The sequence below is a fragment of the Lepisosteus oculatus genome, chromosome 1, assembly GCF_040954835.1.
Source record: "Lepisosteus oculatus isolate fLepOcu1 chromosome 1, fLepOcu1.hap2, whole genome shotgun sequence".
Taxonomy (NCBI): domain Eukaryota; kingdom Metazoa; phylum Chordata; class Actinopteri; order Semionotiformes; family Lepisosteidae; genus Lepisosteus; species Lepisosteus oculatus.
Window position 1 is genome coordinate 15,654,322 of NC_090696.1, and position 70,750 is coordinate 15,725,071.

A 70,750-nucleotide genomic window follows, 5' to 3' on the forward strand; every position below is an offset into this window, starting at 1 on the left:
TCTCTCCCAGTGCGCTGTGATTCTCCAGCGGGGACCGTTGCCTGTCTGGGCCAGCGGCGCTCGGTCCACAGTGGGCACAGTATTGTATAGATCGTGTGTGCTGGAGTGTGCTGCCCATGGCTCACACCGCTCTGCGCAGCCAAGGCAGGTAGACGAACGCCATTGAGCTTATGTGGGCTTCCCCCATTGTCCCTTTATCTGGATCTCTCTTCGCCGAGTCGCTCTGGCAGGAAGAGGTTCCTCCAATCCCACAGTGCTCTTTTCTGTTGAGACTCGAACCCTGAGATGGCCTCAGAATACTCTGTCAGGGGGTAGAGGTGTTCGTGGGGCCAGCAGGGGGCGCACACCCTGCAGTCTGTGTGGGTCCTAAAGCCCCAGTATAGTGACGGGGACACTATACTGTAAAAAGGCGCCATCCTTTGGAAGAAATATAAAACTGAGGTCCCGACTCTCTGTGGTCATTAAAAATCCCAGGGCATTTCTCGAGAGGAGTAGGGGTGTATCCCTGGTGTCCTGGCCAAATTTCCCATTGGCCCTTACCAATCATGGCCTCCTAATAATCCCCATCTCTGAACTGGCTTCATCACTCTGTTCTCCTCCCCACTGATAGCCGGTGTGTGGTGAGTATACTGGCGCACTATGGCTGCCGTCACATCATCCAGGTGGATGCTGCACACTGGTGGTGGAGGGGAGTCCCCATTACCTGTAAAGCACTTTGAGTGGAGTGTCCAGAAAAGTGCTGTATCTGTGTTATTTATTTTTTGTAAGATACAGCTGATTGCTGGGGTATTTACTACATACAGTATTCACCTCCCTTTATTACCCCTCTTTCCTCAGCTGTTCCGCCGGACCTGACCGCGGTACTGGGACGGGATGTGAAATCGCCTCTGGTCCGGCCCTCCGCCGTGTCAGGCTCTGAGCCTCAGCGGCAGAGGCACGCTGGCTGGGCAACGAGGGCGCAGCTGCCCCGCCGAGCCATTTGTCACGATGGGCTGAGGGAAGCGCGGATAGAGTTTCAGCGCTTTCCTCCAACGCCGGCCGCGCTAAAAATACCGAGCTGGGAGCTTCCATTTCTGTCCCGTTTGCCCCCAAGCCTGAGGCAATGAGAAATGGAAGCCAGTCTGGACATGGGTGGCAAATGTTTCTCCCTGGGGTCCCCTATTCGTCTGCCTCATGCACGGACAGGAAGCCCCACCTCCATTCGCGACAGTGATGCTAAGATTTACCAGAATTGCAGCTCACTGGGGAAGCACACGGATGGGTGCGGTATTGTGCATTCCCTTACGAGCGTAGAGCACCCACTGGGTTCCGAGAACCCAAAGAACGATCACGCCTCTGTACGCCGCTGTGCTCCCTGAGGATCCAGAAAGTGCTCTGCTTCACATGAACACAAAGTGTGCTTTAAAACCCTCTGGGGCTTCCGGCTTCCTTTCTTTCCTGTCCCGGAACAGGAAGGGATCGTGCTGGGGCAGCGAGAATCTGATGGGATCCTGAATTGCTTCCAGTTATGGGAAACTGGCCGGAATTGACCTGGAGGGCAGTTCCCCTGCAGGGGGAGCCGGACGGTTGGGGGGAGACACACCAAGGAGAGTGCTGAAAGTCACTGAGCCCTCCCGCCCGCGGGGCTGATGTATGTATATGTATAGTGCAGGGGTAAAGGTGCCAGCGTAAATCAATCACCAGGCAGCAGGCCGCCTCTCAGCATCATGCGTCCTGTTGATGAGAAATCCCAGCTGAAGCCACAGCACTGCGTTGCCTCTGCTGGGTTATTTCAGTTTTAAGAGGTTAACGGGGAGCATGTCTACATGTATCACATTGTAGGCGGTAATTAATTGTTATTGAGACTTGGCGTGAGTGATAGGACACAGGAGTGTTTCACAGTGTGGTTGCCCTGGTGATGGCACCCCCCCCCTACCCTGAATCCAGTTCTCGTAATGCCCCTCAAAGTGCCCCCTCAAAGAGGTGGGGGGCTCCAGGGTGCAGTGCAGGGGGTGGGGGGGGGCTCATCCCATGTTTTATCCCGCGGGGGCTGGGGAAATAACAGTTCCCCGGCTATTTCGAGTCGCCATTTATCAGCAAGCAGCAGGTGCGGCCCTCGAAGACAAGTGTATTATTTACTTCCCAGGGGGCAGCAGAACTAACGCCACTCTTTCGCTGCACGCGCCGTGTTCCCCAGAAAGAAGAGGTCAAGGATTACTTCCCAGCGCTTCCTTTCGGTTGCCCGTTGACGTTCATAATTGGAAATTCACCCCTTGAGCGCTGTTCCACTTCTTAGCTCCCCCCTCCTGCACACAGACAATAATCGGTGCTTTTGAGGAGAAATGTAATAATAATAATAATAATAATAATAATAATTTCTTACACTTATATGGCGCTTTTCTGGACACTCCACTCAAAGCGCTTTACAGGTAATGGGGACTCCCCTCCACCACCACCAATGGTGGCAGCCCCTCCTGGATGATGACAAATGAAATGACAATTTGTGCAACCACGTGACACAACCCAACACCCCCACCTGTGCAGCAGCGCGGAAAAAAATCAAACCTGCAGGACCTGCATGGACGGAATTCCATGAGGACCGTGGTGTTCAGGTGTTGCGATGGAGGGGACGAAGTAACTTGACCCAGTCCTGCGTGGAGAGGACCCCTGCCCCTGCCCCTGCCCCTGTCCTTCCCGGCCTGGCCCTCCACCCCCAGGTCTAAGTGGGAAAGGGTAGAAAATGAGATAACAGAGATTTGCAAATAAGCCGTACAAGAATAAATATCAGCCTGTAAGTTGATTCCTGTGGAATGTAGAAGATCCAACAACGATACTGGGGCTAAGGGCAACAAGAGGACCTTGTGACAATCAGAACAGGAGACAGGAGACACTCCGTGACTCACAGAGCCCAGCTGGAGGTCTGGATCAGGCTCCCCAGCTGTGAAATTGGAACTGACTCTGCGGGAGTCCATGAGGAGCAGACTGATGGGCTCCTACTGCCGTCCAAATGAACAAGGCGGGCCGAGCGATTTCACCTCCTGTGTAAGTGCACTCCTGGATGTGTACACTACGTTGATTTATTCGCAGGTGAAGACTTTGGGAATTCTAGGTGAGTTTTGGGGGAATGCAGCCATGTGATGTTCTTCTGTTTTTTCTGACCAAGATTTGAGCTTTCAGATTTCTTGTATTTTCATGTTCGGAGCTAAGCGTGGGATCTGAGGATCTGCGCCTGTGACTGGAAGGTTGCTGGTTCGAGTCCCACGGCCGACAGAGGAATCCTACTCCGTTAGGCCCCTGAGCAAGACCCTTAACCTCAGCTGCTCCAGGGGTGCCGTATAAATGGCTGACCCTGTGCTCTGACCCCATGCTTCAATCTCCCCATCTGTGTGCCCGTGTGTCTCATGAAGAGCAAGCTGGGGTATGCAAAAAGACACATTCCTAATGCAAGACATTGTATACGGCCAATAAAGTGACCTTACCTTATCTTCTTCCCCTTCAGGGCCAGCAGAGTCCTTGAGTCCCCCTCACCTCCAGTGTCTCCGGAGCGCTGTCAAGTCACGTAGTTCACTGGAGCCGGCGCGAGAATGTGTGTGTCATGGCCGCCGCGGTGCTTCAAAGCGGGTCACATGCTCTACATTGCTGGGGTGTCACCAGCTCTTGTCATATAGAAAACTGCGCGCAATCATTTGTCAGCTGGTGAAAGTCACGAAATGTGCAGAAGCTGCACAGGACAGATACAGGCAGCAGCATTGCTCGTGCTCCTGGACAATGCCCTTCATTGCCAATATCCTGGAATTACCCCCCCAATCATATGTGAACACACATGGGATCGCTGATCTGGACAGCAACCTCTTGTGTTCAGGGCTTCTCACACTGGTCTGGTGCATTGGAGCACTTCAGTGTATCCAGGTTCTTGGCTGGTATAGAGATCATGCTATTAAAAGACCAAGATAAGACTCAAAGAGCTGAGGCGTTTTTTTGCACTAAATTAGTGCAGAGAGGAGACCTGAAAAGTCAGTTTGGGAAGCTCTGCTCCAGCTGAAGGTTATGGTGCTTTGATTTCAGTGCAGTTTAGAGCCATGTACAGTAATCTATGTATCAGCCCCTTGCCATCCCAAGCTGCGATCACTGATCAGCTCTGCCTATTCTTCAGCATTCAAGCCTGTTAAACGTCTTCCACAGCCTTCTCAGAGACAGGAGATATAACTGTGGCAGGACGGACGAATTGAACATTTATCTTAGACGACCAGGATGATCATTTATATCAATGGTACCCAACCCTGGCTCTGGACAACCCCTGTTGTCCTCTGGGTTTCATTCCAGATGAGCTTGCCACGGCTTAGTTAAACCCTTCAGTACACTAATAAATATTATTATTAATAATAATAATAATAATAATAATAATAGCTTACACTTATATAGCGCTTTTAAGGACACTCCACTCAAAGCGCTTTACAGATAATGGGGTCTGCCCTCCACCACCACCAATGTGCAGCCCCACCTGGATGATGTGATGGCAGCCATAGTGCGCCAGAACGTTCCCCACACATCAGCTCTCAGTGGGGAGGAGAGCAGACTGATGAAGCCAATTTAATAATTGGTTTACATCTTTTCTGTGGTTTTGGCTGCGGCGCAGGTCAGGACAGCGCAGGCAAGAGTGCATCTGAGCTGTTGACAGCAGGGCTGGAGCAGGAACCAGGACCAGGGCTGAAAAAAATCCCGTTTTATACCTGGTCAGGTCCTGTTGGCGAGCGTTACCCCAAGCCCAACGTGGTTAACAAGCATCCTGCTAGTCAGGCCACAGTGTTTATTCCACAGGGGTTACTTGCAAAGCCCCTGCCCGTGCTGTCTGCTCACGTTCATGTTGCTCTAGTTCCCCTTTTATCAACCTGCAGATAAAACTTTTAACTTCTGATTTCATGAGCAGAGGGCAGCACACGTTATCTTCCGTATTCCGTGAGGCAGGAGGCTCATGTTGGTCTGTCCATTCTGCTCCCTGCCCAGCCTCTGTTGTCAGCAGAGACACCCCCCGCTGTTCCAGATGCCCCCCTGTCATGAGGAGCGGTTTATATTTCCTGTCCTGCCGCCTGATGCATGCCTATCATTGTGTCATAATTCAAGGGGCCGCGCTGCCTTGCAGAGAGCCTCATGTGGGTTTTTTTTTTTCTTTCTTTTCCACTGTGTTTGCCAACAGAGGAACACATGACTGGCACCACACAGTTGGAGTCAGGTCAGCGGATTTACAGGGGGAGCTCCTACCCACTCAGGGAAGAGCGTTTGGGTTGAAAATGTGAACTTAACGAGGAGCTGCTCTCTCTCTCTCCGTCGCTCCAGATCAAATCTGCCTGAAAGCACCTGCTGATCACGCCGAAACCAAATCGGGTGTTGGCGCATCTCTCTGGCAGGCCCCGGGTTAGGGCCTGTGGTGAGCCACCAGCCACAGAAGGTAACTGCGCCCAACGCAGAGCTGTAAATCACAGAGCTAGAGAACGGCCAAAAAAGGAAGATAAAGATGCCTGCTTTTTTGCTCTTGCAAGTAAATTTGATCACCAGCAGTGGCAGGGTAAAGCCCAAGACGGGCCAAACAGATCCTCTGGCTCCTTTTGGCTGTTTTTAGTTTGTGTGGTGCTGCAAGGATCTCATTTCCCAGCTAAATTGTTTTAGAAAAAATGTTCGATATTTAAGAAAAAAAAAAGTCTAGTTTAGAAATATTGAATTAAAAATATCCTAGTTTTTTTTTTCTTTTTTTCGGTTTGTTAGTAGGCTGGCAACTTTCTTAAAAACATTTGTACATGGACCTTGAGAAAAAAGCTGACCCTCCCCCATCAGTCTGTCCCCCAACCGTCAAAGGCTTCTCGATTTGATTTTAAAGCTGGTTCTACTGAAAAGCTAGAGCTAAGTGAAGGACAGTCAGAGGTCCTTCTCCAGTGCCATTTCGTGCTCCTGTGAAGGTTGCTGTTGCCTGTAAAAACCCAACCAAGCTTTTTATTACTGAACCTTCAGGTCACATTGCGGTGGCCCTTATAGAAACTGTGGAAGGGGCTCCAAGATCAGTTTCCAGTCCCATGATTCCCCGGGGTCTTCCCATCAGACCCTGTGCAGGCCACATGCTGACAGTGCTCTGCAGAACCTTTCCCTGATGTAGCCACTGTCCACACAAGGCAGTCAGCGTAACAGCACGTAAATCACACAGCAAAATGGAAGTACATTTTAAATCCTTTTAATTGAATATTAAATATATACTCAGGAGGAAAAAAAAAATCACAGAACCGTAAAACCTTCACAAATATATTCAAACAGAAATACTTTATATATTATGATATAAGCACACATAAAAAAAGGAAGTTATATTAGTCTTACATGTACGAGCTGTTAAAAAAATAACGCTGTACTAAGTGCACATAGCTGCTCACGTGTTTTTTTTCCTTTATCACATTTTGTCATGTGCGACCTTGGATTGTGTGTGAAGGTCCTTAATACCAAAGCACATATTCTTCCCACGGAGAATATCCTGTAAGGCAACATTTGTGCTATTAACAGTAGCTCCTGCCCATTGTCTTCCTGTCCGCGCACACAGGCCAGGGGGAATGGCACCACAAAGCGCTTGGTACCAGCATGAATTAAGGAGATCTGAACCAGCTGTACATCTAATGTGTTCTGTATAGCTTACAACAGTGCAAAGGAGACGCGGAGATATCCATGAGCTTGTTTCGTTTAATTACCTGAAGGCTAAAAAGACCTGATTTGCATAAGGCACTAAAAATCTGTTTTCTGCTAGCCTATTGTAAACTGGCGTAAGCGACTCTGGGCGGGACCCCTGGCATAGTCTGGCATTCCCTGGCACCGAGGAGAGACGCCCAGTTGGCAGAGGGGGCTCCAACCGCCCTGCAGACCTGTTCACAACATGAGGCACTTGCACTCAACCTGGCATTGCATGAATACTGTGACCAGCCTTTTATATATGCAGTTTTTTTTTTTTAAATAAGCCAGTTCTACAGAAAGCTGCGTGCGAACACGAGTGTGCTGGGCAGGCCTGGTCCTCAGGGTGCACAACCGCCCCCCCACCAGAAGAACTTTCCGATCTTCATCCATAATGGCCTGATGCCACCTTTGACTTTTTCCCCCCCAAGCACATTATATATAGAAAAGTACAACAACCTTTGAAATACAGGACCAATTGCTGGAACACTGCTAAGGTCAAACCCTGTCACCCACTCACTGGCTAGGGTCATGCCCACTTCAGCAACACCCCTTTGGGAACATGAGTCTGGACCTCTGTTTGGACCTTATAAGCCCTAATGCTGCCTCCGACTGGATTTATGGTCCTCTCCCGCACATGACAGCACCATGATGTAAGCCCCTCCCCTCTGCTCACAACCCCCCCTTTTCCCAGAATCCCACACTCTGTGTGTATCCATTTCCAGCCTTATAAGGGCCCATCTGCAGAAAAAAAGTTCCGCCCCTATACCATCTGCCACTTGGAACTCTTGATATCTTCCACAATAAAAAGGTCACTTGTTTTGTTTTGTTTTTTACAGCAAGGAGACAACGACACAAACTTGAAATAAAAGTCTTGATAGTTTCCAGCTGAAAAGGTGGTAAGAGAAGAAAATGCCCCATCACGCTCCCCCCTCCCCCTTTTTCTAAAGTAGTTTCTCCCAGGGAGGGTGGGGGGGCAGGCACGTGGATCAGTCAGCCAATCACTCAGCGCCTTCTGAAGAGGCGGTGCCACGCAGCCAGGTGGGCTCCAAAGGGGCGGAGTCAGGCAGGCCCCTGTGACGGTAACTGCAAGTGCTTTCCACTCAAGGGCTCAGAGCTGGTTTTCCTCTGCTCCTACTCCTCTTGCAATCAGAAGGGTAAAGTGTCCATGAAGATTTTGTCCACAATGGGGGGTGGTGGGACCAGGTCCTCCAGTTTCAGGTAGAAGATGCGCTGCAGGCCCTGAGTGCACAGTGTCCTCAGCTCAGGCAGTTTCCCCAGCAGTTTGGACAGGTAGTTGGGACGACCTGGATCGCTCATGGTGCTGGAGACATGGTCTTTAAGGCAGGTGATCAGGCGGTTCTGGAATTCCTCCACCCTCTTGGGCTCCTTGAGGCCGTGACGGTCTAAGGGAAACAACAAGAAGGGTTTTAGGGACAAAGGGTCAAGGTGCCTTATCCAAGAGATGAAGGTCTCATCCGTAACCAGAGCTGGTCAGAGACGACAGAAGTCTAAAGGTCAGTGTTAGCTGAGGTTCTTTGCAGAGACGTAGCGGTGTGTGTGGGATAGTGCTCACCTGCGATGATGACCAGGGCGGCCAGGCAGGAGAAGGAGGACACGTCGATGTCCATGCGGTGCAGGCTCTGGGAGAAATCCATGATGGAATCGATCCAGTCGCCGAACCCCCGCACGCACTGCGTCCGGTGCATCACCACCCCATTACAGAAGATCAGCTCGTTTTTCTCCGGGTTTGACCTGCAGGACCCAGGAGAGAGACCAGTCAATCCCCTGCAGATCTAGGCCTAATCTCTGAACAGCTGAGAACCTAATCAGTAAAACAGCTGAATCCGTTTTACTTTTTGGCATTCAACATACTGTCTCAGTTAATTCAGCTGGCCAGTGCACAACAAGTGGGTGATGCATATCCCTAGAACTGTGAAATCACTGCACCGCCAATCCTAAAAACCCGTGTTGGGGCTGGCAAACACGACCACTTAACGAGCTCAATCAGCTCATGACTGGCTTAATGGCTTCAGGTGCTGCTGCTTTGAAGACGCCTAGAAAACCTGCAGGAACACTGACCCTGCTAGAAAAGGACTGGACATCCTGCAGACACGCTGACCCTGTGTTACACTGAGTTATGCTAGGAAACCCCTTTTGAAGCAAATTTTAGGTTGACTTTTCACCCGTTATATTACTGAATGGCTCTGTGGCTGGAAGGTTGCCGGTTTGTATCCCGCAGCTGGCAGAGGAATCCTACTCCGTTGGGCCCCTGAACAAGGCCCTTAACCCCAACTGCTCCAGGGGCGCTGTATAAATGGCTGACCCTGCGCTCTGACCCCCAGCTTCTCTCCCTGTCTGTGTGTCTCATTGAGAGCAAGCTGGGGTATGTGAAAAGACACATTCCTAATGCAAGACACTGCATATGGGCAATATGCAAGCGGTCAGTACAAGTTCTTCAGGATTTGTGGATACAGTGACTGCACAGCCTGGGCTCGGAGGTCAGCGGGACCAGGAGAGGACGGGAGCCGCGATGCGGACCGGGCTTGTCCCTACCTGTACGCCAGCCGGAGGATGAAAAGCTCCACGAAGGCCGACTCGAGCAGCAGCTCCTGGTCCTCGGGGCAGAAGGCCGTGAAGCCCGGGATGGTCTCGGCCCATTTGCGGATCACATCCATGGAGCCCGTCAGCAGGTCGTAGAAGCGCCGGATGTCGTTGGCGTCTTCCTTCTCCAAGAGGCTGGTCACCATCTCCTGGTACTGCGAGAGGGGAGGACGGGGGTCAGAGGCTGCTGGGCCTCCAGCAGGAGGGCAGCGGCGACAGGCTGGCAGCCGTTTCCAGCGCGGCATGGCGCAAGTGCTTTCACAGGGCGTGCAAGGCCTCGGAGAGGACCGGCAAAGGCCCCGCTGTGAGGCTGCAGGCTGGTCTTTACCTGGGAGTAGTCCAGCTTCCCCACGGGGGGCTCAGCGTCGACGTGCGCCCGGACGAGGGAGGCGATGACGTTGACCGGGGGCGTGGCCGATGAGGGGTCCAGGGCGCTCTTTGGTTTGGATGGCAGACGACCCCTGCGACCTTTCAAGCTGTCGGTTCGGACAACTAAAAAGAGAGAAAGAAAATCCCGTCTTCAATAAAAATAGATCTCTCTACAATCAGCTTAGGTCTTAGGACTTAACTTGTGTTAAGGTTTTTGGAGAAGATAAGCTTTCTGTTTTCCCTGAATGCTTAACCACACTTTCAGCCTTTGTTTCTTTTACATGTATTTTTTTTAAAAGCATCTTGATCATCCACATTACTCTAGATCCAGGCCTGCGAATGGGCTGATCACAGACACCGGGAATCTGTATGACAGGTTTCCATCCTGAAAAGAAACAGCCCTATTCCTGTGGTGTTCTGGTTTTTGGAGAGTATAAGCTTTCAGTTTTCCCTAAATGCCAAACCACAATTTCACTTTTTTTCCTCTTACATGTATTTTCTTTTTAAATGTCTTGATCATCCATATTATTCTAGATCCAGGGCTGGGAATGGGCTGATCAGAGATATATCCAGAATCTGCAGAACGGGTTCCCATTAAGAAATGAAACAGCCCCGTTCCCCATGCACAGCCATTCAAAGAAAGCAATGTGTTTTTTTCACATGCAGGTGGAGCCTGGAGTGCATTGCACTTCCTGATAGCGCTGTTGAACAGGTTCTTCTGGAGTGTGCAGCCAGTACCCTCTGCCCCGCCTTGCCTCGCCCCACCTCACCTTCCTTCACCATGCCCACAGCCAGGCACTTCTGGAATCGGCAGAACTGGCACCGGTTTCGCCGCCGCTTGTCCACAGGGCAGTCCTTGTTGGCCAGGCACACGTATTTGGCGTTTTTTTGCACAGTACGCTGTGAAAGACACAAGGCACAAGAGGTGAGATGGATGAGCTGCTGCTGTCGGAGCTCTGCTGCACGGGCTGGAGAAATCCACCGTGCACGCTGACCTGGATGACTGGCAAGGAGAGCAGGGAAAGGCAAAGGTCACAGGTCAGAAGGTCAGAGGTTACAGGACCTCAATGATTACGACAGGAGGATGGCCAGGACTCATGCAAGTGCAGAGCAACGTGCTTGATTAAAAAAACTGATGTTCAGGACAGATGACAACAACCAAGCCTTTCACCCCAGCTGTTCTGAAGCCCAATCATTTGCCATTTCTCACAGCTATATAACCCTAACCCCCCCACCCCATCTCAGTTCATGCGTCCCTCCTCCAACACAGCTCCCCCTTAGCAGCTGTCCACGTGCTATGTGCTAATAATATTATTCATTCTTTTTTTAAAAACGCCCTGGGATTTTTAATGACCACAGAGAGCCAGGACCTCAGTTGTACGTCTCACCAGAAGGACAGCGCCTTTTTTTTTTTTTACAGTTTAGTGTCCTAAATCACCATGCTGGGGCATTAGGACCCATATGGACCGCAGGGTGAGCGCCCCCTACTGGTCCCACTAACACATCTTCCAGCAGCAGCCTCAGCTGTCCCAGGAGGTCTCCCATCCAGGTACTGGCCAGCTGAGAGTTGCTAAACTCTAAACCCCTTTGTCTCTCGCCGAACAAGCCCCCCCCCCCAAACACATTCAATTCCCTTTTTTCTTGCTCGAACCCGGGCCGCCTACCTTGAAGAAGCCCTTGCAGCCCTCGCAGGTGCGCACCCCGTAGTGCTGGCAGGAGGCGCTGTCCCCGCACACGGCGCAGCGGCCCTCGTTCGTCCCGGGGCTGCGGGCCTTGGGCGACGCCAGGGGCCCGTCCAGCAGGGCCGGGCTGTCCAGCGGGCCCTGCTCCAGCGACAGGGGGCCGAAGGGCAGCGGGGAGGAGTGCTGCGGGTGCCCGTAGGGGTCGGGGTCCGACAGCGCCGGCGGGTGCGGGTGTGGGTGGTGGTGGGGGTGGGGGTGGGGGTGCTGGTGCGGGTGCTGCCCCAGGGGCGACTGCTGCTCGGCGCGGGGGCTGAAGGTGAAGAAGTTGGAGGGCGGCTGGGGGAGAGGGGCCTTGTCGGCGCCCCAGCCGCCCGGGGTGGGGGAGTACGGACTGAAGGGGGAGTCCCAGACGGAGACGGGCTGGTTCTGGAAACCCGGGGTGGAGGGGGAGGGGGCCGAGGCCGGGCTGCCATAGTAGTCCGAGCCGCAGGAGGACAGGGTCTCGTCCAGCTGGCCCAGCGAGAAGGAGCCCGGGTAGCAGCCGAACACCTGGAAGTCATCCAGCTTGAAGGCGGACGGCTGGCCGGCGCCGGCGGGGGAGGGCGAGGAGGAGGAGGAGGCCGAGGCGATCTGGCACAGGTAGGCGTCGAACTCGCCGGCGTAGCCGTCCATGAAGGTGCTGAAACTGGGCAGGGAGGGAGCGGACAGCTGGTCCCGTTGGCCACTCAGGTCCATGGCCAACTTGGTGCTGAAGTCGGGGCTCAGGAACTCGGAGTTGTAGTTCTCGTAGGGCAGACTCCCATACTGGGTTTGAACACAGGGCATCTCTAGGGAAGAGGAGCAGAGAGCTGGGCTTAGTTCGGATGAACGCGGTGTTTTTACAAACAGAAACCATTCCTCCAAAATCGGCGAGCGAGGGCTTATCAGATCGCCACACCGGAGCACACGAAGCAGAAAGGAACACGAAGTGAGAAATGAGGGCCGGGAGGTGTGAGCGCTATTGTGAATTATGACCCTCTGCAGAGAGCAGCTCGGGCTGCTGTAACAAAGGCGCAGTCTGTGCTGGCTGGGGCTGGAGGGCTCCCAGGCCAGCCTGCCATTCGGGATCCTCCGGGCCCGTTTCAGGGTCCTTTCTGAATCCGGCTTTTCACAATGTGGCTGAACACAGGGCGACTCTTCTCGGCAACAGTCCTGCTGTGTCAAACGCGAGACGCGGAAGGCGACTGCGGTCTGCAAGAGGGAGACGTCCGAGTTGAGGGAGGCGCGCTGTTCCTCCCCCCCCAGCTCCTCCCGAAGGAGTCGGCGTGCCCTCTGACCGAACTGCTTTTCCAGCTGGTGCTGGACTTCGAGACATGGGCCCAGGCCGCATCAGAACCGCGGGCCAGACCCTGGGCCTGGGGCACACGGCCCTGGAATTGCCCCTCGGCCATCGGGCTGAAGGCTTGATTCAGACGTGTGCCGAAATCCCAGCGTCCCGCTGCGGGGAACGCATTCCCAGAGCTCAGGGAGGAGACTCAGCTCTAGACCCTCCTCCCATATTAACCAAAGTCCTGAAATACTGTGTTGCAAATGAGCAGCGGGCGTCTTGCTTGAGCTGACAAGTTTCTTAGCAGGTTTCATTAACTAGATATCCTGCATCCATCTCCTGATGTCAGCTATGACCTCACTATTGATTTACAGCTGTAAAAAGGATTGAGGCTGCTTGTCCGGTCCACAGCTTCAGAAATGAAGTGTTGGTCCTGTACAGCTCTAAGTGAGCATGTAAGGGGTCACCAAATAACATGTCTTGAAAATGCCGCCGTGCATGTATGCATTCTCTGTTTTGCATGGGTCTGATGTTCACACTGCCGGTGCTGGTACAACTGCACAACACGAGGAAGGTTACAAGTGAGAGGGGAGCACTGGGACCAGTTTCGGTGGGAAGTCTCACACTCAGCACTTTGGACAGGGTTGATGCCACATTTTGCAGCTCGGCTCCGTTTTAAAACATGCCTGAAAAGAGGTCTTAAACAATAAAACTAGCCAAGCGGATGGTTTAGAAAGAGCCTATGGCTCTGGTGGCGCAGGTGCGATGGACACCGGAGGGCGGAGGGCATTCCCGGCACAGGCAGGGGGAGAGACCCCGCCCCGAGCGCCCCTGTCAGACAGACCCTGCCCGGTGCATCGGAATAATGACCTGGGCTTCCCCACCCCCCCACTCAGCGGGATCCCCGGCTCTGGTTTTCAGTTTCGAGAAGACCCAGGTGGGGAGGGCTTGTTACCGACCTTTCTGCCCTGAAAAACCCTCCATTGGACACCCCCCGGCCTGGAGACTAACGAGGCCTGGAGGCGAGTCGGGTTTCGGCCCGGCCTGATTCCTGCCCTGCCTGATCCCTGCCCTGCCGATTCCTGCCCGGCCTGATCCCTGCCCGGCCTGATCCCTGCCCTGCCTGATCCCTGCCCTGCCGATTCCTGCCCGGCCTGATCCCTGCCCGGCCTGATCCCTGCCCGGCCTGATCCCTGCCCCTTCAAGCTTCTGCCACCCGGCTGCCGGAGACAAGCCTGCGGCTTCTCCACTTCCCAGAAACCAGGCGCAGAGTCGCCGTCGCTCTCGGAAAGGGTGGCAAACGTACCCGAGGGCGAGACCGAACGATTCCAGAAGAACGGTCGTCTTCCCTCCAGATCCCCGCTCGGCTTCCTCACAGTGCCAACAAGCAGCGAGTGTTTTGGGAGGTTGTTTTTTTTCCAGCTTGCGAGGAGGAACTTCAACCCTCTGGGGTTCGGTCGAGATCTAAGACGGTTACAAATCAAGGGGATTCCGCCAGATCGCGACACCTGAACAGGACTGCCAGGTTCCCCGCAGGGATCTCACTCTCATACCTGCGTCGCTCCAGCAGATGAAAACAAAATCTACCAGACCCGATAGCTCCTCTCAATGGAAAATGACTACTTTCCCCACTTTGCACTTTCCATTAACTCACCCCGCCTCTGAAACAAACTGTGGTCAAAACGAAACGCACTGAAATCAGAACCTCGACTTTGCTGCCTCAACACAGCCCCGTGTGAAACCCCAGAGGCAAGCGCTCTGCAGCCCGAGAGTGCCGAAGCAAGTTCCTCGAACCCGCGCTGGGCTGTTTCAGTTCGCGCTGCCATCCTGCGTGAGGCCCTTTCGCCTGCTTGCCTTTGCGTTCGAAGCAACTTGGCCGCGCCGAAAGACTACTGGAGTCACAATACGAAAGGATCTGAAGCTGCTTCTCTTGGCTTCTGAGCCCACAGCGGAAAACGGGCCTTGCAGAAAACTGGGGGCACCACTGCACTGAGCACACAGGCCTCGACCAGATCATGAATACTCCTCCTCGTGTAGCTGTGTGCTGCTCTGCGAAAGGGGTGTTCTTTAAGAGATTCCCTCTTTAGCTCATAGTATTGAAGAGCCCACAACTGTGTTGTTTCTCTTCCGGTGTGTTAACGGTATATACACAAACACTTGCTCAAGTCCACTCCCCGGCAGTGACTTTATTCAAGTCAACGAGAGTGGGTTTTTTTTGCCTTATATCAAAGGCCTAATCATGAGCAAGTTCCACAATCAGGGCCTGAGGAATCAGCACTCATTTAGAATACCGTGTACAATTTTGATCTCCATGTTACCAAAATAAAAGATACTGAAGTTGTGGAATCATTCCAGAGAAGAGCAACCAGATATACCTCCAGGGCTGGAAGAAATGTCTAACGCTGACAGGCTGTAAGAACTGGACATTTCAGTCCCCGAACACAGAAAATGATGAAGCAAGTATTCAAACCCCTGAAAGGCCCTGAAAAGTCTACCTGGCAGACTTCTTCAGAATCAGCACTCTGCACAAAGAGTTGTGGGAGTATGGAACAAGCTATGGTACAGAGCCATGGTTCTCTGAAGGAATGCAGAGGGGCAAAGACCCTCAGATCAATTAGATACAAGCAAGCAAAGAAACTGGAAGAGCCAAGTGTCCCCCTCTGAAATGCAATCGTTCTTTTTACTGGTCTAACACGAAAACTGGAACTCCTGTCCGAACATCTAGTGACGGTTCTGGAAGCCTGCAAGGGATTTTCTTTTGTCTCCATTTCAGCTTGGCCGCAGTTTCGGGACCGTTTTACATCAACTTCCAATCCCCCCCAAGAAACTCTTGCAAACACTCTTCTGTAGTAATACCACCGGTTAAGTGTATATATACATCCCCCCCAACTAGATTCGAATCACAAAACCATTAAGGTCAGTCACGTGGTGGATATGAGCTATACATGACTTAATTGATGCAGTTGTAGCTTTATCCAGTACCTATGTAGACTATCAAAGCAATTTCAATAATGATTCATGAAATTCTGCTGATCGTGCTTGTTTGAAGAAACAGCGGCTTTTTAAAATCACTTAAGACCCGCTGAGCCCCGACAAACAACCCTACCTGCCCTCTGCATTGTTTCTCGACAGGAATTATGTTTTAGTTAAAATATATAAATCGAGCATCCCTTCTCATGACCTCAGCCTGGTTATTCATTTCTCATTTCTACGCGATATCCGTCAGCCTCGGGTTGTCCCAGGACGACGCCCGGGCTGACACGACACGGCGCTCCGAAGGGGACGAACTGCCAATTCGGGACAGTCCGGCGGGGCAGCCCGGTGTGCCCCACGGCCACAGCTGAGAAAACGCGCAGGGCTCCCAGGTGTCCGTAGCACCGTAGGCGCTCTCTGCTCCGTGGGATTCATAATCACTAAAACAGATTCTCCGCGTTTTTAAATGCGCTGAAAAAAACAATCGCATCCGCGGAGCGTACAGAATTCCTCTTTGGATTTTCAATTTAAAGCCCGTGTGTTCAATGTTAGATTCCAATCCAGAGCTTTATAGCCATCAACCCCAATGTGTAGCTGCGCTGCGGACTAGAGACCATCAAGAACAAGCCAGGAAAAAAAGACAAGGTCCCTTGTAGAATTCAGAATGAAAGCCTGGGACAGATCGAGCCTCAACCCAACCTTTCGCCGGCGCTGGAAAGCGCCTTCCTACTGTCCTCGGGAGAGGTGGGCGTTCCCTGTGCGCTCGGCTTCGCTGTGAGCTCGCCTGAGAGCCGGGCAGCGATCTCCTCACGTCCGGATCTGTCCAGCTTCGAACAGGTGACGACGCGGGCACTAGACAGACGCACTCCTCAGCGTGTGTTAAAATATCGAGCCACAACGCAGCGGTCCGTGAACGACACGAATGTTGCCGGCATGCAGCCTTGTAAGAGCCGTTAGCTGTCGGCAAGATGCAGCCGCTTGTCAAGAGTCGAAGGAAACGAGCTGACCCACGACTTAACACCACGTTATGAGTCTTAGCACAAGTCAACAAGCGATGCCCTGTCCTGTACGACTGACAGTACGTCTTTTCCCAGTGCAACACGCCTATAGGTAACTTTCCTGCCCGCGGTCACTCAGACTGTACAGCTGCACTTCGCTACTCCGGTCAAAGTGGATTTTAAACGCCAACAACTACACTAAAGATCATCGTAATCACATCCTCACACTGCAAATAGAAGCAAGATGTTGTTGCCTACCTGCTTTATATACAGCTCCTGTTGCCGATAACGCAAACAATTTGTATTCCAAATGATACCCGTTTTAGTGCCTTTACCAGTATCACATGTTCCCGGTCGCTCAACTTCTCTTAGCTTTCTGCTGCTAAGCCTTTTATGCCACCGAATTTTATTGCCCCGTGACATCACACAGCATAGGCGTCCTACGCGCCATATAAGGTAATGGGGCGGGAAAGCTTTCCGGCCGCGGGCCAATAGGACGGCCCAGCGCCGACGTCCTAGTGGCTGACGCACAAGGGATTCCATTGACGCAAACAGGCCGGGCGGATTGTCTGATCTAAAAATAGCCCCCGAGCGACAAGGCTACACGCGCTGGGGCTATTACTGCCTGGAATGGGCTAAATATAGGCGGACGATGACATAAATAGGAGCCAGGAAAGCAAAAAAAAAGGATAACTCTCAAACCAGAGGCGTTGCATTATGGATAAAGTGTTTATTATAGAAGCACGCGGTGTGACGAAGGGCCGAGAGCAGTGTTTCCGCGCCCCGGGACCAAGCCTGTCCCGGATCCAAGAGGGATTCCCGTTTCGGTTGTGACGGTTGTCTTGTTTGGGTTTGACAAGCTGCACGCAAAAGTAAAGTAAAGTGAAACCACCCGCCGATATCATGTGGTGTCTGCCCGCGACATTAAGGAAAAGGCTATCATCACATTAAATACTGTACTGTACATTCAGATACAGTACAGTGGCTTCTTAGGCTTTGCATCTTAACAAATGAACAAAAACGTAATTTCTCGTTACGACTCGTCCCTTCGCCTCCCATATGTTTTGTTTTTTTGCTGTTGTTGAGAAACGTGTAGATTTTTAACTGTCCCAAGAATAATTCGTTTGTACATTCTTCTGTACACTTCAAAGCACTTGAGGTATCGGAACTCTTTAATTTCAATCGACGTCTCTTGCTGTGCGGTGCTACCAAATATATATTTGTACCCCAGTGCGTGCCAGTCACAAAACTTGTAACTGAATGTAAAACAAATGGAAAGAAAAAAAGTGGCGATGATGACATTCCTGTATGAACCAATTTTCAGATATTCCCTTTATAGCACTCGTTTACAAAAAAAAAAAGTCTAGGCTGCGCTAGGCTCTGTGTAATTAACGACAGTCATTTTTCTTAAATAATGCATTCTTCCGTTATTAGAAAATAGTCAAACTAATACAAGATAAAACGCACAAAAGGGAGAACTACCTTCAATGTCATGGGTTTTACATTACACTCTGGCACCGTATTTGGCGAATGGAATACTCTGTGACGTCAGCCGCTGTTCACGTGACGCGTTCCTTTCACCTCGGCGGGGTGACCGAGAGGAGCTGCGCGCTCGTGAGAGAGAGAGAGACAGAGCGGCGGGCAGCGGTAAAAGACACTATTTCTTAGTTTGAACATGTTTGGGCAAGGATTTGACCCATCCCTCTCTCGTTTCCTTTTTATTTAAAAAAAGGTGTAGGAGGTAGGAGAAGCAGAGCTACAGTGACGTAGAGTTGGCAAAAAGCCCGGGTTTTCCTGCCCGAGCGAAATCACGTTCAGGACAGTTGCTGGGCTGCTGGTCATCAGCGTTAACCCCGACCGACATCGTGACCCTAGAGGTCACCACGCGTTTCCACTTTAGTCCACCAGTATAAGATAAGATCATTGTATGAGCCATATACAATTTCTTGTATTAGGAATGTGTCTTTTCACAGACCCCAGCTTGCTCTCCAGAAGACACAGAGACAGGGAGAGAAGCTTGGGGTCAGAGCACAGGGTCAGCCATTTATATGGTGCCCCCGGAGCAGTTGGGGTTAAGGGCCTTGCTCTGGGACCCAAGGGAGTAGGATTTCTCTGCCAGCTGCGGGATACGAACCGGCAAACCTTCCAGCCACAGGGCGCAGATCCTGAGCCACAGAGCCACCGCCCTGCCCTCAGTATAGTAGTGGGATTCTACACACACAGTGATGGCTGGATGTATGTCTGGTACCGTGCTGCATGTCCCTCAATCTGAAGATGTGCACTCGGGCAAGCATGTCGTTCAAGGTTTTATAACTATTTTCAAGAGACACCTAAACAACTCTATAAGCGGCCAGCAAATTGACATAGTGGTTTTCGCTGTAGCCTCACTGCTAATTGTCCTGGGTTTGATTCTCATGTAGGGCACATTCTGTGTGGAGTTTGCATGCTCATTTTTGACATGCTGTTTATGTTAACTGGTGTCTCTAAATGGCATAATTGTGTGCTCTGTACGCGCACTCTGCACCAGACAGCCGTCTCACCCTGCTTGTGCCCCGTGTGCTTACAGGACAGGCTCTGGGCTGCAGCAGAGCAAGAATAAGTGGCAATTAAATTATCTTATTACAACCAATAATAAATGACTTTTTAATAATGAGTGGACTGATCCTGAGGGGAACATGAAGGAGACCGATTTCAGGATTCACGGTTGTAACACTGTCAAGGCCTACCGCATTAAAATGGGCCTCAATGTACGAGTGAGTCAGGCACCATGTCTCACTCAAGCCTCAGCTACCAAACACCTGCAATGTTTTTGCCTGCTCCATTTTATGCTGGGTGTTGTGTTACACACAGTGTATTGCTGAGGCCAAGGCTGCATGTTTTAGCATAGCAGGATGCTGTGCTGTGCCAGAACACTGGAAAATAAACCCGCAGGAAATAAACCGTGGTTTATGTAGTACTCAGTGAAAGCTGCCGTTCACCACGTGCTGTGTTGTGTCTATATGTTGGATTGCTTGAGTTCTGACAAGCAACACTATATATATACGCAGCGGGAAAAAATTGAAATAGTCTTCACAGACTTTGAGAGAAACGCTGTTGTACAGTATGTCCCTGTGCTCTTCAAGTGCGGTTTCAATAAAGATCTGTCATATAAATTAATCAAAGGTGTCAGAGTTCCTGGGGGGCCGTGACACTTTGTTTCAGCGTCATAAAAATGAGAATCTTTCGACGCCGCTTACTTTTGCTACCTAGTTTGTTGCCATGTGGATCGTCTTGCAGGAAATGGACAGAAACCCGCTGCGTGCCGAAACCAACACACGGCCCAGCGGGATGCACACACAGAGAGCCTTTCTTTCCCTGCCTCAGAGGGGTTTTTGTCCCACTGTCAGAGCCTGGGACAGCTCTGCGTAAGCGTCCTCAAAGGACGGGGTGAAATGACTGAGCCGTGCCGCATTCCAGCCATCCTCACCACCTCGGACTGACTCTTTCTGCCTCACTGCTTTGAGAAACAAAGAGCTGTTGAGTCACTTTGGCAGAACGTCTTCTATTTAGTGTTGAGCGGCGGGAACAGACGCCGTCCGAGCTGGGGAGCAGAGCTTCCATACCTAAGAGGAACGGGCGAGGCCCCCAGCCAAATCATCCCCAGAAGAAAATGGTCCCACCTGACTCGTATGATTCATATCATAGTGTTTGGAAAATGCTAAGTTGACTGTGATAATAAACGTGCAAACCCCCCCCCTCCCCCCAAAAAAAGAGGTGGAAAAACCAGGTTCGGGGTTGTCTGGAAAACTGGATTGACAACGGAAACCGCAGAATCATGTGGAAAAAGGTGACACGACAAACCACAACTCTATCCTTGCTTTCCTTGTACACAGCTGCAATCATCAGAACAACTGCAAACATTTGTCTTTAAGGTGGTGTGCTAGACATGGCTGACTGCTTTGCATTTTTAGAAGAATGAACTGAGCAGCAGATGGCGAAATTTGAACCGACAGTAGATAGCAGAATATGAAGGAGGCAACAAACTAGAGACTCTTCTACCTGCTTGGTCTCCCCTGCCCCGTTCACTGCCTGGTATGGAATGCCCCGTTTACCAGCGGCAGCGCGGCGAAGCGAATGTGAGACTCATCCACGAAATGCGCTTCACAGGTGCAGAAGACTTTGTCGGACCAGTGGATGGTGCTCCGCTGTCTGGATGAGAACTTCCAAACCAATGTCAGCTACAGTGACCAGGATGCAGCAGGTCCAGCAGGAGCTGCGGTCTTCAGGACGGGATGCTAAACCGAAGTCCTGTTGACACAGTCGTTCAAGAGTTCAGGGCGCTGTCTGTCAGGCGATCTGTAAGCCGGTGGCAGAAATGTGCAGGTGACTGCGTTGCAAAATCCAGCAGTCTTCCTCATCTGCGAAGTGTACTAGGTGGATAGTTTAAGAAGAAAGCCTCTTCACTTGTTCGTGTTGCCCTTGTGTAACAAGTACTTCTTGAGCTGGCAGTAGGTCAGGGTTCCCATCACACACAATGTCTGTTGTACCCAGCTACTGCCCGTAAACTACCCCCGTGCAAGGTGCCTGGGCGACGTCCTGCCCCACTGTGTTCTGAATCAGACCCACAGATCACCACGTGCAGCGTGGTCCCGAGGTGAAAAGCGATATGACATGGAGAGAGAGAAAAAGGAACCTTTTGTTGAAACGTTTTTCCGTTTGTGGTTTGAAACGTCAGAACTGTTTAAGGCCTCTTTTCGACCTCCTTACTGTGCTGGAATGTTTCACTTTATTGCAACTCTGGTGGGATCTCAGTTCTACCTCAGTAAGTTTATTTTGCTGAACCAAGATCTGCCTTTTCCACGGGCTGAAGCAGATCTGAATTTAGGGAGGGCAAAGGGCTTTCAAGGACTGACACAAGACAAGGGGGGTCACAGAGCAGCAGGCTCAGACGCCTCACAAAGCCCCTTATTATTCTTCTGTGAGTGCCGAGAGGCTTCTTCTGAGGATCTACACAGAGAGAACCCCTCTCCACCCTGAGCTTTGTGCTGCAACCCCATAGCCAATTAACTGCAGTGAAGGAAAAAAATAGATATTGTCTGTACAGGTCACGTCCACTCACGTCTGATGTTACCATATCGGTGCAGGAAAATAACCACCGGTTTCCTTACTGGCTTCCAGTAAAACACTTTCTGGAGGTGCACTGGTGAAGCATCTGGAGATCCTTGCGATGTGGCTCCTCGTTTGCCGGGCCGACTCACTAACCAACCCAGAAACAAAAAAACCCATAAAAATATGTCTATATGCGTTGGTCCATATTTTCACATCTGCCACGCAAAGGAAACCCAACATCAAAACAAAGAAAGCAGGCAGCACGCCCGCTAGTTAGGCTGACGGTGGCATTACCTGCACAAGAGCCACTGCTGCAAGTTTGGACAGATAGGGGTTAGAGAGTAAGGGAAGTCTGTGGTTTAGTGCAGTAACACCATAGCTGCTTGTCCTTCCTTGCCTGTCTGTGCTGGAACCTGTTAGCAGAATGGACACGCAGGAAGGCACTGAGAGACGTCCTGTGGCCTGTCCTGGCCTCCCACCTCCTATCAGCCCGACTAGTACTCTACTGCTTATGTCCCGTTTCTCCAGACACACCACTGTGCACTTCTGTTGTGCTGCTAGAAGCTGAACCCCTGTGTGCCTTTTCACACCCATGTGGCTCCTGGGCTGATCCTATTTGCCTGTGTTTGGTCAGATGTCTGGCTTCCCTACAGCCATGTGGAGACCAAGCAGAGTTGCTCCAGTTGGTTGTGCCCACAAAGGGAAACCACTGCACGTGACAGTCCTGTAATATTCTCAAAAGCGGCGTTCTGACTGTCTGACCTTAATAATGACATCGCGTTGGCCACTAGCCCAAGAAAGAGGTTTACTTAATGCTTAGACATGCTGGGTGTGACACATGATTGTTTTTTTGGAGAAAAGAAATCTGCAGCCTCCAGTCTTTGAAAATGTTCATGGTCACAGAAATGGAATGTGTCAAGAACGTGCGCATGAGTTATATTGGATGCTTTTCAGTGGCATTTCTTGACGTAATATAGTTTATGACAGCACAACCTACGTCACTGCAGTAGAGCAAAGATATGAGTTACTAGCAAACAATGTCTACCCACAGGGAATCCTTGAAGACAGGCATTCAAGGTGGCGCACAGAGGAAAACACATCTGTATTCCTTAAAAGGAGGTGCTAATTATAGGCTACTAGATTCCCTATGGGCATCATGCCCTGCCTTAGGTTTCCATGCTGCAGGCTGTATGAGGAGTGATCTAATCTTGGGACAGGCCATGCTTGAGCATTGTTTGCACTGAGCTGTCATCGGTGAGGAGCTCCGTGAGGGGGTGGCTGGGTGATGTCAACAAGGGTGACCCAGGGCCATGAGCCAAAGCACAGCAGCTGCCGTCCTGCCGTCAAAAATAGTGCGCCTCCATGGTCTGGAAATCGCTGCTTTTCCTTATGAAGGTTTGCCGCGGTAGGTGTTTCGGTGTAGCGCGCATTAAAGAACGCTCAAGAATGCTGAACCTCGCAGACAGACCGCTGATGTCACAGAGATGCAGGAGTGCAGCCCACCACATTGTGGGGGATCTTTGATTGCCGCATGAGGCTGGAGTTTGCGGAAAATCACTTGTGATTGCCCAGTTCTCCAAATCAGAACCCTGCGCCCCTCTCCCAACACACTGCAGCCACAGAGGCCGAGCGTTATCTGCTGATCTCCGAAATCCCAAGCACACCCGAGATGTCCTTGTTCGATGCCTGCGAAGACCGGTCAGCGAGTTGCCCCTGTTCCTGAGCTCTCTGCCAGACAGGCAGGTCACAGACCCACAAAGCATCTGGTCCCATTCACAGCATACAAAACTGTGTCTGCAGCCTGAATGAAAGCAGACTTTTTAAGTGCTCGGGCATCTGTTCATTTATGCCAGTACGTATGCATGCAAGGATTCAATGGAGTAGATTAAACATGCATTCATATTTGTCATTCTGAAAAAGGCACATCTCTGCCTTCTTTGACACCATGGGAAAAGCTGGTGTAGCTAGTTCTACTTCAAACCTGAGGGCAACTGAGATCTCACAGATTTATCGCAGGGTGTCTAACCCTCACATTCTCCTCTCTGTATTATAATCCCAGAGCTCTAGTGGCCTTGAGTGAAATCCTTTGCCAACACCTGCCTCAGCTCTTAATGCAATGGATTCCTGTCTCTCCACCCCCCCCCCCGCCACATCCCAAACTGTGAGGAGTTGGGTTTCACTGGGGTCCTTTGATGGATGTAGCCTAAAACCAGCGGTCCTTGGAGAGCAGTGTTTAATTAGTCTGACTGACAGCAAGCTCTTTGCCCGATTGCTAATCCTTGGAGTTCACGTGCTGGTGATATTTATACACTTAGTAGCCACTAGAGGGGCAGTGAAAGAGTGGTGTTGCCAGCAGCTATATCACAACTCACAACTGGCAGCCCACTTCAGCTCAGTAGGTGTGAGCCTGGTCAGTACCTGGATGGGAGACTCCTGGGAAAAACTGAGGCTGCTGCTGGAAGAGGTATTAGAGAAGCCAGTAGGGGGTGCTCAACCTGTGGTCTGTGTGGGTCCTAATGCCCCGGTATAGTGATGGGGGCACTATACAGTATACTGCGGATGAGACGTAAAACTGAGTTACTGACTCTCCATGATCATTAAAAATCCTGGGGTGTTTCTTGAAAAGTGTTAACTGGTGTCCTGGCCAAAATTTTCTCCCTGGCGTTTACCAATCATGGCCTCCCAATAACCCCCATCCCTGATCTGGCTTCATCGCTCTGTTCTCCTCCTCACTGAGAGCTGGTGTGTGGTGAGAGTACTGGTGCTCTGGCTCTCGTTTCATCATCCAGGTGGTGGAGAGGAGTTCCCAACACCTGTAAAGCACTTTGTGTGGAGTCCCCCAAAAAGCACTGTATAAATGTAAGGTGTAGTGTTACTATTATTGTTGTTCTCAAATATGAAATAAATGAAGTTGCAATTGCACCCTAATAGTATGTAATTAATTTGTTCTGAAAATTTGGATAGAAAGTACTATGCTCATTATGAATAGTTTTTTGATGATTTATTATTATTATTATTATTATTATTATTATTATTATTGTTGTTGGCACAACCAGCAACATTTGTCAGCCTGTATGAGCGTTTACAAAGACCATCACACCTTCTGAGGATTAGCCCGTGAGGAATCCTACAAAACAGCTCCCCGAAGATCTGCCGACACCCTGCCTTCACCCTGCCACCCTGTTTCACAGCACAGAAACTGGATTATTTGAGGAGGACAGCAGTCCTGTGTGCAACATGCTCTACATGCTGCGGGAAGAAATCCTAGAGAATGTCGTTCTTCAGATCATGCCGTCGGCGCAACAAGCTCATCCAATGTTTTTCAGCTCCTGACAAGGGACGGTGGCAGCACAGTTGCATTGTGGTCTCCAAGGCCTGGGGCCCTGGGTTCAACTCCGAGCCTGCGGTACTGTCTGGGTGGAGTCTGCATGGTCTCCCCGTGTCCTTGTGTTTGCTCGGAGCACTCCGGTTCCCAGCCACAGCCCAAAGACATGCAGGTAGGTTAATGGGCTTCAGGTAAGACTGGCCCTGCTGCAACTGTGTGTGTGCCCTGCAATGGGCTGGGGTCCCTTCCAGGACACACCCCAACTTGTGCCCAGTGCGTGCTAGGACAGGCTCCAGCTAGGGTGGATGTATGGACAAGGGGAGGGGGGTCACAACATCAAATCATGGGGGAACCAGCCAAGACTTGAAACAAAACTGAGAGCTGTGTGTGGTGAGGTACTGGAGCACTATGGCTGCTGTTCCATCATGCAGGTGGGGCTGCACACTGGTGCTGGTGGTGGGGAGTCCCCATTACCTGTAAAGCGCTTTGAGTGGAGTGTCCAGAACAGCGCTATATAAGTGTAAGCAATTATTATTATTATTATTATTATTAAAAGTGAACACATGGAAGCTGGACAGGACCTTGATGAAGTGGAGATGAAATCGTCCTTTCCTAGCTCCTCCAATTATTTGGCACTGGTGTTCAACCTCATGTTTAGAACAAATAGATGCATCTCTGTCAGAATTTACCCAACCTGAAAATATTTGCCTACATTATGATCTGTTGTTTTACAAATGTCACAACCCCTCCCCCCCAGATACAAACAGGACACACTGGATGTGTGGAATTTATCTTAATTTGAAGAATTCGTGTCTCAGGATAAGGACTGCCTGTGTTAGCCTGTCCTTGTGCAGATGCAGTATCGATGCAGATAACAACAGTATTATCAGCTTTTTGCTGGTGTCCCCTGATCTACTGTATTTGCCACAGTTCATCTTAACCTTCACTGTGGCCAACTTTGTCAGTGGGTTCATGGGTTTGTACACTGCAAAAAATCCCTACATTGTTCTCAGAGTTTTGGACTAAACAGATTTTTTTTTATCTCTAGATATAGAACTTTCTTACAAGGCCAAGCGTTAATCTGGTCGCTCAGCGGAGCCAGAATGTAACCAAAGAAATGTTGCTTTATAAAGTGCTGAACAAAATGACACACAATAGTCCAGTTCAGTAAATGCACCATACAGCTGTAGTACAATGTCCCTTGATTTTAGTTCTTCAATTTACAATTCAATCTTAAAGATCTTATTTTATATATCCTAATGTTTGAGGTCTGTTTTATTAGGCTTTTTGGAAATCATATACAGGTTTCTTATCCTATGCAAAGAGCTTTGGCACAAAAACTGCACTATACAGACTGGTGTTTATAACAAAAGTTTGGGAGGGGTGACAACAACTAAGTTCAATCAGACTCAGCTGTCAGTAATTAGCAATCGCTCCTGACAATCCACTTCTCTCCCAAATGCTATAAATACCTACGAGATCCCTCTCTCTCTCTCTTGCATCCCACCTCCACCTCTGCAGCTGCCCCTTGGTCAGCCTGCAGGGGGGTCCTGGTCTCCTTGTCCTCTGGCCAGGAGGCCAGCCCTCAGCCAAGCGGGTTAAACCACAATTTGGCTCCATGCAGCTTTCATCCCGGGTGTTGTCATTCCTACTGAATTCATACTACGTCCTCACGTCTTCTAGAAGACTTCAATGAGGAGTCGCGAAGAACCGTTCTTAAGAGCATCCCATTCCAGCTCCCCTCAGGACCGTGCCCCGCCCTGCCTCCTGCCCCAGGCCCTCTGTCAGACCAGGCCAGGTGTCTCCCCACTCCTGAATCCCTGTATGGATTTCCTCTGCTGCGGCTGCCACAGTGTTCGCAGCTCCTCCTCGTGTGGTATCGTCTTCTGTTTTAACAGGTTCTCCAACTGTGCCGGAATCTGCAAACTGCCAGAACCACCTGGTACCGGTGGGGGCCCTGGGGGTCAGGATCTGCGGGGTTCTGCCCACGCGTGGAGCAGACGGCAGCTCTCCCGACATCAAAAACACACAGCTACACAACCAGGCAGACGCGTCACTTGCAGTAATCTGCAGTAATCTTGCTTTGGGGGAGTGCCGTCAGTGCGTTCGAGCGCTGCGCTCTCACAGTGTCCGAGTACTCGCTTACCTGATGCGCGTCACCGCTGGCGCGTCCCCCGGCTGCGCGCTTCACCCGGGACAGCGAGCCCAACCGGCCGTGCAGCCGCCTCCCGTCCCGGAAAAGAAGCTCACTTTCTCTTCCTCGCTGCTTTCTTTCTTTTCGCCTCCGAGGATTCCTGCCGTCACAAAGACGCCCCTGTCTTCTGATCAGATCTTTCACATTCCACGCCATGGCGATATGCATCAGGGAAACCAGTCGGACCGCAAAAAGAAAGCCGGGGTTTCTTCGTTCGCCTGTGTAACCCGACGCCCCTCCGCCCGGCGTTTTTCCAGTCCTGCTGCCGTCTCTTTTTTTTTCTCTCTCTCTTTCTCGCTAAGCACTTCCCCTCGCCTGAGAACGATCAGATGCTCCTATGGCTCAGAAACAGGGGCAAGTCTCTCCGATGACGTCAATGAAGGGCTCGATTGACGTAGGTGGAATCCCTGGCGGTGACGACACCGGGCCCTTCTGGGAGGGAGGCCGGCGAAAACAAACGTGAAGGCGACCTAAAAATAGCCTACCGAAAGAAAGAAAAGAGCGAGAAAAAAAGAAAGTCGTTGCTGTCCGTTTCGTGACACGCACACAGATGGAGACGAGATAATTATAGCACCTTTAGCGAAGACGTGAGAAAGTAAAGGACGACCCCCCACACACACACGATTCACATTTTTGCTGTATAGCTAACCTTAATCGCCGCTTCCGACCGACTTCCTGTACAGGGAGATCTGTAGGCGCTTATCTTTTATATGGCAGTTTGAGTTTCCACTGCCTCGGTGAACGTTACATCTGCAGTCATACGCGCAGCCTCCGTGCTCAGAAAAAAATTCCCATTTCCTCGTAGTCTCCAAAACAAAAAAATGCGAGGCTCTCTTTAAAGCTGTACCGGGAGATATGCAGAGGAGACCGACAAGTCGGAGCCTTTCATTACTGCTGTAGTCGTACGCTAGGCTCTCACCGCGCATGCCTCTGTGGGGGTTGTGCACTTTCACCGTGCTGCGAGCGAGCTGTCCTGATCCCAACGGGCACGACTAAGCGCCACCACCTTCAGCCCCCCCATGTCTCCGGCAGTTGTGAAAGCTGGGGTGGCGGAATCGGAAAGTGCAGAACCTGAAAAACCAAAACACGCCGGCCGTCACTATTCATACAATGCCTTCCTCCCAGTTTCTATAACGGGTCTTTCTTGTATTTATTTATATATTAAATAATGTCCTACTTCTCGCGAAATAAAATCCGAGTGGAGATGCCGGGGATTGAACCCGGGACCTCACACATGCGAAGCGTGCGCTCTACCACTGAGCTACATCCCCAGGCCCGCTTCAGCCGCCCCCCCCTACAGACTGCAGGAGCAATCCCACAGCCCTCCAGTGAGGGGTCCTAACCCCCTGCACAAGCGGGAGGACGGCCGCGCGAGTCATCCAGCTGGCTTGGCCGCTAATCTTTTTGCCCTTATTGGCTGACTCTCAAGCAAGATTCGCATTCTCCTCACCCTCCCAAGCCCACATACTGCAGATGCAATTCATCTCTTGGCCCGGTTGGAGGTCGATATAAATCAAATGTTGATGTGTTTTTTTTAAATAAGAATTTCTGTAAAAAGCCTTTTTTAAAAAAAAAAAATCCTTTCTCGCCTACCTTACAGTGCCTTAGTGCAACTCCTTTCGTTGTTTCACCGGCACTTTTTCAGTTGGCGGAGACTTCTCGGCTGTCAGAAGAAAAACGTCTCTCCTTTCTTTCCCGACTCTCTGACCTTCCGCTAACCAGGAGGACCGCTCTGCCCTCCACACGGACAGCGGGTCGCCCGGCCTGCGGGCCGAGCAGTGCAGCCGTACCGTGACGTGAAGCGCTCGGGCCCCAGTGAGGTCCGCCCTGCGGCCGTCCCCCTCAAACCCGCGCTCGCAGGCTAACGGGCTGCACTCTTCGGTCTTCCTCTCTGACACGGCGGGACCCGTTCATGCCGCCCTCGGTCCAGCCGTGGGCCCTTCCTCTAGCGATGTAATCACCACGGACATTTCGATTAATTCACCCCAGCAAATGACTCCGGTGCACAAGCGTCGCTTTCTTTCTTTTTTGTCTCGTTTTGCGTGTACGAATGTTTCTATGCTGCTCGGGGTTTTTCCTATAGATTCTAGATCAATTTTGCATCTGGGGATCAGGCATTTGCACCCCTAAAGTACTACTCGAGGAAACGTGATTACATAAGTCTCAGTAACATAATACATTAAGCGAGATACGCGAGCCTTGTTATTAAATAGTTGGGAAGGCTCCTGCGTTCTTTGACCGTATTAAAACACCAGTGTCCTTATCGAGTTACTTTCAGTGTGTTCGAATTAAAAAAAAAAGAGGTAAACCGAGAGGTGGGGTTTTTATATTTAGATGTCCGACACTAGTAGGGCTGCCAGTCCCGGCCTGCCGACAGCTCGCCACTCAGACCGAACCGCTGGAGTCACGCGGCCTCCCCGCGCCTCAGCGAGACGAACACCTGGAGCAGCCGCGCGCCACCCGATCCCGTCAGCCCCTCGCTCCTCGCTCGCTCCACCGAACAAGCCGAGGGCTCACCTTGCCGGAAAGAGTTTGAAAGAGACCCGGAAAAGCGGACGGACAGCGGGCCCCGAGCACTCCTCTGTTCCGAAGCGAACGGGGCAAGTTCATCTCACAGGAGTTATCGACAGGACTGCGAAGGGAAACCAGAACCGAACGCCGTAATTCAGGACGCTGTAACCCCCTAACCCACCACCTTAGTCTTTAATTTCTTTTCTTTCCCTTGAAGGGCAATATCTTAAATCCAATCATGTCTCAAAACGTCTGGTACAACGAACCCACGTTTATCTATCGATTGAAATAAAGACGGCCATGTTTTGTTTTGGTTTTTTTTTCCCAATACATGATACTGTTAGCAATTTCGTTAAATGTTATCACATTTCTATGCAACTTTACTCTCGGGAACTGAGGCAGTTAAATAATCGACAGAGTTTAACTGAAAGAGTTCCGTCGGCAAAGGAAGATATTCAATATATCCATCGACAGGAACTTCATCGCAACACGGCCGCGTAATGACACCTAGCGGCCTGCATGCGACACTACAACTGGGCGATCTGGTTGGACGGAAAGCTGCCTTTCCGCTGGCTTTAATGAAAGTCGTCTTCGCCTCCTCGTACGTTTTCCTTTACGCATCTCGTTTCAGAATAGCGACCTTTTCCGCTTGCAGTCTCTTCCTTTACCAAGAACAGCCCGTTTTTAAAACCGAGAACCCTTGTGACTAAAGGCACTGACGCCACCTGCCGGAGATCCGGCTGTTTGCGGCGAAAAGGCTCTTGCCCACGGCTCTCGAAATCTGCGGGCGGGTTTCTCGTATAGCGGCAAATTCTGTCTTCGGCAGTAGCGGTATCTAACCTGGTATCCTTGGTTTCGAGGAAAACGTGATCTCGGGAATGTGGACATTGCCAGCTCCCTCCATCCATGTTCGAAAACCGCTTAGTCCGACACAGTACAGGGCAGCAGTGAGCCACAGTCTCACCTGGCGGACAGTAGGGTCACCTGGAGAGAACGCCAGTCCAGCACAGGGCACAGGGGTGAAGCCTTCCATGGTGAAATGTAGAGGTGAAAGTACACGTATTTCATTGTGGTTAATGCTGCTTTTTACTAAGGCATTTATTTAGCATTTGTGGGTTTGTATACAGATAATATACATATATATACTTCACCAGCAGCCATATCACCCTGCAGCTCACAACTGGCAGCTCCCTAAAGCTAAGCAGGTGTGAGCCTGGTCAGTACCTGGATAGGAGACCACCTGGGAAAAACTAACGTTGCTACCTGGAAAAGGTGTTAGTGGGGCCAGTAGAGGGTGCTCACCCTGCGGTCTGTGTGGGTCCTAATGCCCCAGTAGAGTGATGGTGATGCTATACTGTAAAAAGATGCCATCCTTTGGATGAGATGTAAAACTGAGGTCCTGACTCTCTTTAAAGAGAGTCATTAAAAATCCCAGGGTGTTTCTTGAAAAGAGCAGGGGTAAAATCTGGGCATCATTGGCCTTTACCAATCAGAGCCTCCTTATAATCCCCATCTATGAACTGATAGCTAATAGCTACACGTCACTGAGAGCTGGTGTATGGTGAGTGTACTGGCGCACTATGGTTGCAGTTGCATTGTCCTGGTGGGGCTGCACACTGGGGGTGGTGGAGGGGAGTCCCCATTACCTGTAAAGCGCTTTGAGTGGAGTGTCCAGAAAAGTGTTATATAAGTGTAAGCAATTCTTCTTATAATTAAATCTGCACTTGGAAGCTGGACAGGGCCTTGGTGAAGTGGAGATGAAATCTTCCTTTCCTAGCTCCTCCAATTATTTGGCACTGGCACTTCTTATTATAACACTCCATCCTTTTGTGCACATAATAGTACTGTCAGTCTCACACGGGGGAAACACGATGAGTTTTTGGTGCAGAAATTAGTTTTGTCACCACAGCACAATTCACTTAACATTTCTTAAAGGCCGCGATGCCAAAAATGACTGAGCCCACTGACAGACTGCTTGAATGCATAGCAACCGGGCAGCAGCAGCTATAACTGCATTTTCTGTTTCTGCTAAGCCAGTCTCACACTCTGTTCCTGGAGGACTGAGCGTCTTGCGTCTAAAATAACTGCCTGCAACTCGCCATCTGTTGCTTCCGTAAACGCAATACATTTAAACAGAAAGACCCTGATGAGTGTAAGTGACCGCTCCCACCCAGCTTTCCCCTGTTTGAGCTCTCTCTCTTGGGGAGAAGGTTAAGAGTTTGGGATGTTGTCAAATCCAAAACAGAGCAGTTCAGGAAGAGCTCCTTTGCTGAGGCTATTTGGTCTCTTAACTCAACACTTACAAAAGTATTGATTAAAGTATTTATGGGCAAATTCATGGATTCTATATTATTCTGAATATGATATGTATTATTTATGATGTTTTTTTCTCTTCTTGTATCTGACCTTTTTTTTTGTATCTCTGTTATTTTGAGCAACACCACAGAAAAGTCCCAACAGCCCAAAGGAATGTCTTGGCAATAAAGTTGACTTTGACTTCTAGTTTTTGTTCCACCCTCAGTAGTCAGTTAAACAGTTAACCTTATTATTTTCTTAGGTAGACACACAGAAGATTCTGTCTTCTAATGCTGATTACTCAAACATTAATTTCATTAAAGGTATAACCACCTACAGAACACCTCAGGGCCTGGCTAGAAATATTCCAATGACGCAGCTAATAATAATAATAATAATTGCTTACACTTATACAGCGCTTTTCTGGACACTCCACTCAAACCGCTTTACAGGTAATGGGGATCCCCTCCACCACCACCTGTGTGCAGCCCCACCTGGATGATGCTCCAGTACGCTCCCCACACACCAGCTCTCAGTGGGAAGGAGAGCAGAGTAATGAAGCCAGTTCATAGATGGGGATTATTAGGAGGCCATGATTGGTAAGGGCCAATGGAAAATTTGGCCAGGACGCCGGGGTTACACCCCTACTCTTTTCAATTCAATTAATCAATTAATTGAATAATTAGATCCACTAAGTAATTGATGGCTCAGACGGAACACAAACAGAAGAACCAGGGCCTCCAGGAAATGAGTCTGACACTCCTGGTCTGAGTGACAATAACCTACTGACACTGCAAATCCAGTAAAATACCCACTGATACTTTTTTACACACTTTGTGCCACAGGTGGGCAACATCTAGCCACCAATTCAGACTCACAGGGCTTCTGTTGGTTGATGCAGGTGAAGCACGTAATTCTTCTGATCATTTCATGAGTCTCTTTTTAGGTTCAGAGCCATAGTAGCTCAGACGGCAAGGGCGTCTGGCTCCTGACTGGAAGATCCTGGGTTCAATCCCAGAGAGGGGCAAGTGATTTAGCTTACTCTAATTCCTTCCAGATGGCTCCCAGGTCCCCTCACCCTGCTTTCCAAATGAGTACTGGGGGTTAATCCTTCCTGGGGTAATAGGCCATCTGGAGTGTGATGCTGACCACACGTCACCATCACCTCCATCTCCAATGTTGGATGGCTGAGAAAAATGGTGACCCACCCCCCCCCCCCCCAATGGGTCTTTATGGCCTGAAAAGGCACCTACCTTCTTAGGGTTTTAGTAAGCAAAAAATTTGATGTGCCACTTTGCTGACAACATACCAGCCTGCAGCTCACAACTGGCAGCCCACTGAAGCTCAGCAGGTGGGAGACTTCCTGGGAAAGCTAAGGTCACTGCTGGAAGTGGTGTTAGTGGGGCCAGTAGGGGGCGCTCACCCTGCAGTCTGTGTGGGTCTTAAGGTGAGGGGGATGCCGTACTGTAAAAAGGTGCTGTCCCTTGGATGAGATATAAAACCGAGGTCCTGACTGTTTGCGGTCATTAAAAATCCCAGGGTGTTTCTCGAAAAGAGTAGGGGTGTTACCCCGGCATCCTGGCCAAATTTCCCCCCTGGGCTTTATCAATCATGGCCTCCTAATAATCCCCGTCTTTCATTGGAGTATCTGGAAAGGAGCTATATAAATGTAAGCAATTCATTATTACCTCTTTGGGTCACATCAGCTGTGATCAACTCCCTCCTACAGGGATTGTATAGATATCATATTTCAATCAGCCCTTTTTGTAATTAATTAATCTAATTATTTATTATTTTATCAAAATGATTATTTTGTCTCCTTGCTCTTAGGTTGTATTTTTTTCTAATTAAAAATGGCCATAAAATTCATAAGAATGTGTACATCTGCCATGGTGGTTTAAAAGCCAATACCACATTACTTAAAACCATAAACAAACAGATCAAAGAAAACTAGTTGAGATTTCATGAAAGCGATTTCAGTATTCTCTAAGTAGGATCTCTACCAGTAATAAGAACCATCGAATTCGAATAAATCCTCTGTAAATCTAAAATAAAACAGTAGAGGGCGCCAACTACACACACACAGACAACTGTACAATCGGTACCGCTGCACTAAAAGTCCAATGATAAGTAAAACAACTGGTTTATATCTAACGTCAAAATTCAATTTTGATTTATATTACTTTGTTTTGCATGTAAATTTGGATGAAGGTTACTGTTAAGTGCAAAGGTTTTTACATTTACTAAAGTAGATCTTCCCAAAAAGATGTTTCTCTGCTCAATGTTGTGAAATTATCACAACAGGCGGAGCAGCTTTGTGTCACTGAGTGTGGAGACGGTTGGGGATCTGGCCTTGTAACGGGGAGAGAGCGTGTTCAAGACCAGGCTGGGGCACAACTGCTGAATCACTGAGCAAATGCCTCAGATTGCTCAAGCGTAGTGCCAAATGAACAAATGTAACTTGCTTAAGATAAAACCATCAGCCCATCAAATAAATATAATTATGGAACAAGTAATAGGTTTGTTCCATGGTGAAAAGAAGAAAGAAAACACAACGTTTCAGCTATAGAGCCTTCTTCGGGTGTGAGGAAGGCTCCATAGCCAAAATGTTGTGTTTTCTTCTCTTTTCAGCATGGAATAAACCTTTACTTGATCTTTTGCAGCCTACGCATGCCGACGCAGCTACCCACCTGAACTAAACATGGGCCTGCTAACACAACACCTGGGATTCCATGGTATGTGTTCTCAAAGAGTGCAATGGATGTATCATCTTTTAAGAAGCTCGGTCCCAATGCCACATGCTCAAGAGCTCTTGGGCAATGGGCCTGCCCCTGGGGTCAGCCCTGCCCCTTGCTTTGCTTGTCGGTCAGCTTGGCATGGTTATTTCACAATGTCTGGCGGAAGCAGGAGTCTAGACTTGTGACCTTGCCGAAAAGGCCTTACTCTAGCAAAATAATGTTGTTTTTTTAAAAAAACGAAGGACCACAGGTTGATAGGAAATGAAGACCGTCACTCTTCTGTCATGCTCTTGGGTTCATTCCAATTTGTTAACAGCACGGCTTCTTTCTTCAAAACCGAGTTTTACTCTCTTCTCACACGCATGACAGTACCTCCACTCACACTACGCTGAAGAATGGTGCCCATTTAGCTCTGCTGCTCTTACCCACGTCCAGTCTCCCACTGCCTGGAGCAAACCCGCCTTCCCTGGAGATTTGACATGAGATTTATTAGAATAAATTGAAGAGAAATATGTAATAAGCCAACAACCATACGTGCATGATTAGCATTTATTAGCATCGGAATGTGGCAGCTCTTTATGTATGCCATTGTTCACAGGACTACTGCCTCACTGGAATTCTTTGCTTCCATCAAGTACAGGGGAGGGAGAGGCTGCTGATCCTGGAACAAAGAGGGGTTCAGTGAGGAAACATGACTGACGTCTTCAGGGTGGAAGAGAATCGGGTCAGGCCCAGCTACCGCTCGTGTTGCGTTTGTGTTGTGGCGCTTGGTAGGAGGGCCAAACCCAGAGACTGGTTGGGATTTTTAAAGAGAGACAAATGAGGAGTCCGCATTTCCATATGCATTTGTCTTCAAAGGCGTGGATGCCTCTTGCTTCATACAATCAGCGGGTGGCAGGTGTACCCTGAAGACGTCTCATCCCCAGTGCAGGACACTTTTTTTCAGAAAACAGTCCTGCATCCCACCAGGATGCTCATGACCCACAACACAGGCAAAATGCTTGCAGGGGTCCCGTCGCTGGTTTTTGCAGCTACAGTATGTGCACGCTCTTGAGCAGAGAAGGGGAGGCTGATCTGCCATTGTGCCCAGCTGCAAGAATGCTGCCATTCAGCTCGCCCACTCGGTGGCCTGCTTTGGCACTCCCACGCGCCATCAGAGAAAAGGGAGTGGATTGTGCGCCGGAGAGTAAAGAAAATGACTGAAATTTCTCGGATGAGCTGGGTAAGCACTGCAATTCACATGCTCCTGGCTGGGATCACCAGTGGGTGTCAGTTAATGGGCTTTGACTAAACTAATCACTTTATGCACGCAGGCTAATCAAACCCTTTTGGTTAACTGAACTCATTTAGGTATATTAGGATTTAGGTACATTAAGTTAGGACTTAACAGTCATTTTTATGTATAGCCAGATGTGATGTTATGAAATGATTATTATTGAGCTAGAGCCTATGCCAGATTAAAACTGAAATCAGTAGGCGCTGTATTAAAAAAAGGGTGGTGGGAGTCAGGAAGAAGCTACCCAGCCTAGTTGTGTGGAAGGTGCTTGCCATGCTTCTGTCAATAAGGTTCTAAAGTCCAAACAACCAGGGCGGGCTGAATGGCCTCCTCTTGTTTGTAAATGCTCTCATGTTCTTAAAAGAGAAAACATAATGAAATACTAAATCCCCAGCGTAAAGCTTACGGCCGACAGGCACTGTGTAAGAGCCGGCGTACCAGAGCAGGTGACGTCACCGCCCTTCCCTGTGATAGCAGGACTACAGCTACTGGGCTGTAGAGAGATCTCTCTTTAGCTCACGGGGCTGGGTCGCTGCAGAGAGATGCGGGAGTCCCGGGTTCGAGCCTCAGTCGGGATGGGGCCGACCTAATGCGGCAAGGGCGCCCGCCTGAGCCCCTGTTGCGTTACAATGTATTACAGCTGTTTGGTGAAACTACGTGAAATTACGTGAAAATGTTGGTGAAAACTGGCACGTAATGCAAGCGTCAGAAGGTAGTGTGGCCTGTCGCACTTTCTAAGCATAAAACAGGAAGTGTGCCTCAGCCGTGTGAGTTTCAGGCAGGTAAGGGAGAAGGGGATGAGAAAACTCACTAGCCAAGAGGCCAAACCAAGCAAGAGATGAAAGATCTGAAGGGCCCTGATGCAAACTGGGCCTTTAGATGCTTCCAACTTTGCACAGCTGTGAAAAGCGTCCAAAACAGGAGATACCCTGAGCTGCACACGTCAGCCTCTGCACTGGCGGCGGGGCCACTAGCAAGCGCCGATTCCATTTGGAACAGGAAGCACGTGACTGGGTGGGAGCCTTCTCTGAAATCCTTCCCAGAGTCCCACAGGAAGTGAGACAGGAAACAGGGCTAGAGGCCCGTAGCTGGGGTTTGGAGGGGAGAGGCTAGTGACATGTTCCTGAAACTGCATGCTCAGTCAGGGCTTTGGTATACGTAATGCAGGGAAGGAAAGAACTGGCACTTAAGGTTCCTCTTCCACCCTGTCCACAGTGCCTGGATCCAATCCAAAGCCGGGCCAAAGCCATCCCGGACATTATGTCTCAGATTTTACTCTACTGGTATTCCTGCTCTTTGAAACAATAGCACACTTCTAGAGCCACCACATTCCTATGCTAATATATTGTTTATCATGCATATTTCCCCACTTGTATGAAATATTTGCACTGTGTAATAAATCTTTACTACACAGAGGCTCTCCGTCATTTCCAGCATCTTACGTCCAACATGGTCTGCACCTCTGAAGCATGTGAGAAGTCCTCGGATGAAGGCTGGAAATTTTTCAAGACTGTTCAAGTACCTTTCATGTCTGCGCTGCACAAATTTCACATACTCAGAAATCCTGAAAGGTACCATCAAAGTTAACCCAAAAGTTACCCCTTCTTCCAGATCAACGCTGAAAGCAGGCTAAAACCAGGTTGCTGGTTTTCATCACGATGGGATGAATGGATTATTTTCTAAACGCACTTATTGTTGTATGTAAAATATGCACAGGCTAGCGCATGGGTGAAATTTAAATAAATATTTAATCTACTTGAATTTATACAGCATTGGTGAACCCCATTAGTTTCTGTCTGCAGGTGAGAAAAAACAAAAACAAAATGGCTTAAACTGATGTGCACAGAGTTGTGTGTTTCACTGCAAAAGGTTCAGGAGTGCTGTGATGTGCAGTTGCAGACACTGCCCGAGAGGTTTCAGAGCATTGTGCCACACTGATTTGCACAAGCTCACCACGACTGCCTTTCCATGCGGAAACACACAGCAGAACAGATGAGTTGTAGACAGAACACCACTGGCCGACAACGCCCGAGGCATGTGAGAGTCCAATGAAATGACACAACAGGAAAGCTCTCCCTCATTCAGCTTCCTATTTCTTTGAATCTTGCACAACTGGAGGTCAAATAGTGGCTTTTATTGCCAAGTCACAGCCTCAGAGCTTTTCTTCATGGCCCAGTGACACCATTTATACCTTCCTATCATTGCGCCAGCGTCACACTGGCTGATGAGAAAGACTTACTGTATTTCAGAATCGCGTTTAGTCCTGAAAAGGTGTTTACTCTAATGTCCCAAGTCCTGTAACATCAGAACGAAAGCATTCTTAAAAAAAAATTATTTCAAGTTCTTAAAACGTAATAAGTCAATAATATTACACAATTGCCCCAGGGCAAATTAAAGGGCATTACTTCTTTACATAAAGAATTGTGGGTGTCTTCCGTCAAATTAACCAGCCAATTAATCTGTGGTCAAGGTCAATTCCATGGCAATCTTGAAGAAACAGCTGGATGAATACAGAACACAACTGTGGGGGAACAAGCCATTTTACTTTCACTTGGTTCTTATGTTCTTATTTGCATGCTGATGTGCGTGAGTCCCGTCTCATCCCTTTGAGTTACTATTTCTAGGCTAGTCCGAAACAGGAGATGACAGTTTTGCACCAACAGTTGAACCCCCCCCCAACCATTAGAGCACATCCTGAATAGGATGATGTAAAGTACAGGGAGGAAATAGGCGTCAGTACCATGGTGTACTTTATCAAGGGCTATTTTTTCCTCTTCTGGAATCCTTTCGCATAAGAACACGTGAAAGTGATAACATGAAGAAGGCAGCCATCTTTCTCAGCCTAATGATATACCCTTGAAGTTTAAAGGAACAAAAATAAAGTTATTTTTTTATTTTAATGATTCCCACACAATTGCTAGAGCCAGATAAAGACTATGAAAGGACAGTTGCAGGGTATCCAGGGGTTTAAAAGCAGTCAGCAGGCTGTTTTCACGCGCAGTGAGAGAAATAGCAGCCAAGCAGAGCAGCATGTGAAAATAAGCAAAATCTCTGCCCTCTATGCAGCTCTTTAATTCTCATGGATGCAAAAGAGAGAAAACATCACAAGTCCTAAACTTGAGAAAATGCAGAAGCTGGGAAATCACTGCCTACATATGGTCTACACACAGTCTACTCACAGCCTACACACTAAGGACTGCTTCATCTTTGGGCTGCTGCTGTTGTGTTTTTTTACTGTCCTTTCTGAAATCTCCATTGCTTTGTCTTCAGTCTCACTCCTTCTGTTTTTGTGGGTCTGACAGTCGCACCTGCTGCGAGAGAACAGGTGGGGTCAGCTGAGGTCAGTCTGGTCTGGACAAGCTGTGGGTGCAGCTCCTCCCCCTTCCTGCAACGCTCCCCCAGTGTCACAGCCTAGTGCAGCACAGAGCAGAGACAGCGCACTCAAGCCTCAGCAAAGCGCAGTCTGCTCAGAGTCAGATCAGAACAGGAAGGCTACCTGTGGGAAGTGCTGGTTTTCACGTAGATGTGCCTGGATGACTGTTCACAGAGCATGCCCAGGTTCCTGCATGCCATTCTGGGCACAGACTGGCAAACGTGTTTGTTGCTCTCCAAAACACCCCTCTGCCTCACCTGCCACAAATATACAGGCCCTCCTCTCATTTGAGTCCACAACGCATTTATCTTCATTCCTGGGGAGATTCCAAAAGACCTCCCAAACCTTTCCCTCTGTCCTCCCTAAGAATACAGTACTGAGCCCCACTTTTGGAGCAGGAGGCTTTAGAAATTCATACTGACTTTGAGTGCTGACTGGCAGTTTTTTATGTTTTTTTTACACCTCCACGCCAAGGGCTTTACTGGTTGCAACCATCCATTTAACGTGTCATGTGTTCATAAGGGATAAATAAGCAAGCGCTGCAACCTATCTGTTGCCGTCTCTCCTCTCGGTTTCTGGATTTGCAAGACTTGTTATTTTTTAAATGAAGCCCACAAGCTCACATGCACACACAACCAAGCCCCCGGCCTCAGAAGCAGTTCCAGACGGCTGTTCTCTGACTTGCTGAGTGCTTCAAGCTGTTCTGTAGGAAGTGCCCAGATGGAACGCGATCTCTCTCCTTCACCCCCCTCCCTCCCTAACCCCCACGCAAGCCCCCTCCAAAACAGCAAACGCCTCCTGATCCCAAGTCCTGTTCTCTCTCCGTCCGGAGGTCCTGACAGGAAAAAACAAAGGGCTCTAATTTCAAAAGGCTAGCCCCTTCACACTGCCATTGCACAGCTCCCCAGGACACTCTGCCAGCAAATAAGAATCCCCCAAATCAAATAACAACAAAAAGGGGGGTTTGGGGGCAGCTGTTGGGTGGAAGCATGTTGTATTCATTTTGAATGCGACATCACAGAGGCCAGGAAATGATACTGCACCCCTGCAATCGGACAGTCTCATAGCTCCTGCCAGGATACAGATTTCTGTAAATGTACCGGAATTCTTAGGAACAAGAACATGTCGGGACATCCTTTTTTTTTCCAGATTTCTAGGAAGTTTCCATTATATTATCAGACAAAACAGTGGGGGTAGCAGTTTTGCCCACTGTTCTATGTCTCTCTGTAAAAAACTGTCTCTGGTCTCTCAGCACATTTTAGTCTTCTTGACCGGATGAGGCTAAATGTGCATCTCCTCCTCCTTTTTATGTCTGTCTCTTTCACGAATTCAAAACAATGGCTCATTTAAAGTCCCTAAAAGTCTAAAGTATAGAGAGCTTTCAAGTGCCTAAACAAAAGCATTCAAATATCCTTTTTTATCGAGATCCAGCATTATCTAGATCAAGAGAGTGCTGTGTGTTCAACAAAATTTCCTCACTGTTCTCCATTTGAGATTTCATCCTTCTTGGCTAATGTTTTTCTTCTTTTGTACTAACCGATACTAGAATGGGTGATGGACCTGAAAACCCACAACCACACAGCAAAGATTTGTTAGTAGTATGTTAACGCAAAGCTTCCAGTGACTTACAGGGTGAACAGGTGCTATAACATCTGCCGTTGTGTAAGCCACACGAGACGGGATTCTTGCCTCACCCGCCGGATGGCAGCAGAGGGAGGTCAGTTAACGCAGCAAATCAGCAATAGATCAAGACACCCTTTGGTAACAAGCCCTTCCCCTTAACCCCTGGAAAAAGCAGAGTGAGATGACAGAGACGAACAAGACAAGACATTTTCATCAACGAGCCTGCTTCGGGCAAGGTGGGACAGATTTGCCCCTCTCCTCCACGATATCCTTCCAGGAGTCCTTTATACGGAGCCCTCCTCCCCTGGATTCTGCTCATACTCTCCTGCACGAACTCCGCGGGCCACGTTCCCTGTCTTCTTCTCCCCTGGGGTCGGAAAACTTCTAATTTAGTCTCGGTCGCCAGTCATCTTTCAACTGCTGCAGACTGGCCTGTCTTTGATCTCAGCAGGACCCCTGTCCAAAAATCCTGCTCCTGCATTTATATGAGCATCAAGGAAAAGAAAAAAAGAATTGTTGAGGTTGATATTCCAGACACAGAATATTTTCAGTAGAAGATCTGACAGAAGCATGATAATTTGTGTCATCTGTGATGTCGCAGGACCTGGATTATGCAGCTAGGTTGTACAAACAGTTTGGGAGAACTGACCACAAGGTGTGGACGGCACAGTGGTGAGCATTGCTGCCTCACAGCTGTGGGGCCCTGGGTTCAGCTCCAGACCTGGGGTGGTGTCTGTGTGGAGTTTGCACGTTCTGCCTTGCACCCATGTGCTTGCTGGGACAGGCTCCCAGTTCCCCCATGACCCTGGATCAGAAGAAGTCGTTTGAAAATGGATGGATCGCAATCTGGAGCTATATTATGAATATTCTAGAAATGGGGTCACTGGGATTTTGGAAGACCACCAGCCTGTATGGGTCTTCTGTGAGCTCCCATACATTTCTTCCAAATCAACTTCAGGTTCATGTGTAGGGTAAAGCAACAGTGTTTCGCCACTAGAGGGAACTGGCAGCTTCAGTTTTCAGGACAGCAGAGCTTTTGAAATATTACTGTAAGTGGGAGGCAGACATGCTGGGACAGATCACTAAACTTTACTCCAGATGCAAAGTTTGATGTATTTCCTCTGAGAGGACATTTTAAAACTGCCAGTGTTGCAATCCTAGATTAACACAGTTTGACACAGTTTTTATTTGGCCAGTAACACGTTCCTGACATTTTCAATTGTCCAGTTCTGTTCCTGCTGAAACAAGATTTTAAAGCCCTTTGGATGAAGAAAACACCCTCCACTAGCGATACTGAGTGACACTGAGATTCAGTGTAAGTAAACAGAGACCATCTTAGCTTGACAGAGTTTGGTTTAATCACATAGAAGAGCTTTGTTTATTGCTACAAGTTATTATTTCCCCAGCTATTAACCTGTTCAATTTGGACAATTGAGGGTGTATTCTACTTTATATATTTTTTCATTATACATGTATATTTCTTATTTGTTAATGGGTTTGTGTTGTGCTCAATGTATTGTCCATTGTGTTATGTCATTTACCTGCCCACAAAGTAATTTTCCCATTTGGGAGAATAAAGAAAGTAAGTTAGAAAAAACTGCTGCAGGGTCAGCACTGCTGTCTGAATCTGAGGACAGCTACCAGCTGTCTAAAAACTGGCTAAATAAACCGAACTTCAGTTTACCTGGCATCCCAGGCAGTAGACTTCATCCAGTATGTCGCCCCATAATCCTCTCTGTTCAAGGCAAAAGAGACTCAGTTCCATAAACCTGTGTGTGACGGTCGCTGCAGTATTCTACTGTGGTGCCGTGCACAGGGTGACCGGTCACCTAAAGCCAAAAGACTTCTGTTCCTCCACATTCCTGAAGCCCCAGGCTAAGAAAATGAAGTGGAGGAGCACCTGTCTCGTCCATATGTGTACTTACACAAACGAGTGGGTTTCCAGTGCTGGTCCTCTTGAGCGGGGCTTGAGAAAATCCTGGCTTCTTCAATACAGGCCGCTGCTGGAGCCGGATCCGTCCAGAAAATAATCTGCCGAATTTCTTCATTGACCCACATGCTGAAGATCAGTTCACTAGCTTACTGACCATGTAACTTTCGTTACTTTACAGACTGCACTGACTTTACCAGAATCTAGAGTATACTGACATAGATGAAAAAGAAAAGGAGTCATCTTATAGATTCCTGTAGTATTCTACTTATGATGTCCCAAAGTCTGAGTATTTAACTCTTATTTGTAATGTCATCTTAATTAAGCCTTAATGGACCATCTTTTTCCACAGGTCACACATTAGTGATAAAAACAGGGATGGACAATTTTCAACGTATCTCAGTTTCCGATGACCTCAGTTGGTTAATTATTGGCTTTTAATTTAACCAATTCCTCCCCCCTCCTCCTACACTGGGAACCCTTTTTCAAATAAAAAGGCAGGAACTTTTTATTCTCCCAAAATACACAGTAATATCTGTATTTGTTTCACTCGAGAAACCACAAATTGCTGTTCACTGTCAAAAAAACACAGGCACTAGACGAAAACGAGGGCTACGCAGACCGGAATTTCCTTTCGTACTTTCCTCAGAAACCTCGAAATGTAAACAGACCGGAAGAAGCTACAATACAGCCACCGTCTCTTCGTTAAACCGAACGAAACTCCGCTCCAGGCGGACAGGTTCCGGAGTCTTCAATTAACACTGTCAAAGCATTTATAATTCTGACGGAACTCCACTGCTGCGGGTTTTATTAAACGCGTACCGGCTGAAGTGATCGAGGGGTCGTTTCACCGGCAAACCGCCGCCATTGGCGGGGGGCGCGTGGCCCGGGCGCGTTCTCTTGGTTTCTCGCCCCGAGACGCGCGGTTTCGGAGGTCATTAACCTTTGCAAGTTTCCTGGCTTTGTGCTCTTATCATAGCGGAAGGAACGACAACAGAAAAGATCTGCGGTTTTTCTCAGCAGCGAGATCGAGAAAATATTTCATCGTCGGGGGGGGGCACTTCGCTACGCCGGAGATAACATGTTAATTCATTAAAAGTTGTTAAAAGCTAGTGATATTTTACTTGAAAAATTCTGAATGAGAAAACTGTTGGTTAGGTATGACCATACATTACCGGCAACACCGCTGCCTTTACTCAGTGCATTTTCTAGAATTACTGGGATCTTTCCAAACGTGTTGCAACCCGAGGGCGGCCACACACGTTTGACACAGTTCACCATTTTATCCTCCTCCGAATTATTTTAAGAACAATGACGTTCGGGGAGAGGAGGCACAACGATTACAAATGGTTTCAAGAACTAAAACGCGACGCAGCTTCCAAAACAGGTAAAACGATATGTCGGCATCATACAGCGAAGATGCTCTTTAATAATGCTGGCTTGACAAAATGGGGGGCCGTGCATCTTCAGCGAAATAAACGTTAAAGGAAACCTCAAGAACTATAAATCTGAATAAAAGAGGGAATTACCTGTAGGCAGTTTATAAGAAGCGAGGGGAATTTATATTTAGTTCCTGACACAGGCATAAAAGCCTGGGGCTGTTTGTCGGTATTGTGTCTTGTGCTCTGCGGTAAAGACGCCGGAAGACTCGACTAGCTGTCGGTTTATCTTTGTTGATCGCTCTCTCTCTGACAAGTTTACAAAAAAAAAACGGGGCGAAGCAGCTCCGTTTCCTTTCGTCTGCTATGGCGTATTACACATGATATAAACATTAAACGTGGAGTCTGTAACGCAGAAAAGAGGATTATCTTCTTTATTATCTTCTGCCGCGCGTGTTTCATCTCTTCGTTATCTCATAGGACCAAGACATAACCGAGAATGTAACTTACAAATATTTAAAAGGTTTTAAAAAAAGAACACACTCTGTTACACTCGAAGAAAAAAAGTGGATCTTTTTTTTTATTTTCCGATGAAGTGTGCACCCGTGTCGGAGAAAAGGCGTGGCTCTCCGGTGCGCGCGGAGTGAAGAGGGGTGTCAATATTTGCACATCTGCTGCCCGCTGGAAATCTAATAGAGGAGACAAAGCTTCCAGGCAGCAGCGGTCCTCTCCCTCCTCCGCTAGCAAACTGTAATGGCCATCTGCCCCTTCCTTATCAGAGCAGGGGCCGCTTGTTATTCTTTCCAAATTGAGCAAATTACCAACTGCTAACCAGTTTGGCGCACGTGCGGCGGGTCTGTGCGTGCCTCCCGCTCGCAGACACGCCCACTGTCTCAGCCGCCGAGCGCACCGATAGGCTGCGAGCTCCACAGGGTCATCCACAGAGAGGAGGACGTGCCCTGTGATTGGAGGAGAGTCCTGAGGAGTGATGACCTCATGGGCACTCAACAAACATACTGTATGTGTGTCAGAGCCCAGGGACACTGTCGGATCCTTCAACAGTCAAGCCTTCTGGGATCCCAAGGCCACTTTTCCAGAGCTGTAGTTTTGAAGGAATTTTATTCCATTTATTGCTTTTCAAAACCCCTTGCCTGATCTGCAGTGCCCACCTAGTATGATACGTCAGAGGTGCCGAACAGAAGCATTTTCCCTCGGGTGTTCAGAGGTCTCTCTAAATCCTCAGCAAGTAAAAAATAGCATTCAGTGGGTGCAGCTGAGCTGAGGTGGGCTGAGCTGAGCTCTAATAAAAACCTACAGCCACTTTGTTCCTCTGGTTTGTGTGCAGGTTTCCTCATTTCAGACAGTGAAGTTCTAGCCTGAGCACAGCGGTTTCCTATTTTAGAAACTGTCCTCAGAAGAAAAGGGCAGCAAACAGAAAGACGATAGCGAACAAGAGCAGTGAGGCAACATGCGAACCCACAACAGACACCAGGGCAGAGAGCAAATATGTGGGTGGGATGAACTAACCCCTGAGCATCTCCTGTTTGTGTTTGCGCAATCAGTGACCGGGGCCACTCGTCTGCGGCTACCAGCAGCGCTCCTGGATACTGAGGAGGAGCAGGAGGAGAGGGGAGAGGGGTGGCAGTTGGCAGGCAGGGACTCCAGACTGGCTCCAGAGGTCAAAGTCAGTGCACTTGGCCGGAAGCATTTGGTAACAGAAATGATCCAGAAAACATGACTGTCTTGGCTTTCCTTAGTACACTTTGGTTTATGTGGCTTCATTTCAGACACATTGGGATTAGAGCCACTGGGGATCAGGTATCTGTGGAGCTAACATTATAATAATAATTCCTTACACTTATACAGCACTTTTCTGGACACTCCACTCAAAGCGCTTTACAGGTAATGGGGACTCTCCTCCACCACCAGTGTATAGTCCCCACCTGAATGATGTGCCGGTGTGCTCACCACACACCAGCTATCAGTAGGGAGGAGAACAGATTGATGAAACCAATTCATAGATGTTGATTATTAGGAGGTCAGGATTGGTAAAGGTCAGGGGGAAATTTGGTCTGGACATAGGGCTAACACCACAGACAGTCAAGACCTTGATTTTATGTCTCATCCGAAGGACAGGGCCTTTTTACAGTATAGGTTCCCTGTCACTATAATAATTATAATTGCTTACTCCACTCAAAGCACTTTACAGGTAATGGGGACTCCCCTCCACCACCACCAGTGTGCAGCCCCACCTGGATGATGTGATGGCAGCCATAGTGCTCCAGAACGCTCACCACACATCAGCTATCAGTGGGGAAGAGAGCAGAGTGATGGAGCCAGTTCAGAGATGGGGATTATTAGGAGGCCATGATTGGTAAAGGCCAATGGGAAATTTGGCCAGGACGCCGGGGTTACACCCCTACTCTTATCAAGAACTGCCCTGGGATTTTTAATGACCACAGAGAGTCAGGACCTCGGTTTTACGTCTCATCCGAAGGACGGCGCCTGTTTACAGTATAGTGTCCCCGTCACTATACTGGGGCATTAGGACCCACACGGACCGCAGGGTGAGCACCCCCTGCTGGCCCCTGCTGTATCAGTCCAGCTGATACAGTCTATGCCGCAACAGCAATCCGATCGACCTAGCAGCTTGATCTCATCAGATCTCGGGAACAGGGCTGGGCCCAGGGCCAGTGTCCCAGGGATGGGAGATCTATAGTAAAATTAGATTGCTGCTGTAAATGGTGCTCTGCCCTGTGATGGACTGGTGTCCTGTACAGGGTATACCCTGCTTTGTGCCCGTTGCCCGTATGCTCTGGCTCCACCGCAACCCTGAATTAAAAGAAGCTGTTAGAGAATGGAAGGATGGACAGCAGTGGACAAGTGGTATTGGTGGACCAGTAGGTGGTGGACTTCCTTCTGGGCCTCTGGAATGTCTTAACTAACACCCCCAGGATGGAGATCAAGGGCAACGTGCTGTTGGTCAGATAGAACGTTAAACAGAGCAACTGACTTCTCGGTTATTAAAGATCCTGTGGATCGATTCATGAGTAACAGCTGCTAGTCCCTGTTTTTTACGCCACCCTTTTCTGGAATTTTAAATTGTGGCCTATCTCACATTGCCTCTTTATTTAATTGGCATAGGAATTTCTCATGGCTCCCTACTGACCTGCTGTGTGCAGAATGGCCGCTGTGCATCTCCCAGGTGGGGCTGCTGGTGCAGAATGGCCACTGTGCATCTCCCAGGTGGGGCTGCTGGTGCAGAATGGCCGCTGTGCATCTCCCAGGTGGGGCTGCTGGTGCAGAATGGCCCCTGTGCATCTCCCAGGTGGGGCTGCTGGTGCAGAATGGCCACTGTGCATCTCCCAGGTGGGGCTGCTGGTGCAGAATGGCCACTGTGCGTCTCCCAGGTGGGGCTGCTGGTGCAGAATGGCCACTGTGCGTCTCCCAGGTGGGGCTGCTGGTGCAGAATGGCCACTGTGCGTCTCCCAGGTGGGGCTGCTGGTGCAGAATGGCCACTGTGCGTCTCCCAGGTGGGGCTGCTGGTGCAGAATGGCCACTGTGCGTCTCCCAGGTGGGGCTGCTGGTGCAGAATGGCCGCTGTGCGTCTCCCATTTCAGTCTGCACTTCAGTGGTTCCCTCCTATATGTAAAGTGCTTTGGGATCCTCTGGAATGAACAGAACAAAATAATAAAATAAAAACTAAATGTGCCATAGAAATGTCCCTATGTCAAAGATACTGCAGATTTTAATATACAGCAGTAAATCCACCTCCATCCATGATGAGCAGATTAAAGCTGATCATCTGGAATCATGAGCTGTCACAGCAAATCCTGTGACTCGTGTGCATAAGGATAAAAGTGTGAGCACCACACTGAGACAGATTTCTGGCTTTCAGAGAGATGTCCAGCGCTCTCCAGTTTTTTGACGTAAGGACTTAACGGGCAGGAGCAGCAGCACGGGGCTGTGTAGCCCCAGACTGATGCGCCTTGTTTGTACGTCCCTTTGGAACTGTGACCTGGAGCACTGGGTTTTGCAAAGGCCACTTGAATACGTAATACAACACAGAGAAAACAACTTGAAAATGTAATATATAGCCATATGATTTTTCATATAATATACTTCTATACTTTTATATATTGATATTATAATTTTAATGTTATTAATATATGAATTTATATGGATATGTATATACATATATTACTATATATAATATATAGCCATATGATTATATATATTAAATCATATATATAAATATACAGCATATGATTTGATATATAGCCATGGGTAGCCATATGACATTCAAACTATTGCACAACTGGCAATGAGACTACTTGACAGGTTCAAGATGGTGGTCCCCATGAAAAGGCGCTATATGAAGGACGAACCGGCTGTGTAGAACAGACTGATTGGATGAGCGAAGGGAATTCCAGGGTCAGACAGCTGTGGCTCTGGTGCTCCAGCGGGGTTCAGCAGCTGACGGATGTTTCTTCCGGGCTCAGCCAAGCCCCAGCCAAATCCCCCGGCACCTGTCGGACCGGAGGGGGGGGATCACAAATGTCACTTCTTCGCCGAGAGGCTGCCGCGACGGCTGCGAGCTCTCGAGCCAAGCATACCCTGTAACACGAACCCGCGATTCGAAAAAACCCCACTGTCATTTCCTGTGAGAGCACATGCCAGTGCTTCACGCACTTACAGTAAACGTGACTTATCGTTCATAACAGATTTTATTTATAAAAGAAAACGTTAGCCCTGAGCCTGCAGGACTTGTGCCTCATTTTATTCAATCAGGAAGGGCACCGGGCTCCGATTCCGAACGAACTAGGAAGTTCAGAAGGAAGCTCAAGCGCTGAGATTAGCTTCCCCACTGTCAGCTCTTGGCAGCTTTTCTTTCAGCCATGAACTGTGATAGAAGGGGTAGAGCCACAGTCCTGCAGGTTTTAAAGGGATCTGCACACCCATTGGCCCTCGAACACCTGGAGGAAAAGGTAGCTTCAGTCAGGTCGAGAAATATAATCAGAGGCTCTTTTTAATTCAATGGCTAAAGAACGTTAGTCAAAATGTCCTAGAGATGGCATGTAAAAGCCTTGTTGAGAGCTGGTGTTTAACGTGACAGTTTGGTATGGGAACCTGGGGTCAAAAAGCAAAACCAAACTGTCCAGGATTTTTTGATTTTTTTTTTGTTTTTTTACATTTATAGGAGAAGGCAAAGACAAATTTCCACAGCAGTGGACAATAAAGTATCTATCTTAATTTAGGGCCCGGATAAAAAGAGTTTTGAGGCTCACCAGGATAAGGATAAACAAAAAAAGTCAAAAGTGTATCTACCTTTCTGCAGGAGCAGTCAGATCCACCTTGTTTACAATCAAGTTGACCCTAATGTTTTCAGGATTCATCTGGCTGCTGCCCAGAAGGGGGCAGTATGGAGTAGCCAGTAGGGCTCTAGATCCATTAACAGCATGGATCCTGCTCACTCCCTACCAGAGGACTTCACCCATCCTTTCCTTGAACGATCCCAGGAATCTGCTTCAGCCAGATGCCTGGGGAGCCTGTTTCTGACTCCCACAATCCACAGCGCAAAGAAAGATCTCGAGCAAGATTCTTCACCCTCTGATTGCTCGAGTCCGCACCGCCTGTATAAATCACGGCACTGCTGGCTGGTTTCCCTGCGATAAACTGTCATCCCCTCGGAGGGGAAGTCTTCTTCTTTCAGCTCATACTGTGGTATACTCTGGTACCAGGAGCGGCTCAACTCCCAGAGGACTTTAGCCTTCACTTTTGGAAGTCTCTAAAATGATCAAGGGAAAGAGACTTGGAATAGAGTGGAAGGCTGCCTAGTTCTACATTAAACTGCTACTACCCTGTGCTCTGACATACACATTATGAAAACATCTCTGTATTACTGAGCACTGTATTACACTAACAAAACTCTACCAACAGCCCCTGAAAACAGGGATAGTACCCACTGACTGGAGTTTTGCTGATGTCACGCCCATTCATAAAAAGGCTGACAACGCCAAAGCGAGTAATTAGAGACAAAATTATTTTTACACATAGATAAACAGAACAAAACGGGTGGGTAATGGGTGTGGCTTTGGTTAATGTGGATTTAGAAAAGGAAAACGTTTTTCTTAACAAACATTTTTCACACCCGAAGAAGGCTCCTCAGCCGAAACATTTCCTTTCTTCTCTTTTCAGCAGGGAATAAACCTTGAACTTGTTCCTTTGCAGCCTATGCATGCTGACGCAGCTACCCACCTGAACTATCTTTTTTAACTAACGCGTTAAGGTTCTGCAAACAGGCAGCAGTAGAAATGGATACAAACAAAGCTTGTGGTATGGTATGTATAGAATATCATAAAGTTTTTGATAAAGTTCCTTATTAAAGATTAATTCCTTATTTTGAGGGGTTCAAGGTAATGCACGGATGGGGATTAACATCTGGTTGATGAGTGAAAAGCTGAAAGTACTGGTGAGTCAGGAGGAGCCAGGATGGAAAACAGGAGGCACTTCCTGCCACATGGGATTGTGGGAATCTGAAACAAATTGTTTGTTTCTTTCAACAGTTGCTTTCAATTCTGAGTAAAGATGTGAAGATAGGTCAGAGCCTAGAGAAAAATGGGAACCTATATAGTTAGTCAGGCAAGAAGACGAGCAGTTCAGTGACTTTTTGCAGGGTCACATGGACCCCAGAAGTCAGGGATTAGGGATGAACAGCTCAGTGTCGTTTTTTTTCTTTCAGGTGTTAGAAACACTTAAGGTCTACAAATCACCAAGGCCTGGTGATAATCTACTCATTGTGCTAAAAGAAACAAACACAATTAGTCAAGGTGCAACAAGCACAGCAGGTGGAGTCCAGCCCTCAATGTTCCTCACATGCAAGCATTGCAGTGGTGTCATGCCAGCACCACATGGACTGTGACCACCAGCTCCCACCCTTTATACAGTAGCTCTAACCCAGACCGCATTCTGAGTATTTTTGTTTTGGAGATGAGGCCAACCTCCACACTTATTATAAAAATGTCAGTCAGCTATTTTAGGACAATGGAGAAGGTCAGAAAGTACCTGTGACAGTATGACAGAATGGCAGCAGTATTTCCAAAGCCCTGCAGTTTCACGTGCTGGTGGAAAGATTCTGTGCTGCAGGTGGGGCTCGGCTCAGCCACACAGCAGCTATATCACCCTGCAACACATGACTGGCAGCCCCCTGAAACTCAGCAGATGTGAGCTTGGCCAGTAACAGTAATAAGAAGAATCAATTCAAGTGAGTGCATGTGAGTTGCAGGGATGGTGCAATTCTAACGTGTTTCTTCCCTGGCACTTTTATCCATCCATTTTCTATCCACTTTATTCAGTTCAGGGTTGAGGGGTGGCCAGCAAGCAGTGGGCATGAGGTAGGGTACACCCCGGACAGGATGCAAATCCATCACAGGGCTCACACAGACACACACACACTCACACCTGGGTCAGTTTTCCCAGAAGTCAGTCTAGCATTTTTCCCAGAAGTCAGTCAGCTACTAGCATGTCTTTGGACTGTGGGAGGAAACTGGAGCACCTGGCAAAAAATTGTGTGAACATGGGGGGGAACAAGCAAACTCAACAGAGACAGCAGTCAGGGACTTTCTTTTGGAAAGTTAAATACTTCATTTATAACAAGACAAGAAGGAAGCAGGGCACAAAGGATCAAGATATCCAGGGTCCCAGCACTGTGAGGCACCAATCCTAACCACTGCACCACCCACTGTGCCAGTCAGCATTTAGCAGTTCCACCAAAGATAATTCCAATGTAGCTGCTATCAGCTAATTGATCCTGGGATCTCATCCAACAAAACCAGGGCATCGGTTTGACAGCCAGGGCAGAGCATTCCAGTCTCCCACAACCCTTTGTGTAAAGAAGAGCCTCGCGTTCACAGGTGAAGACCACAGGATTGGCTCCGTCAACACCTTCGAGAATGATGAATAGTTGGACCAGGTCCCCTCGTATTCTCTGATCAAGACTGAAAAGATTCAGTTAGTTTAGCCTGTCAGCATGGGACACTCCTTTGAGCCTGGGAATGTCACTAGCAGCTCCCTGGCCTGATTCCAGAGCAGCAATATATCTGTTCTGGAACTGGTGACCACAACTGTGCCCAGTAATTTAATAAGTACAGTACTTACTATCGTATTGTACAATTTGAAATTATACAACAATGAATTCTAAATTTAACTGTTATCTACTTTTGACTATATATCTCACCAATCCCAGTTGCCCCTTTACTCCTTCTGGCCAGTCCTCTGGCTCCAGTGCTTGGGGGTATGTCTGATCCCCCCCGTTCACCTGGGGGAGGAGTGAAGGAGCTACACGATTTCGCCCAGCAGAGCTGGTCACGGGTGAATAACTGCCCTGTGCTGGCCAGTCCTTGATTTAAAAAAAACAAAAACAAAACGATTAGTTAAGAAGGACTATTTTGTTGCCTGTAGTAAACAAACACTTTTGTCAAATGTTGCAAGTATAACTGCACCCTGATCGGGACAGTGGTCCCACCACTGTCGCCCCCTGTGTTTCGCAAGCCCGGGCCTGTGACGTCCTTCCTGTCTGCTCCCTGCTGAGCTCTGTCTGCACACTCGAGTGAAGGCCCACATCCTGTCTTCGCGGTGCTTCGGGCACCTCTTGTACTTCTTGCTGAAAACCACGCTCCCTGCCACATCCTCTAGCAGGGTGCGCGCCCCCCACCCCCCCCATCTCACAGGAAGTTGTCCTTAAATAGCATCTCACCCCCCACCCACCCCCAACACATACACACACACCTCTCCTCCCACCTCAACCTGTCATGACGCGGGCAGTAACCTGATCTCCAAAACAAGGAGCAGCCCAAACCTTTTTCTGGAATGGCGTCATAAAAATCACCGCGTCCGTGTTCTCCACATCAGCCGGAGTCGTGCAGAGCTGTGGGCGGGCCGCTGTCTCTGTCACCTGCTCTGTGCTGGGCACAGGAGTGGGCAGACCCAGCCCTCTGGGCACCTGCCTGCCCGAAGAGCCCTGCATCAGCAGAAGGGGCTCAGTTTCTGAAGACACATACCCACTGCCAAGCCGCCCTGCTCTACCCTGAGCCCCTGTGCGCAGGTCTGCCACCACAGGGCTGGAATGCTGCTCTTTCTGATCTTGTTACTTTGCCAAGAACAGGGCAGGAGGGCAGCATGTCTTGCCCGATGGAAACAGCTGGGAGGCACAGCGCCGCAGCACGTCCGGGGCAGCACCCCGCCCTCGATCCCCTTGTGGAACGTGGGGCCGAGGACACAGCTGCGGCAGGCCGGAGCACGAGACGGACGCGGGAAGGCTCGGTGCCGAGGCCAGGCCGTTCCGCTCACTGGAGCGGAGCAGGCCGATCTCCAAAGCACGGAGCCACTTCAGGCCCTTGGGGGCAGGGTTTGTTATTTTTATCAGTCAACACAGAACAGTTCTGTGAGGCCTTGGCATTTCTCATTCAAAGACGTCCCTTTATGAGAACCTAAGGGACCAGTTCTACTAACAGACCAGAGTACTGTGGTGTCCAATGCTGAACGAGGTCACTTTTTCAAATTTAACTGGGGCCCTGACTAGCTCTGTTGGTAGAACATGAGACTCGTAGTCTCAGGGTAGTGGGTTCGTGTCCCACGCTGGGTGCCAGGTCCTCTCTGTTGGAGGTTGAGCACAAGGCTAACAACCCTGTCCTGTAAAAAAATAATGTTATGGTTGCTGCCACTACATGCTGGAAGGTATTAACATCTACATTCATTAGAATTGAACTATAGCTTGGTGATAAATTGCCAATTAACATTTATCAGTCCCTTAACCTCAGGTTGGGCAGGTGGTAGTGGAAGAGTGGATTCTGGAACCCCCGACGAACCAATCTGGAGCAAACTCAAGTCTGCTTTTAGGTAGCACCAGCTAGTTGAGCCACCCTTCAAGCCAGCTAATGTGCATTTTATTTTTTGCATCACTTTGCGCCTGAACTGCTCCCCTGTTGTTCTCCACTGTTCAGAGAGGGGGCACTCTCAACACAAGCCCAGTCCGGATCAGTGTCATCTGTCGCTCATGTAGTCCGAGACTGGCCTGGGTTGCCCTCGAAGGGGGGTCATTGCTCTGTGGTGAGGCCCTGCTTCTGGCTTTGTTCCACTGACACTTGTTCCTGCACCAGAACTGTCTCCAGGGAGCTGAGACCAGCAGCAGGAGAACATGACGCAGACGGCCGCAGTTTCACTTCCCTGGCAAGGCAGCTGGTATCGTCCGGGGGCATCTGCAGTTTGACCGAAAGCACCACGAGCTTTGACCACCCCACCCGACGCACAGATACCCAAACCTCAGCCCACGCCAGTCTCGCGCATGGATCGCCAACGGACGCACCTTTGCACACAATCCGATGCGGTGCTTCATGCCGCAGAATCACCCTCCCAGTGGCCTCCTGATGCACAGCGGCTTGATCCGTTTCAGGGTTTGACAGCCGACCAATTGACTTAACCCTGAGCAGGCTGCTGTGCAGTAGCTCAAACACAACACAACCCCCCTCTCACCTTAAAATGTAGACTGCTTTGTATGCAATTACTTTTTATATATAGGGATTTATATATTCAATATTTTTGGTTTGATTTTATGTAATACTTCAGCATGAGTGTTTCAAAAGCTGGGCCTTTCAAATCTGTTACTTTCACTTCTACGTCAGAGCAGGTTCACGTGAACAGACAGGCAGCGTGGAAAAGGAGAATTCAGATATTTCTGTGGCAAGAGAGAGACCACAACAAGCAGAAAACTGCAACACAGCTAAACTGCTCACGCAAAGGGAGTCTAATCTAAATCCAGATCCTGCTGACTCCAGTGTGTGCACCCACGCTGAGCTTTGGCCCACAGGCCTCACTGTCATTCTCACTGACTCTTTGATCCGCTGGGCAGGTGGAACATCTCCTTCGAGAAGCTGCGGACATTTTCCCAGTGTGCATCAGCAGACACGGTTTTCCGGAACTTTGAATCACAGACTCCGTGGAAGTGCTGTCCACTGGGGTTTCAGGACACATCAATAGCGTCTCCAGGGCTTGTAAATATGCATCCATCCCCTTTAACTTAAGAGCGTTTTTCCAAACCTAACGTGTCTCAGACATCTCCCAGGCCGTGTGGAGCCACGGGGTTGTCCTCATACACACGCAAACAGACTCAAAACAGAACTTGTCTCATAGAGACAGTTCCTCCTTGGCATGGTCACACACAAGCCCTCACAGGACTGTAAACCGCAGATGTGCGTCAGTGAAGCCTGTAGGCAAATGATTTGGGTTCTTGTACTCTGTAGTTTGCACGGGACAAGTGCTGTGTGCCTGGGAGGTTCAGCGAAGTTACAGGAGGACAAATCTCCAGCCGGCACTTGCTGTCTACATTTAGCATCTGGTTGTTGTGCGCCGGATCGCTGTCCCCCACGTGTACTGTTTGTGCTTCTGTGCCAAAGTGGATGATAAAGAAAAAAAATAGCAATCCCAGAAATGTGTTATTGGTCTCTCACCACTGAAACAAGGGGAGTGGAACAAACAGGTCATGATCTCCAGGTTGGCTTTATCCCTAATATATATGCTCTGTATTTTGTATTTTACATGGAAAATTAAAAAAAATGTCACAGCATCCAGTCATCTGATTTGTGCCGCTTAAGTAAAAGAGAAGCAAGAAAGAACAGAAGGCTCTTCTTTACAAAGAGGGTTGTAGGAGTCTGTAACACGCTATACAGCCATGATGTTGAAACCCAGACCCTGGCTTCTTTCAATATTAACCAGTATACAACTAACCACCAAAAGGGCTAGATGGGCCAAATCGCCTCCTCTTTGTAAACGTTCTCATCTTTTTTGTATATGTTTGATATAGTTGGGTATTTTGTTGATCTATATCACTGCAGAGCTTCATTAAAGAGTGAACGCTCCAGGATATTATGACTAGGCTGTTTCAGTACACTAATACCATGAGTCCTAGTTGCACAAGCAAAAAAACTCTCTCACACTTGTGTACTACTGTAGGAATTACAGTGATGTTTACTTTTACTATTACTTTTGGAATTACCCCTGGCCAAACGCTGGCGTTTCATTTGCCACCGAGGTGGTGAAAGGGATTCGGGGAGCGGCGTGTGACTGGCGAGTCACCCACGCACTGCCAGCGTGGGACGCGAGCTGACGCACGGACAGAAATAGGCTGCGCTCTGTTTCTTTCTTTTCGTTTTCCGCGTGACGAGGTCTTGAGCCGCAGACACAGGCGACGTTTTCCGAAGAGCAGACGAATGGGCGCTGGATATCTGACCGGCGTCTGTCTGTCAGCATAGCTGGTATAAAAGACATTGATGCAGGGTGATGTCAGGAGGGTCACTGCTCCTTTGTCTTTCCTCAGACTCTACAAGAGACAGATTCTTTGACTCTCTTCAAATCCATCACCTTTTTACTCGGGCCTGTGCCAGATTGCCCTACATTCTCTTTTTATACACCTGTATGTTCTCGTTTTTCACCTTTTATTGTACTTTCTTTGGTCTTTTTCTTTGTACTGTGTACTGTGGACAGCACCCTTGGATTTGGAAAGGCGCTTTTAAAAATAAAATAGCTGCTGATGATGCCCTGCCTGATGCTTAGCGTGTATGAACAGTGAATATGCTCCCCCCCCATTTGTCCTATAAAAGCCGAGGCTGCCACCACATTTGAGCAACTTCTGCATTAACGTCACCAGTACCTTACAAAAGGGGAGGCCGTTGTCTCTCCAGCAATGCACAGATGTCCCCCGCCCATCAAGTATCTGTGTGCATTATGTTCCCAGCTCTGAGGACTGCACTGCGCACATACCGTAGGGCAGTGCCTCTCCAGGACCAGGTGTGGGCAGCGGTGGTTCTGATAGGTCCCTCTGACGTGCACGGGCATTGTGGGAAAGAAAGTGGATTTCCTTCTGCTCTCTCGCAGCTATTGTAAGAGAGCCAAGGCAGTGTCCAGACAATGCCTTTTTGTAGAGCCGTGGACAGTGGGAGCCTGCTCGGCTCCGCCCACCATTGTTCCAGGGCCCTGCTGGAGTTGTTTTGTCTCTAAAATCCGAGATGTGGTGCCCCTGCATTCTAGCAGGCTGTCCCACAGTAAACAAGGCTAAGCTATAAATAAACAACGCTTAAAATGACACAATGGTTAGCAAACACATTAGGAAGTAAATCTCCCACTCTTCTAATTGCTGGTACCAATCACCGGCTTCTGTATTCTTCCATTTTGTTATATTCCGGCTCTGCACTGTTAAAAGTTTAGCTTACTTGCTCCTTGTTCCCTCCCTCTACTTTATACAGTAGGTTTTGCTTTTTGCTCTGAGTGGAGCCTGCAAGTCACTGGGGGAGTTAACCTGACTAGACCAGACAGGTCAATGGATGCATTACCAGAACGCAAAGAGTTGTGGGAGCCTGGAACAAGCTACCCGGCCATGTTGTTGAAACCTTGGCTTCTTTCAAGCAACTGAAATCAAATGGATGAGACCAGGTCTCACACACGTGCACATGGATGACCAAGCAGGGACAATTGAAAGACACCAGTTGATGTATCTACCCCATCTTGGAAAGGTGGGAGCAAACTCAAGCACCCAGATTAAACACCCACAGAACCTGCAAGGAACTGAACACAGATCCCATGAGCTGTGAGGCAGCAGCACACTACAGAAAAACTACAGATTTATGAAGTCATTAAGCTTCAGCTGCTGGCTAGTTACATTAACCTAGTAACGACAGACTGCTAAAGGCATTTCCACTTGGAAAAGCCTTGCTTCTCTGGAATTCAACAATACAGCTAGCTATTTCCAGCAAAAATAAAATAACTCTTAAGTATTAGTGCTACAAGTCAGCCCCAGCAACATCAGCAAGGCACAGGCAAAATGTAAAGGATTCTAAAGTAATCCTTTTCACATTGAATTAAGCACCTTCCAGTCAGTACACAATACAGAACAATTAAATTTGGCTCAAAACAGGATTGTGAATGCTGTCAGTTATCCACACCTTCAGCATTCTATCACTTCTGTAATTCGTTGGTGCATCTTTGAATATGCAGAAATAAAAGAAATTAAAATAGATATGCAACATTTTACATATGCATCATTGCTGGAAATGTAACATTCGTTTGTATGTAATTCAGTTTTGTTAAAATTTAAATTTCTTCTAGCCCGATGTTGGAGCTAGTCTGGTAAAGAATCTGTAAGAATGCCTCAGTGCCTCAGAGCACATTTTATTTGGAACAATCTCAATTCTAAAGGAATGAAGGCACCATTGTGGCCCTGTGTTTTCCCATCAGGATGAAAGCACGTGTGCCCCAGCCCTCTACTGTTCCTGTGTCCCAGGGGTGTGTGTTTAGAAGTGTTGAATTGGAGTTTTCCAGTACAATACAATGGAATATGGGACGCCTGCTGGAATGTTTTTGAATTCTACTTCACACATTCCTGACATTTGCCCCCAGGGGTGGAGAAGAACCAGTGACCTCATAGAAGCAGGACAGGAACTCTAACCTTCCATCCTGTGAAAGCTCACTGGGAACCAGAGCAAGGAATTGGAAGAATTTAAATACTGGTGAACTGAGAACCTTTCATTCCCAAGAACACATTCTCCACCTATCCAAATGTTCTCATAGAAAACTACTCTGGACGTTTAGGGTAAAGCCTATTGTGGGTCATACTGAAACTAATTAACAGAGAATAAATGATTAGTGTTTTTAGAGAATAGACGATACTGACCGATTATGCACTGACATTTGTTAGGATCAAGGTTTTGAAGTGAAATGTCTTTTTAGGTCACTCTACATATATTAGAATAAACAGTGGAGTTGCAGAGCACATCATTTTAGGAATTCTTTACACTAAAAAAGGAAGAAAAAGCAATCAGATTTCCCGTTCTCCATGCACACCAGACACAGACACTCACGGCACACCATGATGTATCCAAATGCCACGCATTTATTTATGTATTTTACTGGGGAACAATGGAGCCCATTCAGTTGCTTCGGGAGAAAAACAAAAAGAAAAAAAAAATGATCCAGAGGGGCCTAAACAAGAATATCTTTGATGATTTGTGAGCATTCCTTTTTTTTTTTAAAGAGGAACCAACCAAAATTGTTTGTTTTTTGTTAAAATCAGGAATATTTACAAATTGAAAAAAATTAATAAACCAGGAATAACAAAAATAAATAAATAACTTAGAAAAGAATACAAATAAAATATATACATTGAAAAGCCGCTGGGGGGTTATAACTTGCTCTCCTCTTCCTCCAGCGAGCGGTTCAGTCCCGGGATGAACTTGAGGAGCCTTCTTCGGAAGCTCTTCTGCTTGGGCTTGCGTGGTAAGGACCCGCAGCTGCCCTGCCCGCTGCCCGATCTGTCCCAGCTGCCGCCTGCACCTCTCTGGTAGCTGCGGGTGCTGGCGCTGCGGGTGAGCTGCGTCTTGGCCGGGGGGAGGAAGTCGCCGCCGAGCCTGACGCTCTGGGCCCCGTTCTGTCCCACCTGCCCCGAGCTGCCGGCGTCGCCCACGTCCAGGCAGGTCTGGTAGAGGGGGTCCTCGCTGCCCTCGGTGGCGGCGCTCAGGTAGCTGGCGCTGCTGCAGGTGCTGCCCGTGGAGTAGATCTGCCGGTGGGAGGCCGGGCTGGGGGCCGCGGAGCTGCTGCCGTAGATGTAGGTGTGAACCGACTCCAGGGTCTCGTACACGGCGGGGTCGTTCATCACGATGCCTGCGGAGACGGGATCAGAGCTCAGGGAAGGACTGGCGGAAGAGGCCAGGTGGCCCGTTCAGCCAAGCGAGTCTTTCCAGAGAATCACCTTCGGAAACATGAAGGGTTTCCTGAATTTCACTTTTAAATGGTGCTTTTTGTGGTGATTTTTTGATACAATCATCATCAGCATCATCCTTACACCTTTACAGTGCTTTTCTGGACACCCCACTCATGCGCTTTATAGATAATGGGGGCTCCCCTCCACCACCTGGATTATGTGACGGCAGCCAGAGTGCGCCAGAACACTTCCCACACACAGCTCTCAGTGGGGAGGAGAACGAAGTGATGGAGCCAGTTCAAAGATGGGGATTATTAGGAGGCTGTGATTGGTAAAGGTAGGGGAAAATCTGGCCAGCATGCCAGGGTAACACCCCTACTCTTTTTGAGAAACGCCCTGGGATTTTTAATTGCCACAGAGAGTTGGGACCTCGGAATTATGTCTCATCTGAAGGACAGCGCCCTTTTACAGTATTGTGTCCACATTACTATACTGGGGCATTAGGACCCTCACAGACCGCAGAGTGAGCGCCCCCTACTAACCCACAATTATCTCTTCCAGCAGCAGCCTTAGCTTTCCCAGGAGGTCTCCCATCCAGGTACTGACCAGGCTCACACTGCTGAGCTTCAGTGGGCTGCCAGTTCCGATATTCACTTCTTTCGCGAGAGCACACTTGTCTATCGCTCAGGGACTTCACACAGACGTGATCCTGAGCCACAGCTGTTGAGATCTGTTGCGAGCGAGCCCCAGCTGCTTGGGGCCAGCAGGCTGTCGATCCTGGCAACTCGGACAACCAGCGATCCCGCCACCTCCCGAAACGCAAAGGTCAACGAGGACTCACCATGAACCAGCCTCTGCTCCTGAAGCATCAGTGACCGGTACTCATCCCACTTCTCATGTAGCGTTTGCTGTAAAGAGGGAAAAACAGACAGATTAGAGAAAGTGCCTATTGCTGCAGAGTCTCGGCACAGAGCCGTTTCCAGGGAAGGAGAAGGCACTGCCTGGGAAACGCAGACTTGTACACCAGCTGTACTCAGAGCACCAAGTCACAGTACTCTGGACCACAGCTATGTGCCACTCAGTGCAGGAACTGTTCAACGGCTCAGTTTGGACTTAAGCACTGGCACCTGGGCATTCCTTCTCCATCCTGGCTGTCTCCTAACACAAGGGCTCAGATCCCTTCCTGCTGCCCCGTAAGGAGACAGTCGGGACGAGCTAGAACAGCACCGTGGGCACAGGGCCATGACCATGAGCCCGAGATCTCAAGAACCGAGACCTCTGTGTAAAGAGGCATGAGAGAACAGGGCTAGCCTTCCCCCATTGCGATTTCACAGGGCTCTTCGGAGTCAGACAGTGAAGCATATGCAGGGCCTTCCTTCCTGAGTTTTGGAGCAGACTTTCCTGTAATAGAAAGCCATGCCTGTGCCTGTGCTAAAAACAGATCGCTTTCACAACAACTTGGAGGCTTGTTGGGGAAAACCACAAAACAAACAGAGCGGGAGGCATTTTCTGGGAGGGGCATTAAATGGATACTGTCTCTATTTCTCATTTTTAAAAATTTAACAGATCCTAACTGAGCAGACTAATACTGTTAGGTTGTTTATAGAATGTGATCTTCATTTCACCTTACGATAGCACTATGAACATTCGTTAAAATATGTCATTTTCTAATTTGTTAAATTTAGCAGATACTGATTGGTAAACTAAATTTCATTAACTTATTTTTGATTTCATGCCTGTTTCAGTTCTTTGCACAAAGGGTTGTGGAGCGTGGAACAAGCTGCCCAGAAATGACATTGAAGCTGAAACCCTAGTTTCTTTTAAGACACAGCTGGACAAGATCCTCAGATCGCTACTGACAGCCAGACAAGCTAGCTGGGACAAATGGCTTTCCGCTTAAAAATGATAGTTTATTAAACACGCTGTGATTAGCTCAAAATGGTTGTTCAAAAGTGTCTATGTGTAGAAACAGAGAGAGAGATTCAGACATCTATCCAGTAACTCTTAGGCTGACTCCAAATTCATAATGTCAGAGTGATTTTGGCATAGTTTTAAACATTGTCCATTGAAAAGATATGGGGGGAGGCAAGGTAAAGCCGAATTTGCCCCTATGACTGGACGTGCCCGATTTCTGCCCAGTTTTGCAAAGCAACGGTCAATCCTACAGTAAGGATACACCTCGTCTCTGCAGGATCAGCTTGCCTGGCCTCTAAGGAGCAGTCAATGTCTCCGACAGCGCAGACAATAAGGATTCCTTCTCAGCATTTCCCTATTTATAAGAGTACAGGCGAATCAGACAGCGAGGACGGGCCATTGAGCTCTGAGTCCTACACACTGCAGGACTCTCTCACAACACCGGGCAGCGTTTTGACACATCAACCCACATCACTACGCCTCCACAGCTTGGCCAGGCAGTTTACTCCATTTGCGCATGAGGGCCTCTCTGTGTAGAAACAAAAAAAGTCTTACGACTTCCCCCAAAACACCGACCGGACTGGGAATTTCCATCACGTGCACAGGTGCCGGGCTCTGTGCCAGCGTCAGTGTGGGCAAACACCTACCCGTGACCTGACAGATACAATCTCTCTTTGTCCTCGTACAGACTTACAAGCGGCTCTTGTCCTCAAGCAGAGAGATTGGAAAATGCATACCGTGGAAAAGGCAGGAAATATCAAAAATGACCCTAGGAAGGACGAAAGCCTGCCCAGCCGTGCGCTTGAAGCCGATCCCCTGACTGGACAAGCTGGACAAGATCCTGGGATCAATTAGCTGCTAACGACCGATCGGGCCAGACAGGCCAAAACGCCCCTCCCCCCTCGTTTCTGACTTCCCGTTTGAACTTCATTTACACCTCCAGAGCTTCGGCCCCCTGAACATGCACACGCAGGGCAGCGGTTTCAGAAAGGAGAACTAAGAAGCTCAGAGGGAAGGAGCGCTCACCTTCAGGTACTGCAGTCTGGTCTCCAGTTCTGCCTTTCGGATGGAGTCGCCGTACACGGTCTCCAACCTGCGGACAGACAGGCAGGCAGCTCGTTAACCCCCGCAGCCCGAACAGCTCCCCAACTGCACTGCCCACCACAGCTCAGCCACCGAAAACTTCAGCTGACCCAAGGCCATTTCAGAACACAGAAGAATCTTACAGCTGTGTTATAAAGACCTTTTATGCCCGATGTGAACACATGGCACGTCGAGCTTGACTTGGGGGCCTAAGCAGACTGCTGCTCCCTATCACATTACAAGTCACGCAGCTTTCCTAGCGACTGGTCGACACGCAGCCTGAGCAGTTCCCACGGACGAGGGAGGGTCAGCGTCAGCCACGGGGGGCCAGGCTCACACAGCGAGTCTTGAAGAGGCAGATAAAGCCCTCTGCTGCCCCTGGGCTCTGTGGCTGTTATGGCATCTGATAAGCTGCCTTCAAAGCGTGCAGCGCGGCCAGTTGCGACAGCGCCTTCTTCTCGTTTCACAAGCTGAGAGCGTGCGCAAGGTTATCCTGAAGCCTCCGCGGGCTGGCCTCTACTCTGCCCGCGGGTCATGAGCCATGTGCGAAACAGTTCACACTTTGCAGAAGTGCCACCACAGTTCACACGGGAAAAAAAAAGAGTTTAATCTTTCCTTCAGCGGTTTCGACTGAAAAGAGAAAATGAATGTGCGTATTGAGGTGCAGGAAGGGGCCGGGAGAGATGTGAAATTAATTTTCTGCAGAGAGCTGCGACAAGGCTCTTGAGAGTTGAAGGCAAGAGAGCGCTTCAGAAACTGAATTTTATTTTCCCCCGCTTAGGAAAAAAGCAGCATAGAAATTTGACATATTTATTAGGAGACAATGCAGGAAAATAAACACAGGACCCCGACTGCAGAAGCTTTCCAAGCAGAAGTTCTACAGTGGAAAAACTGCAGTTATACTTGTGAAACTTTAAACTTCACCAACCTCTGTAGGCAAATTTACTCCAAAACGACCTAACAAATCACAAAATAACCCAGATCAAAGCCTGCAGCTGGGCAGGCCTGAAATTAACCAGGTTGCTGTGCAGAGTGTTCTAATTTTTTTTCTTCTGCTTTTAAAGCCATGGTTATTGAAGAAACACATTCAAAGTGCCTGTCAAAAACAAATACAGCTGCAGGCACAGACACAGGTATCCTGAATCTGAGAAAAGGCCATTCACAAATTCCTAAGTGCAATAAAAATGAAAATTCACGAGCTAGTTTTAGGGTGTTTGCCTGAGCCATATTAGGTTGCGATACCAGGTTTAACAAGCTTAAGCCTCGTTAATTCCAACTCACACATGGGGCTCTGTCTTGAAGATTATTAGGCACTGCTGGAGAACTGGACCCTGCTGCACAGAAACTGGCAGCTTAACCCCAGCACAGCTGAGTGGTTCTTAACACAGAGCACCACTGTGTTCCTCGCTAGTTCCTTGTTCTGCTTCTCCGTACAGCCTCTCACCTGATAGTGTTCCCCGATGACCTGATAAGCTGAACAATCTCCTTGTGTCGAAAGCCCTCCACGCTCACATCGTTCACAGATGAAATGGTGTCTCCTGCGCACAAACAGGGAGATTAAAAAAAAACGCTGAACTTCACATGAATTAATGCTCTTTTAGACTTAAACCTATTGCTCCTCCCGCTATGCCATGTGCAGTTGAGGAGGTGTGCCCTGTTCACAATCTGTCAATCTATAGAGGCCTTCCCATCCAGGAATACCAGTTTCTCAATCAAAATGAAGTTCTGGAGCAGATCTCGTAGAGGTGCAGGGCTGCTTTTTCCTGTTCTAGTTTGTTACAATGTGAAATACATCAGCCTGAGACTATCCAATCGCAACTTGTGCTCATGTGGTAACAGCAACAGGGTATACATCAGGCCCTGCAGTGACCCACCAGACCAAACTACCGGTCACCCTGCTATCCATACGGACAACATGGCTCTGTGCGTTGTTTAAGGCCACAGTAAAGGCTGAGGAAAGAGCGCTTTGGGTTTAACTAAAGACAGACAAGAGGTGGTGTTTCCTGTGATCTCACATCGAAAGTGAACAATGAGATCGGACTGCACGGGTCTGTTATGAGGTCAGTCATCATGCGAAATGATCTGAAACCTCACATCAGCACAATACTAGTCGGCATTAGAGAGGCGAATCTCCCAGGAATCTCTGACTGAGCTCCATTGGGATTTTGTAGAAAGACACCAGCTGTTTGGTGATGCCCTTTCCAAGAAAAATGACTTTCTTTCGGTTATTGCAAACTTATTTACTCAGCCAAAGTTGTAATCCCTTTTAATCAGCAACGTGAAAAGAAAAATAAACTTAAAAAGTGTAACAAGTGTGTGATTTCCCAGGTTTCTTTGCGAATGTAATGAGTTTTCTTTTGCTGTGAAACCTAAAACACGAAAGATCCAAAAAGCTTTAAAAATGTCAAACACCTAGCTGAATCTTGTGCGTTTTTCATAAGGCTGCCTGCTTTTTAATGTAAAACAAGACAGCAGAGCATGCCTGTGATGCAGGAAGTTGAAGTCTTGCTGCTCAGTTATTGACAATGTCACTTCATGGGCGACCAGACCTTCTCCGGCTTCACCCCAAAGCTCTGCATGTCTACCCCAAGATTATCGCCATCCCAGATCTCTTTCAAAACCAGACTCAAAATCTTCTTCTACAGAAAAGCTTTTACTGGATTGGTATCTGTGTCTGCTCCTTGCATCTGCTACTACATTTCTAATCCCTTGTGTTTCTTTGTGGTAATTAAGTAATCTCCTTTTTTTGTTTAACTGTTTTTCTTTAATTGTTTTTTCTTAATTTGCCTGTAAAGCTCTTTGAGATATGTTCAAATGTGCTATTCAATGTTATTATTGTTAAAATAATATTGAACTGTCTGACGTGACAGGTCACGAGGGCAGTAAGAGTCTACTTTTGGTCTGGGAGCCTAATCGCCTCTTCATTCCTGTCAAACAGGTCTGGTCACAAAACAGAAACTGCACCTCCCTGCCAGAACAAACAACAAAAGCTTTGGTGTGTTTTGATGGTTTTTGTTTTCCTTGTTAGACAACATCACCTGCCAAGGGGCTCCAGTGTCTCTGAGATCAGTCACTCACAAAGCCACAGACACGCGAACAGCTATGTTTCGTCCCAGTTCGCAACAGAAACAAGTTGCTGCGTTTGAGCGAATTTATGGTGAGAAACCACTGTTCGTATCTATGCTAAATCAGCCTCTAACAGAACAGTACTGACAAAAAAGCAAACACTATTACTGAGCAACTTCTAAGTTTAAAGATGGCCCACATTAAGGTCCTCTTACTTTTCGTGCCATGGAGTTCCTTCTCTGCCCCCATTTTAAAAGAATTCTGTGTGTTGTATGTCGTAATATAATTCGACAATCCCATGTGGTATTCTGGGAGTTTAACACACAACCGCATGCTGGCAGGCCCTGCCAGTTCAGTGCTGTCTGACACAAGTGTTCCATATAATTTTAAAGATAATCCTTTTCCTCTTTTTTATCTTAATGCTGTGCGAAAGAAATCACCAGTCAGCATTTTCCGAGTCTCTCATTCCAGATTTCTTCTTCCTGCATCACAGGTAGTTTCTGTCACACCTGATAAGGCTGGTCTGGTTTGTGTGACAGTAGTGGTCAGCGGGTTGGTGCAAAACTTAATTTGACATCTAGCAACAGTTATGACTCAGTCCCAGAATGTACACACACATGCTTGCTTGTGTAACAAAGCACAAGCACCAATGTGTAGCGTACGCTTGTGCTTTGTTACACAAGCAAGCAAATCATTGGTCACTGTAAGGACTAGCGACTGTCCTTCAACTGCTGCTGGACTAAACCAGACAGTGTTGGCATCTGTACTTATTTGTTATATTAAACCTGACAGTGGTGCACAACTAATATAAGCTTAACCATAGTTTCAGGGCTGAGACAGGCAAGAGCAGAGGGGTCTGTAGGTCAGTTCTGTTGGAGACGGGAAATGGGGATGGTGTTTTTCAAAACTGGAGTTCAAGACTGGATTCCAATGAAAAGTATTCCCCCGGGACTGGTCAGTTTTAATCTAGCCCCTAATAAATGAACGGGCCTCATTGGCTTTATCCCAGCAAATGGAGGAATGGAGGATTCAGAGATCCCAGAACCTGCTGTCCTGGATTGTGGCTCTGTAGGGGACAGGACTGACCGCCGGCTTCCGGTATATTTTGTATGCAAAGAGCACCACTCACCAACTTTGAGGCCGGCATGATACGCAGGACTGTTCACGTACACCTTGCACACAAAGGTGCACATCTCCACCGAGTTGAGATTCTGGTGATGGAGTCCATACGTCTGCAACACAAACGGACAGAAGTCAGAAACCAAAAGGACAGAGCTTCAGAGAGCAGGACACAGGAATGAGCATCCACGTTGAAAGCAAAGCTGTAAAAAGCCATACAACATCATTTCTACTTAACGCCCAAAGTATATTCTGCTGAAGCTTAACACCTGCTCCAGTAGACTGGAGAACAGGCTCATCAGGAGCTCTCAGAAGGGAACTGCAGGCCCCCAGTGAAGATAAGCCTTTTCCACCCACTCCTACACAGATCCTAACAGCTGTCAGGTCCGGTCGGTTTGCTGCTTTGCATGTGCAACACATATTTGCTTTATCACAGGGAAGTTTATGGCATTTTGAATAACCCACTGGAGTAAAAATGAACTTTGAACCTTAGGATGGAGTTAAAAAAACCCTTCCATTGTGAGTTAATACCTGTAGAATCCAAACCAAGCTGTCATTTTTGAAAGAATGATTATGTACAAAAAAAACTCTACTCATCCCGCATAATTCCAAAGCAGGATTTCAATCCCAAACTGTTTATACAGATCCTCTCAAGAGAGTTAGGATAGTAGGTCACTTGGAATACATTTGGGGTTTTGAGATTATATTGTAAAAAATGTTGTGCACTCATGGAGCTAAACATTTTATTTTAAATCTGAGCGCTAACTGCATTTTGTGGAGACTTCAAAAAGCTGTGCAACATCGTTTGAACTGATTGCTAGAGCCCACCCACTTAAAACTGTACTTCCACTGAAGTCCTGACCACAGAAGACTACAAGGAGGCCTGATGCAAGTATTTGTGCTCCTCAAAGAAATGACACAGCAGATGTCTTCAAAATAAAAAGTCAAACACGAACTCTAGGACACAGGTGGAAACTACAGAGAAGCTGCATTTAAAACAAAAGACACTTTTTTTACTCAAAGGGTTGTGAGAGTACAGAATGGGCTTCCAAGCCATGTTGTTGCCTTGTCTCACAAAAAGGCTGCATGACTTCCTTGGATCAATTCACTCCCGACTACCAAACCTATTAGCTGGGCAAAACGGCCTCGTCTCATCTGGAACATCTCATATTTTCTCACGTCTTTAGAAGCAGCACAGCGCACTGCACGAAGCCTGGGTGTGTCGTTTTAAAAGCTCTGCGTGCTGAATCCGCCGATTTGATTTGCAAATAATCGGCACCGAAACTCCAACAGAGAACAAGGCCTCCTGGAGCACACAAAAGAGAGGGCCTGAAGGAAGAGGACACTGAGATAACAATACGAGCCAGGTGTACAGTATATATACAGTGCGGTAGACGTATCCAGGCGTTTCGAGAGTGGGAGATGTGCCGTTTGTTGCTGGCCGTCTAAACTGGCCTTTTGACTTCAGCCACAGCTGCAGACACACGGGCGCAATTCTGCCTGTTGTGCTGAGATATTAAGAAACTGTGGTCATTTGTAGGATGCCTATGAAATGCCTGTGCTAATGCTATTTCCTCCAACCTTTCCAAACAGTGATTTTGACATCCTACAAACCCCACTTTGTGAGATCTGCGAGAAGCTTTGACTATTTTAGAGGTACCTGTATAGACTGTTACCACAACAGATACGTGGGCAAAGGAGAAATGCCAAGCAAGCCATGACAACATGACAGTTCAAGCCAGCTGGAGACATGAAGCATGCCTGGGTTCTGTGGCTGGATATGCACTAATTCATTATACAGCACTCGCACAAACCATGAGCAGTGCTGATCCTGGAACTCAGTGCAAGGACTCCCTTGCTAAATTAACATCTGTTTGCTATCTCTCTTCTGGGGTTCCTGGACAATCCTAGCAAGAGGCAGTCATTTGTTCTCGTGGATTAACTCACTTAAGACACAGGGTGACAATGCAGATTGAAACGGTGCTGGACAATGACAGAGAATAGATTCTGTCATGGAAAGACCGTGGGAGAGACAGATGTTCCTGCCAATAAGAGGTGTTCAAACCGACACACACAAAGAGAATGCAAAATCTCTGAAGTGCCGATCCTTTCCTCAGATAAAGCGCCTCTGACTCTCCCTGCTTTGTTGAATCGTGGTGAAGCCCCTATCCTGCAGCCCCTCTGCCAGCGGGGCCTGCACAGCCATGATCTTCTTGACATCAGCAATGGTGGAAACTCCCTGAAATCAGCCAGTGACGCAGGGATAGATGAGACTCCCGCTGGCACGCAGGGAAATACCCTAGCGCCTCAGCCACGTGGCCAGGAGGTGGCCAGGGGTGCACCCACGGACCCGCGCCAGCAGGACGGACCGGAGAAGAGCCTATTGGGCAATTAACCCGCTCCCCTGCCCGGCTCTGTGCATCAATACGTTCCTTACAGTGTGTCAGACTATCAGCTGGCACTGAAAGGGAAGCACGAATTAAGGATGAAGGCAGGGGCGGGGAGCTTCTTTATTATGGCGATTGGTGATTTATTATTATTTCTTCCCTGTTCTACACGGGATCTGACAATCCCAAAGCATTACGATCTGGAAATATTAGGGAATCCCTTTATACCTGCACCACCTTAGTAGTCTCTGTTGGCAGTATGCCTACATGCCCCAGTTCACAGTGGGCTCATGGCTGGTACAGTAGGTGACACGATGCCTACAGTCAGCATCTCCCATCATGTGCACATTTAGTTCAGTTCACACTTACAGGGACTGTGCGGTGAAATGGCCCTTCAAACAGAGTGTTGCTAGGGTCTCAAAACACCGCTCAAAACAAGGGGAAAGACGGGATCCGATGAGTAAATCGAGAATACTGAAATCACTTCCTGTGGTCGACTGAGTCAGGAAAGCCTGTCGCCGTCGTGCAAAAACAGCCCATTTCTATATGCGGCAAGAGTGACCGCTCCGGGCTTGGGGCCGCTTTGAAATTTTACTTTTTTTTTTACTTTTCATTTGAGCAGATTATCTAAAAACACAGGAAACCTTGCAAGTTGAAGCCATCAGGCAAAACAAGAGGATGTGGTACTGATTTCAGAACATAGATAAATGGCACGGCCTGGACGGGCTTGCGATAAAATCGGGCTTACGTGCTCCCAGACACATCCGAGCTGCTTTTACCGAGAAGGGGAGAGCCATCAAGAGCTCGCTGGACACCAGGATGCACGAGCGATGCCTTAGAGAGGCCGTTCAGCCCCGGACTCCGGGTTGTTAATAATAATAGTAATAATAATAATAATAATAGCTTACACTTATATAGCGCCTTTTCTGGACACTCCACTCAAAGCGCTTTACAGGTAATGGGGACTCCCCTCCACCACCACCAATGTGCAGCCCCACCTGGATGATGTGACGGCAGCCATAGTGCGCCAGTACTCTCAGCACACACCAGCTCTCAGTGGGGAGGAGAGCAGAGTAATGAAGCCAGTTCATAGA

At 48.6% G+C, this 70,750-nt stretch overlaps 2 protein-coding genes, 1 long non-coding RNA gene and 1 other non-coding gene across 8 annotated transcripts in view; all 4 read right to left on the bottom strand.

Annotated features, from left to right (window-relative positions):
* Nucleotides 1-6,266: 6,266 nt before the first annotated feature.
* On the bottom strand, nt 6,267-28,276 carry nr4a1 (nuclear receptor subfamily 4, group A, member 1). Of its 4 annotated transcripts, XM_069179413.1 has the most exons (8): nt 27,867-28,276; nt 27,170-27,698; nt 11,316-12,158; nt 10,422-10,551; nt 9,611-9,774; nt 9,235-9,437; nt 8,255-8,433; nt 6,267-8,084 (listed from the first exon to the last, which is right to left on the bottom strand). In XM_069179413.1, the coding sequence occupies exons 2-8, from the start codon at nt 27,383-27,385 to the stop codon at nt 7,828-7,830; spliced, it is 1,992 nt and encodes a 663-aa protein (XP_069035514.1). In that variant the 5' UTR covers nt 27,386-27,698; nt 27,867-28,276; the 3' UTR covers nt 6,267-7,827. The 4 variants fall into 4 exon arrangements, with proteins under 4 accessions (XP_069035514.1, XP_069035483.1, XP_069035538.1 ...); XM_069179382.1 differs by having other exon boundaries at nt 27,170-28,276; XM_069179437.1 differs by lacking the exons at nt 27,170-27,698; nt 27,867-28,276 and adding an exon at nt 16,869-16,994 and having other exon boundaries at nt 11,316-12,160.
* Nucleotides 28,277-28,416: 140 nt separating this feature from the next.
* trnaa-cgc (transfer RNA alanine (anticodon CGC)) lies at nt 28,417-28,488 on the bottom strand. The gene has a single exon. It is a non-coding gene; the product is annotated as a tRNA-Ala (tRNA).
* A 10,071-nt stretch (nt 28,489-38,559) lies between these two features.
* On the bottom strand, nt 38,560-44,486 carry LOC107077006 (uncharacterized). Of its 2 annotated transcripts, XR_011181749.1 has the most exons (4): nt 43,786-44,486; nt 42,959-43,176; nt 42,718-42,768; nt 38,560-41,508 (listed from the first exon to the last, which is right to left on the bottom strand). It is a non-coding gene; the product is annotated as an uncharacterized lncRNA (long non-coding RNA). The 2 variants fall into 2 exon arrangements; XR_001478118.2 differs by having other exon boundaries at nt 42,959-44,486.
* Nucleotides 44,487-59,262: 14,776 nt separating this feature from the next.
* tamalin (trafficking regulator and scaffold protein tamalin) overlaps nt 59,263-70,750 on the bottom strand; it is an 18,481-nt gene continuing 6,993 nt past the window's right edge. Inside the window, exons 4-8 of the mRNA XM_015344331.2 lie at nt 67,280-67,382; nt 64,529-64,622; nt 63,028-63,094; nt 60,929-60,995; nt 59,263-60,047 (exon numbers count right to left, since the gene is read on the bottom strand). Coding sequence (XP_015199817.2) covers nt 59,569-60,047; nt 60,929-60,995; nt 63,028-63,094; nt 64,529-64,622; nt 67,280-67,382 — 810 coding nt within the window. The 3' untranslated portion in view covers nt 59,263-59,568. The remainder of the gene's footprint in view (nt 60,048-60,928; nt 60,996-63,027; nt 63,095-64,528; nt 64,623-67,279; nt 67,383-70,750) is intronic.

Bases quoted from the DNA above. Each gene is read 5' to 3' on its own strand.
- nr4a1 (XM_069179413.1), bottom strand. From the start codon at position 27,385: ATGCATATCGCCATGGCGTGGAATGTGAAAGATCTGATCAGAAGACAG. The intron at 9,438-9,610 runs GTAAAGACCAGC...CCCCTCTCGCAG, and splicing joins GGAAGCTGGACTACTCCCAG to TACCAGGAGATGGTGACCAG. The intron at 8,085-8,254 runs GTGAGCACTATC...TGTTTCCCTTAG, and splicing joins CGCCCTGGTCATCATCGCAG to ACCGTCACGGCCTCAAGGAG.